The 72,089-nt window shown below is 40.4% G+C and overlaps 1 long non-coding RNA gene across 1 annotated transcript; it reads right to left on the reverse strand.

Moving 5' to 3' along the window:
* Window positions 1-20,829: 20,829 nt before the first annotated feature.
* LOC140710565 (uncharacterized) lies at window positions 20,830-31,754 on the reverse strand. Its single transcript, XR_012091637.1, has 2 exons — window positions 31,328-31,754; window positions 20,830-21,029 (listed from the first exon to the last, which is right to left on the reverse strand). It is a non-coding gene; the product is annotated as an uncharacterized lncRNA (long non-coding RNA).
* Window positions 31,755-72,089: the final 40,335 nt, after the last annotated feature.

Below are 72,089 nucleotides of genomic sequence, written 5' to 3' on the forward strand. Positions count from 1 at the left end.
GCTTCCATAGCATCATAATATATCCCCCTAAAAGAATGTGTTACAGTTCTGCTATTATTATTTACTCACCTTAATCTCCTACTAGACCAAATTTATCAATATCAGAGAGCAATTTTTCTTTTTATTGTTTACTTTTTCCCATGGTGCCTGGGACATCAGAGGCATTCAATAAATGTTTGGTTAAATGCCTGGTTAAATGAAAATTGTACTAAAATAACTAATAAAATCAGTTAATTTTTAAAATAGATCCAGAAACATCTCAGGCTATTTTTTTTAAAGAATGAAGGATAATTGAGATACTTTGCCTAGAAAGATCCTTCTAAGTCAAAATGAAGCATTGCTAAAGCCTTCTTTGTCCTATCCCATGAGGAAGCAGGTGCTTTTAGAGATTCATGCCAAGCAGCCTGGCAAAGCTACCACTACTTTGAGGGATCCTCTGTAAGTGAATCCATTCAAGGCCACCAGACACAGCTTTTAGTGGATATATTCATGTCAACAACATCCAGGTGTGCTTCATGGAACGCAGCCAAGATGGCATGGAAGCTGCCATCTGGAAACATAGCTTGATTTTCCCAAGAGAGGCTTCCTCTAGAGACTAATACTTCTTTTTGAGCTCCTGAGGCTTTTCTTTCCTGGACACTTCTGGCACATGAAGTCTGGAATCTATCCGGAGTCCCAAGTCCAGTGTCCTCTGACTCAACCAGCCTGAAGCTGAGGGACGAGTGAACTTCTTATATCCACATGTCTGTGATGTTATTATATCATATATATACATATATATATATGTATATAGGTTTTTGTTCACAGTTCCTGACTCATAACCTCCACAACCTTTGTTGTAGACCTTTGTTACAATGTTGGGTGTGTTAGGACGCAGGGGCAGGCCTCAGGAAACAGTCTCTGTGACCTTCTTTTGCCTTTCTTTCACCTGGTCCAAATTTCTCCTACCTTTCTGACTGTGGGTCTTAAGGCCCTTCCCAGAAGGTTCCTGCCCTTTACCGTTGAAGAAAGAGTGCTGATGTCATGAAGCTTCAGTAAAATCCAAGAGGACTTGGTTTGGGGAGCTACCAGATAGCTGACCACATGCAGGTTCCTAGAGGGTGGTGCACCCAGGGAGGGTATGGAAACTCAATACCGCTTCCCCATTACCTCGCCCTATTTATCTCTTCTTCTGTGTCCTTTGCAATATCCTTCACAATAAACCCATAAAGCAGGCATATGTTTTCCCTGAGTACTGTGAGCTACTCCAGCAAATTAATCGAACTCAAAGAGGGGGTCCTGGGAACCGCACCTTGAGGCCAATCAGTCAGGAGTTCCGTAGGCCTGGACTTGCTACTGGTATCTGGGGACATCGGAGGTCAGTCTTAGAGACTGAAGCCTCAACCTGTGGAATCTGATACTATCTCCAGGTAGAATGCCTCCAGGTAGAATGCCACCCAGCTGCTGTCTGCTGCTTAGTGTGTGGGGAGAAATTCCCACACGTTTGGTCACAAAAGTCTTCTTCTGTGTTGATTTTTGTGGTGGTAGTGTGAGAGCAGAGGAAAATTTAGTCTGAGAGTTTTCCCAAAGCAACATCTAATAAAGATAGCACCACACAAGCCTACGTGAGCCCCTGCTAGAGTGACCCTGTTAACATGTGAGTCTGATCTTATCAATGTCTTCTCAAGAGTCTCCTGTGGTCTCCATCTTACCCAGAATGAAAACCAAAGTCCTCAAAATGAACCATAAAGACATACAGGACCTGACACCCTGCTACCTCTGCAATATCTTCTTCTCGCATTCTTCCTGCCACAATGGCCTCTTGCTATTGCAGAAACTGTCCTGCATGCTCCCATCTCAGGTCTCTTAAACTGGCTGTTCCCTGTGCCTGGAACATTTCTCCCCATGAAATCCACATGGCTGGCTCCCTTACCTCTACAGGGTCTTTCTTCAAATGCCATCTTGTCATTGAGGCCATCCCCTCATCCCTCCCTTTTTATTTTTCCTTATAGCAATTATTACCTTCTATCATACCATATTCCATTGTATATTTGATTTTGTCTTTCTCCTTTAGAATGTAAGCTCCATGAGGGTGTAACTTTTGTCAGCTATACTTACTGCTGAATCCCCAGAGTATAAGAGAATACCTGGCAATAAGTTCACATAACATTTGTTGAGCAAGTAAGCATCTGCACTCACTGGTCAAATAATCATCAACAGCGAAAGCAGGGAGAAGTAAAAAATAATAGCAGATATCAAAGTCCAAAGAAAAATCAGGACTGCTTGATTTTACGCTACTTGAGTTGACTCTCCAGAGCCTCTGTGAGTTGCAATTTTCCTCCTCAGTGGAATGGGAACACTTCCTTTTCTAGTTACTTTAATTATAGCACTTCTTGTCCCAGCCCTTCAGAGCTGTATATATTAGCAATCCTGCAATCAAGATTCCACAACTCCTTTGAGTTTTAGAGAGGGGTCTTCCCTGCAGGTAGAGTCTACATTTAGTTTGGCAGTCACTAGCAGAGTGACTAATTGGCTGATCTGAGTTGCTGGGAGCTATTAAGTCAAAGTCTTTCTCAGCGGCCCCTTTGTACATACTCAGTTGTAGGATTTGGCATCTGTCACAATGAATAGACCTGAGGTCCATTGGAACTCAAGTCCTGAAAACTGACTTAACTGTGTCAAGTTCCTCTCTGTAGAGACTAAACCCTGCCCCTACAAATGCAGTTACTTGATGACTTCCATTCCAAAAGGGACCAAGATGCCACTCTGTACCTGGAAAAGGATGGTATAGAGTCAGATGCGCTTCAGTTCAAATCTCAACCCCTTCATTTCCCATCAGAGTTGTCCTGAACAAGTTCACTCCCTCTGGGTCTCTGCTTTCTCAGTTGTGAATGAAAGTATTGTTCAGATCGCGGGACAATTATGAGAATTTACAGAGACAATACAAGAAAATCTCTCAACACAACAGCAACATAGATAAGTCATTCTGCAAATCTGAGGTCACTTCTAACTTTTGGAAAATTCAAGCTACTCTACTCTGCCCCCTGGCTGATCCTCGGCCATCAAGCCCAACCTGGCTCTATCCAAAGTTCAACATGCCACTGTGAACCCTGAGAATGAGTCTGCTGGTCACCCCACTTGGGAACACACCCTGCAGCCTGCTAGGCTGCTATTTGATCCCATCAGATCCCCGGACATGGTTCCTGATACCTGTAGGCTTTTGTGAGAAATAAGGTTAGGCTGTGTTAAATTGGGTCACAACCTTTAAAGTACTGCTTCAAATATGAGGCACTAACTTTTTAATGTAAATTTTAAATCCTGCAGAAAAAGGCAAAGAGAGAAGAATTTCCCATACATCAAGGACCCCTACGTTGTCACTGTGATGTGCAGTTTTCCATACTTCATTCCCAGTGATTTAGCCAGTTCAATATGAGCGTTCACAAAACAGAGAAACTGCAGCCCAGATATTTTAATACCTGGGTTCTTGAAACAAACTTATTATGAAGGAGAGTTTAAATCGAAATGGCTCTGATTGAATAGATCATGCTTTTTGAACTTCATCGTGCTTCTCACAAAAATGTTTAACAAACCAAAAATTATTCCAAGCCAATTCACCAAGTTAACCAAAATTAACCGAAAAGTCCACCATATGAACCTTCTCTGTCAATAAAAAGTGATTTCTCTTTTACTTTATTTTTATATGGACAATTAAGGAAACAGTAACTCATGAGAATGGAAATTCCTGCAATAAGGTGGCATGTCTCATTTATCTGTCTAACCACAGAGTTCCTTTCACACAATAGGTTATAAGAATTTTCGTTAAATGCACTCTTTATACCTAGAATTTTAAATTGTTTTCCATAATTGAAAATAATAAGACTGGCTAGGCATAGTAGCTTATGCCTATAATCCCAGCAATTTGGGAGACCTAGGTGGGAAGATTGCTTGAGCCCAGGAGTTCAAGACTACTCTGGGTTCGAACATTATGAGATGCTGTCTCCACAAAAAAACACAAAAATTTGCTGAATGAGTGGCACATGCCTATAGTCCCAGCTACTCTAAAGGCTAAAGTGGGAGGATTGCTTGAGTCTGGGAGGTTGAGGGCTGCAGTGAGCCATGATCACACCACTGCACTCGAGCCTGGGTGACACAGTAAGACCCAGTCTCAAAAGGAAAAAAAAAAAAAAAAAAAGGAAAGCTCTTTACAATATATGCAAAAAAGACCAAAAAACCCAACTTTTACTATCCAGATAACTACTGTTAATATTTTAGAATAGTTTCTTCTATCTGAATGATGTGTATATTTTTCATTGCAATATTAGGGATGTTAAAATTAAATATAGCTATTTTTAATACTGTCCACTTACTTTTCATTAAGAGCAAATTTCTTTCTGTAGAAAATTTAAAAAATAAACACAAATAATATATGACACAATTTAACTTTTTAAAAACAATGATCAATGTAATCAATCATACATAATTATAATCAAATAATGAAGTATATAACTAATGATAACCAGAAATAGCTACTTTTGTTTATGTCCTCCACTTTTTCTATGCATTTTAATGTGCTTGAAATAATGACATGCATACTGCTTTTAAGTGTAAAGAACTCAGACATGTTCATAGTTCCTAGATGAAAGATAAAATGGAGTGGCTTAATGACAGATAATATCTGCCAGTGGGTGGTTTATTTCTTTCCAAAAACTGGGGCTTTTTCTGATTTTAATATAAATTTTAAAGATGCAGAAAATTATTATTCAAGTTCTGTGGCATTGAAAATGGTCATATGTCACTCTCTGCAGCTCCACTTTATAGAGAAGAAATGGATTGTTTTGTTATTAATTTTCTCAGTGGTGTTTTAAACATTTCCGTATTTTAGCAATCATTACCAAGTACTTGAACAAAATAGTAGGAATTATTGCTTAAAATGGGCATCAATCATGGACACAATTTCTTTTTTTTTTTTTTTAATTTTACTTTAAGTTCCAGGATGCATGTGCAGAGTGTGCAGCTTTGTCCACAGGCAAACCTGTGCCATGGTGGTTTGCTGCACCTATCAATCTGTCACCTAGGCGTTAAGCCCCACATGCATCAGCCATTTGTAATCATGGACACAATTTTCACATCAAAAGTGGAATAAAGGATTCTGGAAACACATTCCCCTGCAAGTTGGAGGAAGAGCAAAACCAATGAGGGTACCACATCAAGGCCAAGCTTTGCCCTTGAATACACAACTGCACCATGACTGAAATCCTGAGAGTGGAGTCCAATTTGAGTAAAGGGAGATCCACCAGGCTCTTCAGGCCCTGCCTTTCCCATTCTTGGCCTCTTCATTTGTAATCAATTTTGGTAATGTAGAATATGTCCTCAGATACTTCCCCTTCTCCCACTCACCCCCAATCAATAATCAGGAAATACATTTTCTGAGCCTCAGTTTATCAGGGAATGGCTTTTTCATACAAAAGACTAGTCGGAGGAGAATAAAATTCTTGGTGCACTGCATTGCTTTTCCACCTAAAAATTCTGCAGACGCAATTCTATTCAAAGACACTTTGGCATTCAATGCTGCAGAAGGAAATCCCAAAGCCTTCCTGTTTTCTGTTCCTTTGTAAGCAACCAGTTTGAGGGTTTAGTTTTGTTTGTTTCATTTTGTGCTTGTATGTATCCTTGTAGGATTCCTTTGTCTTTATATTTTAGTTAAACTTTTCGCCAGAGTAATTTTACATCAAAAAGCGTATTGTCTAAACAGCCTAGCAAAAACTATTTACAAATAGTGTGCAAAGATAAGTTTTATAGTTGAGAAATAAAAAGGAAATATTTACTGAGTTGGACAAATTACAGTGCATCCATACAAAAACTCTCTTCAACAATTTCAAATATTAAATAGAGTCTCATGTCCTAGTAACAAGAAACATCTACAATATATTGCTAAATGAAAAAAGAAAAAGGGTAGGTACAAAAAGTTTACTGTGATAATCTGTTGTTCAAAAAACTAATGAATATTTGTAGGAGCTGTATATGCAGAGTAAAGATCTGAAAGACTTTTCAGCAAACTGCTAACACCCTTACCTCTGGAGAACAGAAAAGGAGAAGCAAAGAGAAGCTTTTATTATTTACATTATACCCATCTGAGGTGTTTGAATATTTTATAATTTTTATAATTAAAAATAAAGAAAAAATACATGCAATTGCATATCTCAGTAATCGTTTTGGGGTTTTTTTGCTGCTTGTTTTACTAACATTGCTTGTAACTTTAAGAACCAATTTTAACATTTATACATTGGTTTTTATAGGTAGGAATTTCTCGAAAGTATTTTTTATTTGTCTTTTCTCTCTCAAGTAGAAACACTTATAATTCTTAAGTTAAAGCTACTATCTCAGACTTTTTAAGCAAACACATGCTCTCTCATTATTTTCATCTCTGTCCTATACTTTCTAGGAGAGTTCTAAAATTTGTCCTTTATAATACAATATGATTTTCCATAATCTCAATTAAGTTTTCCACTGCTTGTTAATGCTAATGTAATTCTGCTGTTGCACTTTTGGCTCCCTATAAATTCTTCCTTATCTCATCCAGTTCTTTTTACATGACATTTTGTTCTTTCTTTGAAACATTTGTCCTATTTCCAACAGAAGAGAGATGAGATGCAAGGCTTGTCCTTGAATCTCAAGACTCCAAATAATTTCCTTAAAACAAAAATCTATTTCCTTCAGCAGATGGGTGTCAAGGATTTGCTCTTGCTGTGAGCTTTCACAATAATTTTGGATAACCATTGCTCAATGTTTCTCCACTGTGATTGCTGTCCTTGTCGAGGCTCATATTCTTCATGTTTTGTAATTTTTTCATCCCCGAATAAAATAAAATGTATCAAAGTCTAGTGTTTGCCAGAAGACCTCAAGGATGTACGTTCCTTGACCCTACTTCCTTCTGGTCAAATCTTCTGTTTCAAGGTGTAACTGATACGGGATGGGGACAGGAAAGTGCTGGGTAGAGAAGGGTGGGGTCCCTGGCGAGTGCTCCACCCTCAGGCCTGTGCCCACAAACCTAGGTAAGGACAGGCACTCCCTGTTTTCAGGTCCAAATGTTGCATTTTCCAAGACCTCTCCGGCCCGCCATGCCCCCCATTCTGTGCCTATATAACTCCCAAGACCCTAGCAGGCACACACACAAGTGTGTGGATGTCAAGAGGAACAGACCAGCAGAAGAACACACCAACAGACACTGGCAGGCCATTGATGGTGGGATGACATGGAATTTGGCCAAGGACAGTTGGAGGATAGCCCAGCCAGACCCAAGAGCAGCCTGACCCAAGGGAAGACCACCTTCCCACTCCATCCCCCTCCTGGCTCCCCATCCATCTGCTGAGAGCTACTTCTACCACTCAATAAAACCTTGTGCTCATTCTCCACACCAACGTGTGATCTGATTTTTCTGGTACACTATTGCAAAAACCCCAGGGTTACAGAAAGCCCTATGTCCTTGTGATAAGGCAGAGAGTCTGATTGAACTGATTAACACAAGCCGCCTGCAGATATCTAAACTGAAAGAGCACACTGTAACACACTGGAGCTTCCGGAGCTGTAAACACTGAACTCTAGACGCTGCTGTGGGGTTGGAGTCCAAGATCCCCATGATCTGCCCGTCTGCATACTGCCCCCTAGAGGTTTGAGCTGCAGGGCACCAAAGAAACGAGTCACTTCCAATGCCCTGCTAGGGGGAACAGGGAACTTTTCCCATTTCATAACTGCCCACCAGCTGAATGCCCACAGCTCCTAGATCAGCTCCACATTCCAGCAGGCTTTACTAACCGTGGTCTGGTAGACTCAAATAGAATTCTGTCCAACTTCTTCCTGGATTTCTGATAAGATAGACAGTTAATGAGTGGAAATAACCATCACCCAGTTATACTATGCATCACTGCCACAAAGACCCTCCTGCTCCTGCCTTCCAACTCCCGCCCTGTGGTCTTTGGAGCAGAATCTTCTCTGAGGTAGGAAAATAAATAACAGAAGAGGAGAGGAACACAATTTTGCCTCTTATAAAATGGGGAAAATGCACAGGACAAGGATGGCTAAAAGGGACTCTGATATGGTTTGACTGTGTCCCCACCCAAATCTCATCATGAATTGTAGCTCCCATAATTCTCACATGTCATGGGAGGGACCCGGTGGGAGGTAATTGAATCATGGGGGTAGGTCTTTCCTATGCTATTCTTGTGACAGTGAATAAGTCTCCTGAGATCTGATGGTTTTATAAAGGGAGTTCCCCTGTACACACTCTTTTGCCTGCTGCCATGTAAGATGTCCCTTTGCTCTTCCTTCATTTTCCAGCATGATTGTGAGGCTTCCCCAACCATGTGAAACTGTGAGACCATTAAACCTCTTTCCTTTATAAATTACCCAGTCACAAGTATGCCATTATTAGCAGCATGAGAACAAACTAATACAGACCCAGACAAGAGGCACCATACTCACTACCCATGACTCTCTCAAACATGTTTGACATGGTTAGTTCCATGTTTGAAATCAAATTAGGGCAATGCTAAAAAGCAAATAAGAGCACACAAATAAAATCCAAATTTCTAGCTTCTTCTGAACTATAAAAATATTTGGCAAGTCCATGTATGCATTCTTAGAAGACAACAATTGGAAGTCTTCATAGACCACATGACCTTTCAACTTTGCCTCTGTGCCTCCCTGGTGAACCCATTCATTTTCATTACTTTAGGCATTTCCATTTTCAACACCTGGCATAAACTTGAGTTTTCCATTGTATTAGTTTCCTAGGGTTGCCCATAATAAAACAAACATATATCCTCTCACATTTTGGACTGGAGGTCAGTCCAAAATAAAGTGTCAGCAGAGGCGTGCTCTCTCTGAGGTCTCAACGACAGAGTCCATCCTTGCCTCTTTGAGCTTCTGTTGGCTCCTGGCGTTCTTTGGCTTGTGGTCCCACCGTTCCAATTTCTGCCCCTGTCTTCATGTGGCCTGAAACATATTCTCTCTGTGAGTCACTGCATGTGTCTTTCTGTCCCTTATAAAGATGCTTTCATTAGATTCAGGATCCAGCCTACCCAGTATGGTCTCATTTTGAAGCTTAATCCACTGTATCTACAGATAAGCTATGTGGAAAAAAAAAAAAAAAGGCACATGCTAAAGTTCTTGGTGGTCATCAATTTTCATCAGAGAATCCATTCAGGTACACACATTGAGGGGACACACCATCCAGGGGATCCCCATCCAGGGGATGCACAACAAAAATAATACTCCTTCCTACCTCTTGCTAACAGAGCATTTCCTCAGTAACACACCCACACCCATAGAATGTTCTCTTCTTTTCAGTTTCATTGGCATTACTGTTGGCAAAAAGTCCTTCCAGATCCAGTCTTCAGGGGATTGTCAGTCCAAGTTTATGGCTGTGTTTTGAGTTTACATCTTCTTCTAAGCCTTTATAGGTATTTTACGTCACATTACAGAGAAGCTGTACCAGGGACTGTTAGCAGACACTATTTCAAACCAGCAGTCAGTGAATCAACTTTATAAGCTGCAATTAGAAAACAAGGAAAGGACAGAGCTTTTATTCCCTCCAAGTAAAGTCCTCATTTCCTCCACATTCTCCCAACTCTCAACTCCTCTACCCAAAACTACCAATCACATTGGTGACTTTAGAGTGATATGGGAAGAAGGGTGAGGTTGCCATGTGAGTATAGAGCAAGAGACTAGATAAGATTGAGTGAAGCATTGTAATGCAGCTGCTAAGATCTTTTAATTCAGAGCTCTGAAGCTTTTATTTGTTAATGTTGATTAAATAATGAAAATAACTCCAGGTTAAGAAAATGTTAGTAATCAACACCACACAATAGCTATTGTCAATGATTTGTATATTTAATGAAAAAACTAATGGCTACATACTCATTATTGTATTATAGTTAATACACTACACCAAATGTGGAAGAATGAAAGTCTTTGAACACAAGAAAAATGTTTTACTTCTAGGAGGACTGGAGAAGAAAATAAAAGAAAGAACAAATATCTTAAAATTTCCAGTGCTCAGCTGTGGAAACTGAGGTCTAGATAGGCAAAATTACTTTCCCTAAGTCATCCAACTAATTGGCAATAGAATTGGAACTATAAACAGGAACTATAACCCTTCAAAATCACTGTTCTTGCTAGAAATAACACAGTTAAATTATTTTAAGCAAGTTGAGAACATTTTCTATATTAATTCCATCTACTCATATAATACTTTGCAGTTTCCAAGTGCTTTGTTAACATTTTTACAAAAGACATTGTGTCATTTGATCCCTACAATGATTCTCCTGTATGGGAACAGAAGGTATTATGGTTCCATCCTATAGGTAAGGAAATGAAAGATCAAATTTTCCAATCTGAAACATTTATTCTTGAACACCATTCTCATACTCTGCAATAAATTCCCAAAGGCAAAGATGGCTCAGAGCCCTAAGGGTTGTACAGTCTGAAGGAGGAGAAACAATTGGCTTGGCCATACTGTTGCAATAGAGGAGGGCCCAAGGTCCTAAGAAAGTGAAGAAGACGTGGGTAATGAAAGAGCAGAAGTTAGAGAAGGATTTTTTTAATGTATGAACTGATACTAAGGAGAAGACATTTACCAGATGAAAAGTTAAAAAAAAAAAAAAAGATATTCAGCTAAAAATAGGACATTAGAGCAGGTGGAAGACAGAGAGGTACAATATGGCATTGCCTTTCAGCATGGCTTCTGGGCAGAGTGTGAGCTAGGAAGAGCCACAGAGATATGAGATCAGGTTATGAAGTCCTTTCTATGCTAGGGTCAGGAGTTTGAACTTTATCCACCAGGCAAGCAGGCTGGTAAAGGTTTTTAAACAAGAGTGTGACATGATCAAATTTGTGTTTCAGAGAAATGAGCCTGTATAAAGCATTGAAGTAACACCTTAAATTCAAATACCTCCCAGGCTCAGGCAGGTAACAAAAAAGAAGGGTTTAAAACAATAGTAAGGAGGAGAGATTATGACGAACTGAACAAAAATTAGATGCCCGAGCTAAAAAAAAAAAAACTCAAAACATCAAGATTGACCCAGTTGTTGCTCGCTGTGGACCAGTGAGGTCAGATCATTCAATTTTTTAAGATAAACAGGAAATATGGATTTTTATGTAAAATCATCTGATTTTTCAATTTTTAAATCTTATTCCAATGAGTGTTTTGGACAATAAAAAAAATAAATAAAATGCATCTGTGAACTGCAAAACAAACCATCATTTTGTCATTGAACTTGTATATAGTACAAGAGTCTGGAGGCATGGCCACCAGTTAGAAATCTATTTCAAAAGGATGAACCTAGAGCAGTGCCAGTGAAGCCAGAAAAAAAGGGAGATGACTGACAGTCAGAATACAGAGTTGAGAGGAGACCTACCAGATGGTAGATGAGCAGCATGACCAGGTGTTTGGACTCTGGTCTGTGATTTACTCCTTGGTGTCATTGTTGTGACTATGGATTAGGCTTTACATTTTTATTTTCAACATAGAAAGGGGTAGCAAAGAGTAGGTTCTGAAAAACCAGCTTCCAATGCCTTCCAAAATTGACTTCCTCTGAGTCCTCCACGTCTAAACTGGTTCCCAGCGTCGCCAGTTGGCATCCAGAGGCAGATTGAGAAGGAAGATGAGTGTTCTCTGTTTCTCTTCTTCATTCTCTGACATGATCAGACTCTCTGACATATTCAGTTAATGTTCTCCGCCATAAAAAAAGAAATGGTTGGTCTCCTTTCCCTAACTATGCTGTCGCTTTGATTTAAGTACTTTTCACCTGTAAATGTCCTTGGTTACTCCTGAACCATATTCTCTCCTATAAAAGGCACTAAATTAAAGACTGCTTTGGCTCTGCATTTTAGTGATTTTGAGAAGTGCTACAAGATTGCTCCTCCTTTCACAGAGCCAGTGAAGTTCACCTCAAATGTCACCTCCTTTCTGCGATTTGCTCTAAGACTTTATCCATTTAAGACCCAGCTCACATGCCCTCTCTTCCATGAAGCCTTTTCTCACCACACGAGCAACCCCCTGCCCAGACTGGGCCAGGCTGCCTTGACTGTGCACATCATCTGTTACCATTTCACTCCTCTCCACTCCTGAAAACCGTATAGGCACACAGCAGTCACAGTGGTCTTCTTAAATAGAAGTCAGATCTATCACTGCCCACTTAAATTCCCTACTCTGTGGAGTCAGAATAAAACCTAAACTCCTCTAAATGATTTACAAAACCCTGGGCTGTCTGATCCTGCCTACACCTTCTGCAATTCTTTTCCTTTTTTGATTACATTCAAATTATGCTGGAGTTCTGAGGTACCCTCAGATACCACCACAAGGTCTTTGCATTTGCTGTTCCCTCTACTTACAAAGCTTCTGCAAGGTTTTTCACATAGCTGGATCTTTCTCATCCTCTGGTCTTGGGTTAAACATTGTCTCCTCAGAGAGATCATCCATCCCTGATCATGTAAATCTCACTCTCCCAGGTATCCTCTCTTGGCAACTAGATTACTTGCTCCGTACTTACGGCAGCTACAGGAAATGCTTTGCAGCCCTCCAAATGCCAAAGTGTAATTGTCCAAAGGCTTTTGCTATTGCTGTCTGTAATCCACCCATTCACATGCTCCAAAGCCATACTTCCCATGAGATGCTCCCACCCAATGGCTAAGTAAGGCAGGACAAAAAGGCGGCCTCTTCCTGGAAGATATGGGACTCCTATAACTGGCAACTTTGACTTGGGGATCCACAATCATCTTCGCCGAAACTTCCATTGACTGCATAGCTGACTGAGACTTCTCCCACATAACCTTCTTACTTTCCCTCCCTGCACAATGGAGTCAGACCAGCATTGAAGTCTGGTGGCTCCTCCAGGCTCCTTCAGCATCTTCCACATGTTCCCTCACCAACCTGTATCTTACTTCTGTTCTCCGAGAACCCAAACTAGCACATTGGAACTTATCCAGAGTGCTGTTTATTTTAATTTGTTTATTAGGTCCCCCAGTAAAATGCTACATATTTGAAAGAAAGGCTCTTATTAGACTTGCTTGCTGCCAAGTCCACTGCACCTAGCACCGTCCTGGCATAGAGTAGGTGCTCCCCAATATTTGTCCAATTAAGAAATCTTCTTCTGGAACCTTGCTCATAGGTCTATTGCCACATGGACACATCATCCTGAAATTCCCCAATATTTGTCCAATTAAGAAATCTTCTTCTGGAACCTTGCTCATAGGTCTATTGCCACATGGACACATCATCCTGAAATTATCTATTCACCCTCTTTCATCTCTCACTAGACTTCAGAATTCCTTGAAAATATTCTACACCTGGGATTTGGTCCCAGCATATAGCCCAGAGCCTGAGGCACAGTAATAGCTCAATTAATGTTTGTTAAATTGACATGCCAATTGCTCCTTCTTCACTCACTTCCTTACACCCTAAACTCCCCCCACACCCAGGCAACATAAGCTATGTCCTTACCTGTCTTCCGTAATGCTTTACCCCAGGTAGTTCTTTCTTCTGTGTCCTATATCTCTGTAACTGTCTTCACTATTCTCCCAGTTTTCCATTTTTATTCTCCATCACTACCCTTCTATCTCCCCACAGAATTCTAGGCCATTCACTCACCAAGTCCTTTCTTCTCGCCTCCTAAATAAGTGCTCATTTCATGCACTTTTACTTTTCTCCAATTCTACCGCCCCTACTCTGGTCTAAGCTCCCCTTGATTAATACAACACATCCTCTTGATAGCATCCTCTTCCTCTTGGTTTGCATCCTTCCTATATATTCCCCACCCAGCAGCCAGATGCCCTTTCTAAAAGGCAAATCTGATCAGATCTCACAGTGCTGAAAGCCCTTCAAGTCTCAATGGTGGGTTGAGGAGGCCTTTCTGGACTTGAACAAATCCACCCACTCCTGCTTCGTGCCCATCCTTACTGCACATATAACTCCCCTTATCTTCCAGCCAAACAGAGCAGTCTGCAATGCACCAAATCTACTCTGTCTTTCTTGAAGAATTGTCTTCCCCTTGCTCACCCCCACCTTCATCATGCTAATTCTTGTTGATGTCATTTATTCCAAGAAGGCTTCTGCAGACAGTCCCAGTCTGGATAAAGTGGTTTTCTTTTAATTCCTGTGGGAATCCAAACTACTTCCCTTATGGTACTTATTACACTGGTTTGTTTAGTGGTGTGGCCCCTAATGTGTGACCTTCATTTCTAAAACAAAGATTTGATAAGTTGCCTCATTGCATCCAATGCTTTAAAAATTTTCCCTTTTCCTGAAATTTTGGGTGTTCCCAGCCACCTTGCAAGTTTAATCCCTCCTCACCTGCAAGATCTTACCACTCCTGGCTGTAAGCAGAGCCTCACCCATGTGCTACCTCGACTACCTTTCCTGCTCTTCCTTCTCGTTAAATCATCTCCATCCTTAACTACCCATCTTGAGTGTTCTCTCTTCCATGAAGTCTTTTAGCTCTCTTTCTCTCTTCTATTTAGAATTGATCACCTCTTCTTCCCCTATGGCCCCATGTTATCTGTTCACATTTCTATCATTTACTTCATCGCATTTTTTGGTGTATAATTTTCTGTCTGCCACTGGTCTATAAACTTTTCAAGGTTAGAGACAAGGTCTCATTCAGCTTTTTTTAAATCAGTGCCTGCTATACACAGAGGTGTTCAGTACATATTCATTGAATCAACAAATGAATAAACAACTCCATCCATTCTTCAGGGCTCCGCAATTTTTACCTCTCTGATTATTCTCCCTCTTGTGAGCTATAATGGATCAGATTGCCTTATTTTCCAAGCTCTATAGAGACAGCACTATACAATCTTTCTTATTAGGTTCTAAGCATCTGAAGAGCAAGAACAAAACCTCACAGCCTCTCTGTCTCTACCGCCATGCCTTGCACAATATTCTTTTGCTGATTGATTGTTACTGCTCAATCTACTATTTGCTTTTGATTTCTTTAAAAAAGAAAACCTTCTCAGAAATCAAACACCTAAAATCACAAAATGTCCTTTTCTAAAAATAACACATTCCCCAAACACTTGAGGCAGAGCTGTGCTTTTTCTCCTCTCCTGTTAATGAGAGAAAGATGCTGCTTCCTCCGTTTTCATTCTGTCTGCGTCATGTCTGCGTTGCCTGGAGATTTGTGGCTGTTGCTTCAAGAAAGATCAAATGACAACGGGAGATAGATGGTCTTCTTGATTAAAAGGTGGCACTCAGATACATCAGCTTCCTCCTAATTCAAGAAAGAGAAGCTTGTTTCACAGCTAGTGCCTGCTTCAGGAGCATGCCTCCCTGGGGTCAGCTGAGTCTAGCCATCCTCTTTCCAGGTCTGCCCATGCAAGACCTATGCTGTAATAACATGTAAAGTAAAATTTAAGCCTCAAGAGAGGGGTTAGAAATTGCCACTGACTGACTCAGGACCATCCTTTGAGAGACAACGAAAGAATTACCATAGCATGGTGAGACTAACCTGCATTCAAGTCCTAGTCCTGAAAGTGACTAACTGTGTGACCTGGGAAAGTTTGTTAGCCTCTGTAAGCTTCAGTCTCATCATCTGGAGAATAGAGATGATGAAAACACACCTGATGGAGTTGCTAATGTGATGGGATGAGATGATACAAAGTGTTCGGCATCACCTGTCACCTACTGTTTATTCATCATTATCATGAAGTAGCCAGAACCACACTTGTCATAGTAGCTCCCAGTTGTTGAATACTTACTCTGTGCTGTGTACTAGGCTCATTTTCTCTATATCAATTTTCTTACTTATACATCTTATAACAGTTCTTCAAGCAGGTATTATCCTAGCTGGTGACTCTGAGAATAACTGACTGCATTCCCTGTCCCTGTGCTCAGCCTGTGTGTGGGAAATATTTGGGACTTGGTAAATACATTTTGGAACAATGTTGAATGAGTCCACAATTGACATAGTTGTCTAGGACCTGCCAAACCACGGGCTGCTTCCCCTATCTAACATAGAGTGTACTTGTTTGCTTGGAATTATGTCCTCTAAAGAGTTATGTTCGACCATTAACACCCGGTACCTGTGAATATGACCTTATTTGGAAATAGGGTCTTTGTAGACATAATAAAGTTAAGAGGAGGTCATACTGGATTAGGGGCTACCCCTAATCTTATAAGAACAATAGCAGGTGTTCTTACAAGAAGGAGAACATTTAGACACAAAGGAACAGAGGCACACGGAGAGAACTCCACATGGTGATGAAGGCAGAGACTGAAGTAGCACATGCAGGAGCCAGGAGATGCCAAGGATAGCTGACAAGCACCAGAAACCAGAAGGGAGGCATGGAGGGAGCCGCCTTTAGAGTTTCTGCAGGGAGCATGGTCCTGCTGATACTTTGATATGGGGCTTCTGGCCTTAATAACTGTAACAGAGTACATTTCTATTTTTTTAATCACTCAGTTTATGATAATTCATTAAGGAAACTCTCAAAAACAAATGCAGCATTTTATTCCTTTCTCGGCACAGCAAAATGAAATTTCAGGGCACACACAGAGAGGGTTTAACACGCCTTATTCTCTTTCAAAAGAGCTGAAAAAGCACCCAGTTATTATTTATACTACTCCCAGTTCTCCGTCTGAAGATGAGACTTTTCAGTCATGCCAACAGTTCTGGGTTTCAGAATTTAAGGGCACACTATGGAGAAATTGCTGGTGAGTTTAGCTGAAGCTCAGCAGTCCCACAGGGTTTCTGTTCCAAGCAACAGATGAGAGAAAAGAGAGGCAGAAATTATGAGGACACCTCAATTCCCTCATGTAGAACACTAAGCAGCAGCTTTCTCCCTAAATGTTTCTGTAAAAATATTTATTCTAAAACATCATCCATTAATCTCACATGCTTCCCAGGAGAAGGGAAAATCATTATGTGTAAGTGTTAGAGAGTTTCAACACCTCTCCTCCCAACCAAAAAGGGTACTGTTCTCTGGGGCTTGCCGTCTGAGGGCCCTGTCCCCCTAGACTAGGAGCCTCATGATAGAGGAACAGCCCCTTTTTGTCCTTAAAAATTCTGGGATGGGAGGGTTGGAGACAGAAAGGGTCCTCCCAGGATCTGAAAACTCAAAGGTTGTCTGCTCCTTTCTCTTTCTACCAAAGTCTTTGAAGACACAGAGAGAAGCTTTCCCTGACTTTCCCATCAGATAATATTCATTGAGGGTTAAATCCTCCAAACAACACCATTCATACAATGACTAGGTTTTCATCAAGCTAGAGGTGCTGCTCAAAACCACAAGCTTAAAAATGCTTTCAGTTTAACGGGACAAAATAAAATGAACACAGAGTATTTTTCAAAACTGCCTAGTTCTGGGACAATTGCTGCCAATCAGCCTCACTCCTTGCAATCTCTTCGGTCCCAGCATTGACCTTGGGTCTCTGACAAACTATTTGCTGACTCTCTACGGAGCCTGCTATGTATGTTTTCTTCCCAACAGGGCTACTCGAAAGCCCCCATTTGGCCCAAGTCCCCAAATTCCCTCTGATTAGCTCTTGGCCTTCATCCTACTAAGCATGAGATCTGCTGAGTAGAATGGCTGCTGTACCCATCCTGACTCTGGCAACAGGAGCTTCGGTTTTTGCTCAAGAGGGAAAGGGTCTCAAGGGAGCAGTTTGGGTTCAACTTGGATGAAGTCTTCAAGCAGTAGTCTTCAAGGAACTGCTCAGAAACAAAGTTCTCTTTCATTGCATCATTTAGATTTTAAGGACAATACGAGCCTCTAAGAGAATTGACTGGGCCAGACTCTAGAGAAATGTTTATGTTATCTTGGCTAAACTGTTGGTGATGGTTAGAAGAAGGAGGAATCAATAAATGAAAAGAGAGAAAAAAGGGGAAAATGACTGGATCTGTAGGAGCAGCAGCTCTTGCAAATCAGATTTGGAAAGGAGCAAGGACCTACATTTCTATCTTGGAAGAGAGACACTCAGATATCAGTAAGTGATCAGGTCGTGGCCAGCTCAAATATTCTGAAGTGTTCTGATAAGAATTTAATAAGGACCACCTCACACATGCACATGCACACACACACACACAAACATACCTTTCCCTAACTGAGGCATGCAGTTAGGGAACCTCTGGAGTCCAGAAGATGAGTCAGCCTAAATGACTCAGCAAGGAGGAACCAGCGCTGAGGCTGTTGGTGGAAACACAGCTGGAGCAAATGCAGATGGGACCGTGAAGACATTATATGAGGGCAAGTGAGGATGTGGCTGTTGTTCCCCAGTAGTGACCATCATCCTGTTACCACAACAATAACCTCAAGTTCCCAGGAGGAGCCTGAGGCAGGTCATTTCTGAATCCAAGTCAGTTCACCTCCCAAATGGGTTGATAATGGCAACTTTCCTACCTACTGACAGGACTCTTGGAATGATTGTATGAGACAATGGTTGCTAAGGAACTTAGAAAAGTACCAATTTCAAACATGTGGAAAGGATTATAAGCATTCTCATGACAAGTTTCCCACCACCTACTGAAGGCACGATGCCTGCTTATGGGAAGAAATGGGGCATCAAAAATTTGAGGTGTGGGTTGGGTGAATCAAGGTACTTGCAGAGTGAATCACTGCAAGCTCAGGTGACCTCGTTATGCAATGTCAGGTGAAAATGTATTTGGTGAAATTGGGTGGAATTTCCCTCGAATCTTGGGATTGTAAGCCAGAAGAGCACCCCGTGAAAGCTGAGTCACAGCGGGGTGAGTTAAAGAGCCCTCAAAGAAGAAATCGGGAGAATTGGATCTCATCCCCGGCATGGCAAAGCCTGTGCCTGTGCCATCAGCTCTCTCTGCGTCTGTTTGCTCACTTATAAAACAAAAGTGTTATCTCATAATCTTTTCTGCCAGTAACACTTTGTGAGAGTGTGTGTGTGCACATGTATGCATGCAAGGCCCTGCTTTATGCTGATGCAATGCTTTGAAAAACATTAGCTTCTCTTCTACAACATATACTCTGACATCCATTCAGTTCCCCAATTTCCGCAGCTCCAAAGTGTACTCAAATTGTCGAGAAGCATGGAGACATCATCCTGATTTTCCAAGCCTGGGCAGGGTACCCCTTCCCCCAGACTCCACCTTTATGCACTGTATAAACTTGGGCAAGTTACCCTCTCTGGGCCTCATGTACTTTATTTGTAAAACAAAGATAGTAACTGTACCTATCTACAGACTTGGAATGAGAATCCAATAAGATACTTCATACAAATCATTTAGCACAATGTCTGAGTCTTTAAAAAGACTAAAGCAACATTCTCCCAGCAATAAACATTATCACAATTGCTATTATCATTCCTGCTATTACTGTCATAGTATTGTATATTTCCATACCAGGATATATCCCTCTAAATTGCAGCTGTGTGTTTACTTAAATGGAGAAATCCATGAAGGCAAGGATTGGGCCTGTCCCGCTCTTCACTTTATCTTCCATCCTCTGCTGAATGCCTGGCTGATGGCAGTGCTCAATACTTGTCCTGTTAGATGAATGAAGGGTGTGAAGTAGTGGTTCTCAACCCTGGCTGCACATCAGAGTTACCTGGATATATTTTAAAATTCTGATGTCTACTCCCATCTCCAGAAATTCTGATTTAATTGATAAAGATTAGGACCCTGGCATTAATCATTTTTAAAGGGTCCCCAGGGTCTCAGTGGGCAGGAGGAGGTGAGGCTCACTTGTATAAAGTCTCAAAGATTAGTCACACCATTGATTTCCAAACTTTTCCTTTTATAATAAAACCATTTTTCTCCACAACAAAGTCTCAGATTGAAATCTACTTCATAAAAGAGAATGATGCAGCTTCCTCTGGTAGAAGTGTTGGAGGTGGGCACTGGGGCTCCCCATCCGACTGTGTGGGTCCAAGGTGGTCCACAAAGCCCACAAGCCCCTAGAGACACAACTTCCTAGGATTCAAACTGTCCTCTCCTGAGCTCTAAGCAGTATCTTCTCACTGCACTGCACTGCCAGCCTTGTTGACTCCTCATGTAACATGATGCCATCTTCACCCTGAAACTTGGTCTAAGACATGCTGCAACTGTTTTTCTTTTACAGCCAAATTCAGACACTCTCAGCTCCCAGTGAAAATCATTCCCAGGCCTTGCAGATTGAGGAGAGAAAAAACCGCCTAAAATATATAAATAATTCAAGGCTGAGTTTATTCATGATGCTGTGTTTTCTCCAGGCAGCAGTTTGTATAATCTCTCTTACACTGCCAGTTGGGCAGCCTCCGTAGCATTTATTACTGCAGACAACCCGCTAGAAGCTGTTTTGATTTATACATCTACATTCTATTACAGAGGTAAGTTTAACAGCATGCTGCAGTTTCTGCTGCTGACATTGTAGGAGGGGAAAGAAAAAGAAAAAAAAAAAAGACAGTGGAGAAAAGAATAGGAAATTATTTCTGCCGTTCCAGAGGAGAGCAAGGAAAATGGACCTGATATTTTAATGACATATTTAGTTAGTTATCTGGAACACAGACGTACACATACTACACTTACATACAACATATGTTTATTGCATCATTATGTCTTCACAAGACAGCAAATGTTTATTGAACATCTACTAAGTGCCAACTTACTCTGTTAGGTCAGAAGGATATATTGGTGGATAAATGAGACAGTTGTTTGTCTCCTTTGTTATTACTGTTTGCTATCACCAAACAATGTCTCTCCAACGATGCTTAGCCCGGCATTGATACATGGTAGATACTTGATGCCTGTTGAGTGAATGAGTGAATTCAAAATGATAAACAAGATGAAGTTATATTGCAACTGTTCAGTTATCTGTCTTCGTGACAATGCTACATAAGATGAACCACACAAAACCTCATTCAACAATAAGCCTTTATTGTTCATGCATTTAGGCCATTAGACTGGTTGACTCTGCTCATCTGTGCTCATCACCCAAATAGCTCAGAAATGGCTTGCAGTCCACTGATCAGTTCAGGCTTCTGCTGGGTCCAGTGGGATGACTCAGCTCTGCTCCATGTGTTTCTCATCCTTCAGCAAGCTACAGCCCAGCATGTCCTTATGGCCACGACAGAGAGACAGAGAGTAAGTATGATGGAAACACATGGGCCTCTTGAAGTCTAGACTTGGAACTGGGAAACCATTACTTCTGATACACTTGATGAAACAAGTCACAGAGCCAGCCCAGATTCAAGACATGGGTAAAAGAGTCCATCTTTAGCATGAAGATCTGCAAAGTCACATAGCAGAGACAAGGCTAAAGAGATTAAGAATTGAAACCACCTTTGCAACCTGTCACAGGAACCCAGCAAATTAGAGAAAAGGCAGTGATGGAAACCCATTTCTCAAATGAAATCTATTGCCTTTTCCAGTATCCAAGTGTATCCCCACCCAGCCCCTGAAAAAGGCTCTTTGGTGAGTTTAGGGAGGATGCAGATATCTCTCTGGGAATAGTTCGTTGTGTCCTGAACGTCCTTCCCTCTTTGATCCTAGGTCTTCGCCCAGGCCCTACGTGGGGTTGACACCTGACTGTGATCCATTGTCCTTCCTTGCCCTTGTTCTTCCTATTCCAGTTTAACCCATCACATTAGGAGACAAAATGTGTTTATAGTACAATGATGAGACAGTATTTTAGCTACCATATATTGGCAGTTTACCATGTGTCAGGGCCTGTGCTGAAGAACTTTGCTTACACTACCTCATTTAATTCTTATGATGACTCTATGAGTTAGTTATAATTATCCCTCATTTTACCACTAGAAAAGAATATTCACAATACTGAAAGAGATTAAGTAACTTGTCCAAGGTTTCACAGCTAGTTATTAATCAAGCCAGGTTTCAACCCTAATTTGTCTGAATGCAAAGTCCATGTTCTTAATCACTATGCTATGCTCTGCCTTCCTTAAACTGGGAGTTCTACTTCACTAAACCATTATGCTCACATTGGTAAAGAATTACCACTTCCTTAAAGCAAAGAGATCATGATATTCTGCCTGGCTCCCTCCTATGAGACACTGGAAAAAAAGGATTGAAGTTCCCACAACTTTTCGAATTATTTTGCCCTAGAGACAAGAGGTTGAAGAGGTTCACTCAACAAGGGCAGGTCATTAAGTTTTCAGCCTTGTGTAATTTCTACCAGCTTTCACCAGAATATCCTAGGCTTGTTAGAGTTAGTACTAATGAGATCATAGATTATAGATTCCATCAGGAGGAAGAGGGATTATACAAAGACTTAGTGGTGCTTATTGGTATAACACGCACTATGTTAAATCCAACTAGCCCAAAAATAAATGCAATCTATGATCTCATTTGCATATTATCTCTCTTTGCATAATCCCAGGTCAGGAAGGAAGCTGGTTCTGGACAAAAGAGAAGCATGAGAATTACATCCACACTATTGCAAAAGCTTATTCCTACAGCAGCACCTTAATGTGGCCCAATGGGAGAATGTAAGCCAGTGGAATAAATGGAAGCTCATTCCAAAGCCAAGCTGTGGAAGGGCACTGAATTTCCCACAGATTGTCTGTTCAATCCCCAGTATCAACAGGGTAATGTCCAGCCTCCCTCCTCACCTCCACTTGACATTTACACCCAACGAACAATGGTCAAATGGAAATCTACTGCTTAGTTTATAGGTTTTCGGGCTTGTGACAGTTCCACTGTAGATCCCTAATCAAATCTGGATTCAAGAGCATGGCTTAGGTTTAAAGCCCTGAGAGGAGCAAGCTCAGGCATGCTGGAGAAGAAAGATATATAACCAGTCAACAGCACAACTAGGTGCACTGAGCCAGAAAACTGTACGGGTGAGCATGACAGACCTGCTTCACCCCACTCAAGAGGGAGTTCAGTGGGCACTGACTTACACTGGGGATGGATGGAATCCTCAGTACCAAATGGAATCCTCAGTACGAAATGTTTACTAAGTCAGCAAAAAAGATGAAAGAGCACCGATTATGTTCAAGTACAAGAAAAAGTAGAGATTAGAATCCTGCCTTTAAAGTGCAGTGAAGGCTGGGCATGGTGGCTCATGCCTGTAATCCCAGGACTTTGGGGTGCCAAGGTGGGTGGATCACCTGAGGTCGGGAGTTCGAGACCAGCCTGACCAACACGGAGAAACCCTGTCTCTACTAAAATTACAAAAATTAGCCAGGCTTGGTGGCACATGCCTGTAATCCCAGCTACGCGGGAGGCTGAGGCAGGAGAATTGCTTGAACCCCAAGAGGCAAGGCAAGGTTGCGGTAAGCCAAGATCATGCCATTGCACTCCAGCCTGGGCAACAAGAGTGAAACATCGTCTCAAAAAAATAATAATAATTAAAATAAAATTAAAAAATAAAGTGCAGTGAACTCACTCACTAATAAACATGTCCCAGAAAGTGTTAAGCCTGGATCAATGAGACTGTCAATCCCTCCCTCCTTGAGACACAGTGAGTGAGGGGGCAGGAAGAGGAACATACTCTTTGTCTTCAGCATCCCTCCCATGAAGAGGATGGGCAGAAGTCACCTAAACCTTGAAAAGATTCTATACTATGAAGAAATGGACATCAGCATGGCATCTCTCAGCAAAGCCAAGGGAAGGGTTGCTAATTCTGAAGACTACAAAAAAAAAAAAAAAAAAAACAGCCAAGTGTATGAGAAAGCAGACAGGAAGAAGGAATAGGATTGAGGGGCAGCCTGTTCACTGTAGCTTTTGCCTCCTGGGAAGCCAACCTGTCTTTCAGGCACAGCTGTAAAGCATGGGGGCAAAGTCGGGTCCATGAGAGAATTCAGAGGCATAGCTAGAGGAGCCGATGCCAGAGGGGTCTGCAGATGAGGCAGTAGTTGAGGTGTGAGCCAAATGGGAGGCAAAAGACCAGAAAGAGGAGGGAGGAGATCACCAGAGAGGACAAAAGGGAGGTGGTGGGGACTCACTCGACATAGGACATCTTCCCTTGCAGGTGGATTTCTACCTCCTCTGGAGGGCTCAGGTCAGGGTAGAATGGACAGTGTCCAAATGATGCTTAATGAACTCCTCATTTTGATTTCTTTGTTCTATGAAGGCGTGTGCAACTGCATTAGTATGCTCAGCAAAAGGCCTCCTTTTGTTGTGGCAGGTGCTGCAGGAATTCAGAACAGCTGATGTTTCATAAAATCATGAGCCTGCAGAGAGCCCTGGGAGGTCAGAAAACCCAAGTCCCTGCCTCTCACATCTGTTCTATCAGTGGAATGGTGCTGCAGTTTTAAAATCATGTTTATTGTACTTCATCTTCTTATTTTAAGAGAGATACACTGGGTGCACTTTTATTGGAGAAAAGGTGAAGCAAGCAGTAAAGCACAGAGAAGAAGGGAAAAACAGTTTCTAATCTTACAACCCAACGACAGCCACTGTTAATATTTCAGCAAAGCCCCTGCTACACTTTCTCTCTCTCTCACCCATAGGGTATGGGTGTGATGTGTGTGTGTGTATCTGTCTGTGTGTGTGTGTGTTGTAAATATATAAAAAGAACATGGGAATTTTTCTGTTATTCCAGAATTAACAAATAAAACTGTGAACAAAGAGGCATTAAGTGCTACACATTCTAAATAAAGCCAAACACCTTCCTTGAGTCTTTCATGAGGTATATAACCCAGTAATCCTACTTCTACTTACATATCTAAAGAAATTGAAATCAGTATCTTGAAAAGATACCTGTACTCCCATACTCAGTGCAGCATTATTCATAATAGTCTAGATATGGAAACTCTATGTCCACTGAGGGATGAATGGATAAAGAAATTGTGGTATATACATGCACTGGAATATTTCTCAGTCTTAATAAAGAAGGAAATCCTGCCATCTGTGACAACATGTATGGAACTGTAGAAGATTATGCTAAGTGATATCAGTCAGGCACAGGAAGACAAACAATGCATGATCTCACTTAAACATGAAATTTAAAATAGCCAAACTCATAGAAGCAGAGAGTAGGATGATGCTGCCAGGGGCTGGTGCAGGGGCAGGCAGGAATGGAGAGATGTCGGTCAAAGGGACGAAGTTTTGTTATTTAGGATAAATAAGTTCTGGATATCTAAAGTAAAGCATAGAACCTATAGCTAAAAATACAATATTATATTTTTTTAATTTGCTAAGAGTGTAGGCTTACTTTAAGTGTTCTACCACCAAAAAAATAATAATTATTGGAGTAAAAAGAACTGAAAGAAACTTTGAGAGGTGATGAATATGTCAGTCTTTGACCTTGGTGGTGGTGGTGATTTCACAGCTGTATATGTATCCTCAAACTCATCAAGTAGTAAAAATTAAATCTGTACAGCTTTTTACATGTCAGTCATACCTCAATAAAGTGGTTTTTAAAAAGAGATAACTGAACCTTACTGCTACCTGCAACCATAATTCAGCAACACCACCAACCACTACCTCGCATTCTGTAAAAGTAGACTGGAGAAAGGGGCCATCTATGATTGCTGGGTGGAAATGCTGGGCTAGAGCACATCAGAGAGTTAAACAGAGGGTCTTCCCAAAAGATAATTCATAAAGATTGGGAACACTTTCAAGAAGGGAATGCTGATTTCTCATTCCCATTGAGCACCTGATTAGAATGTAGCCCCTGTTGATTTGTTCCGTTCCCACTTAAGTAGGAAAATAGAGCCGCATTGAGAGAGCGGGGCAGAGGGAGACTGTCAGTGGAGCAGCCTGTTCCTCTGCATGGCAGAGAGGCGTCCACCTTCTGGAGGTCAAGTGAACTGAAGAAGAGATTCACACAAGCATGTGGGCTGCCAAGGAGAAGGATCCAAGCAGCAGGAGGCTGACAATGAACCACAAGGAGGCATCTGAGGGAGGGTTGGGATCTGGAGTTAGATCTTTCTGCAGTTGGGAGGGGGCTCAGAAAAGTGACCAAGCACCGACCATAAGGGAGCCACAGAGATGGAAACCAACCAGAGAGGGCTGTAAGGACCCTCAGTATGAGTCAGAAAAACAAAACCACTAACAGAGTGCACTGTGCCTGCCATGAGTTAAATAAGTAATGCCCGTCCTTGGCCTCTTTCTCCTCCACTCACCCACACACCGCAGCACCTATCTCTATATGAGGGGATGAGGAGGACCATTCCCAGAGAAAGGATACAGGAGGAAGGGTAAAGAGCAGATAAGGTCCCTCCCAACTACCTCCCCCAAGTCTCAAGCCCAGATAGCAATGGAGTGACAGGAAAAGATGAGACTACTCTGTTAAGCCAGAAGAACTTGTGCAACCAAGGGGAATGGGAAATTATGAAATCTGCTACACTATGAATGAGAGATTTAATACAGCATTATTGGGAACAGGGACTAGGGAAAAAAATCCTTTGATGTTTGTAACTCAGCAAGTTTATATACTTCAATAAACCCAAAATACACAAACACACACACACACACACACCTGCGTATACAGGTACAATTTTAAAAATCCAGTCAAAGTAAAATATAGCCAAAAGCTACTTTATTTTTTCACACTCTGCCTTTCTTCCTTGATCTTGTGATCCTCCCTTCAGTGAAATTAAAGAATTTAAACTTAAACCTGGTGGAACTTTATATTATTTTGAGCCTTGAGAGGAATGTGGCTATGTGGCCTGTGTCATGTGTAGCATACAGCTGCAACTTCGGCTTCTCCAATCATAGATTAACTCCCTTACTTATTCTTGTACTATAGACAATAAGGAAAGACCAAAAAGCATGAGAGCTAGGACTCCCAGGAAACTATTACCCCTCCTTATGGAATGTTAAAGCAATCTACCTTGGAATGTAGGAACCTGTAACCAGTGAAATCATTGTAACATATGTATTGGTCTTACAAGGAAAATCTTGCGACTGTTAAATTTCTCCATCTCTGCCTATGTAAGTGAAAGCCTTAATTTCCCTACTTTGGAACACTGACCCATTCTTTTGGAATCCGTGTTTCCTCCTGGGTTTCTACCTTCAAGTTTTACACTTGAATAAACTCTACTTAATCATATTTTCTGAATCTCATTATTTAAGGTTGACGCTTCTCAGCACTTGCGTGAAATCTCATGCAATTTCCAGCATTTCTCTACTAACTTTCACATATAACAAAGTTCACACTCTCTCTCAACCAACTTAAAGCCCTTCTCCACTCCACAGTGCATACATGCCTTACGCTGGGAACCTGAGGGAGGAAGGACATCGTGATTTCAAGGCAGGTTTCTTCACTCTCACTTGCTTCCTCAGTCCACGTTGTCCCTCACTTTCTAACTGTTGTTTAGAACTCTCTAAAGAGATTAAAGGGCATGGTGGCTTTGTAACATGTCAGCTTAGCTAAGCAGGAACTCAATTCCCAGAGTTTCATCTCCATGAGGTTCCAAGTTGAAGAGGCTATAAGAAAAATGTACACGAGATAGAAAAGACCATAGAGAAGAAGCAGCCACGCTTAACACCTTCAAGTTTCATGTAGGCCGCCAGACACTGGCAGCTCATGCATGTGGCAGCTCACTGATCTGCCAGCTTGTGTTGCTGGTATGGGACAGCACCCAGGCTTACACCTTCTACATTGCGTTGCTGTGTGGGGCAGGACCTGAGCTCACAGCTTCTGGAGTGTGTTGCTACTTTGGGGGAGCTCCTGAACTTGCAGCTCCTCTAGCACTCCCTGGATCTCTTCCTTCAGCTTATTCAAGCCCTGGGTCAGGTGCATGTGCAACTCCATGTGAGGAGTACCCATTTCCCATTAAGTTTGGAGGTAGTGGGAGACAGACAAATGCTTCAGCTTGTTTTTGTGGAATTCAGTACCTCTCATGGGTTTCCCTTGTTCTCCCAACTCCCCGACCATCTCCCATCTCAGCTGCTGGCTTGGGTGACCTATAGTGACTTCAGGCTCAACATCAGACACAGACCACCAGTCCTGCATGACATCCCCACCAGCTCCCATAACAGTGTAAGATCTAATTCCTACTTACAGTGGTTCTTCTTCTCTGATTGGGCTCTAATTGATACTCAGTTATAAAGAGCATCCAATAAAGATACTCTTTATATTTATATATACTTCTTGATAAAGAAGAACCAATTCCTGCTGCTCCAGTGCTTGTAGTAGCTGGTCATGCACAACAGTATTTTAGCCCCTGCCTTCCTTTCCACTTACACATTATCTCATTTTGTCACTTCATCTCTCCAGGTAGCATCCTTTCAGAAAACTTTTACAGTGCAGCCCATAACTAGCTCCCTTCCATAAAGTTCACTTCTGGCATACCAGGAACACACATAAATCTTAGGCCAACTAAATTCTGCAACTATGATAACTTCTCAACATAGCCCTCTATAAACATTTTCAATCCAAGATCAGGTACTGGTGCTTATGTTCCCCAAATACCAAGAGAAACATATTAAGTTCTCCAGTCAGTTTTCTTTGGTAAATTGTTGTTTAGTAAATATATCTTCTCCACATGGTACAGTTTATTTCTCCAGTCTCATTGATGTAGGGCAAGTCATCTGACTTGTTTTTGCCAATCAGTTACGGAAAGAAGCAACATTGTGCCAATTCTGAGCCAAGATCTTAAGAGACACTACATCTTTCAGCTGATTCTTGTATTTATCCCACCATGTCCTGGGCAACCACTGGTTCCAGGAAAACAAGACACAGTGAAGAGACTGAAACCCAATCTACATCTAGGAGCAAGCCTGACAAAACCACAGTCTGAACTGGAGCTGCCAAGAGGAACTCAGTTTAGATCTTCCAAACTGCAGACTGCCTGCAACTTCATGAAAATAAATGTTTATTTTAATAACAATAAGATTATGAGATTGTTTGTTACACAGCATTATTATGGTGATAGCTAACCGGTACACTTTGCTCATACTGTAGTGAGAAGGAATTATTTGCCTCTAGTAATTCTCCCCAGCTCATTTTCCCAGATATCCAATCTCCTATCAATTCTCAGCATCCTTTGTATTGAGGTGGGTGATGAGCTGATGCTGAGAGAACCAGCTCTGTGACATCTCCTTTGCAAGTGCTTAATTGATGGCTTAGCACATCATTTCAGAAAACGAAAAGACTTGGGCCCTTAGTGTTTAGTTTGGGCACTTGAGTCAAATCTGAGATGATCCAACAAGTTATGCTTACTATTCTCCTTCACACATACAAAATTTGGATCATACTATATATATAGATCTACAATCTGACTTCTTTCACTTAAAAATAGATTGTAACATTTTTCCATGACACTCAATTTTCTTCTATATCTTCAATTTTCTCCTTCTTTGAAAAACTATTAGAGAATAAACGAGAATATCAAGTGGAGTAAGGAGAATGGCAGAATTATGCACTTGGGCTCTTCTCACCTGCATTTGTAGGGTTTTCCCTGGAATTCTGGGTGTTTATGTAAACCGAGAGAACCTCAGTGTTACCCACTTGTAACTGAGGTTCTCTCGGTTTACATAAGCACTCAGAATTCCCAGGGAAATATGAGGTTGTGCCACTTATTTCTCTTGTTTCCCCATTTGGTTAAGACTAGGTACAAACACATAGTCAATGACAATAAATTAATTAAGTTACACTGAATTAAATTGAAATAAAATATACTGAATTGAACTGAACTGTAAAGAAAACAAAAAAGAGGTGTAATATTAGTCTGCACTAACTCCAGCATGAAAAGACTCCTGAAACAAAAGGTGTCAGGTGTTTTTAAAGAAGATTTATTTTTGCTCTCAATAAATTAGGAACAGCAGTAAAGAAAAACATCCTCCAAATGTTCAGAGGTTTCTCTCTTCATCCCACACCAGGTCTTTAGATCTTTAAAGGGGGAAAAAAGCTTATGACAAATGATTTATTTTGCTAAAAGAATAAAGTTAATTTACATCTCCAAAGGGCATTATAGATGAAATTGCAATATTTCCATGTTCCCAAAATTTTTACTCTTTTATTCACTCTATCACTACTTCCAAAGAAAAAACTCTTGCCTTGAAAGTGTTTCAAAATATCTTATCTTTGTCCTTGGTCATTTCCAACCATGTAAAGCTTTTCATGTCAGGACCATCAACATGAAAATGCATGGTTATTCTCAAAAGATGTTTTTCTAAGCCTACATATTCACTGTAAAGCATCCCAGAATCCTCTAGCGTGAATGTTAATAAGCACAATAGGGTTGGAACTGATGGTCTTGAACTCTTATCTTTCTACACTGATCGTCAGGAACTGTAATGTAAAAAGCACAAAGCTTCCCTCAACAGCTACTATACAACCATGGCAATGTTAACAATAACAACTATCAATCAATTATACAAGCTAGACACGATTCCATCATTTAACTCTTATGACCAACCACACTCTGTGAAACAGAATCTTAATATCTGAACCATATAGATGAAGAAAGAGAGGGTTTAACAACTTGCCTAAGAGAATGAAGACAGTAACTGATGGAGAGCCAACAATGATATTCTTGCTTCTGACTCCAAAATCCTCACTCTTAAGTATTTTGCCTGAAACCCTATCTCTCTTCGAGAGAGAATAAGAATAATATCAACTATCATTTATTAAGCCTTTCTGATTAGGCCCTACCTTCCTTGTTGTTTATAGATATACTCAATTTGAACTTATTCCACATTAGCATCCAAAAAATGCCACATCATTTACTAGTCGAAATGGAGTACAGTCTATCTGTGAGCCCACAGTGGGAAGAATGGCAGGAAGACCACTGAATGTCATTAGAGAGTGGCTCCTCTTCTCTACTCTTAAATAAGCACACCATCATAGTTCCTGGCCCAGAACATTTGGGAATGGGTCCTGTAGACATCACCTTGTCTATGTTACTTCTAAACTATACCGACCTCTGTGGGTTTGCAACTGGCCACACCCTATCCAGGGTAGTACATGTCAACAGTGCCCAGGCCTCTGCCATTTTCAGAAACTCCAAACCCCTTCTATCTTCCAAGGCAGATAAATACCCAGCATCAGTGTATATCCTAGTGTTTAGAAACCAGTCTTCTGGGGTTAGTGCTGAAGAACTAACACCTTCTACCATAAAGGCCTGAAAGAGCTACTTTAGGAATTTGAACACACCAAGGGAATCTTCCATCCACCATGAAGAGAAAAAAGAAAAAATATATATGTGTAAAGGAACTACATTATGCCAGACACTTTGCCATGTCCTGCTCTACTTTGCTTACAAAACTGTAAGGTAGAGATTATTATAATTGGTTTTTAAGATGAGTAAACAAAATATTAGAGAAGTTTTTTCTTAAGTCCCTAAATCATACAGCTATTTCACTCTTTGCAGACAGCCTGAGGAAAACCTGTAGTTAATCTTAATAATAATTACCATTTCTTGAGCTCTTAGTCTGCACCAAGGCAGTATACTAAGCACTTTATATCCATTAGTTTCCGCAACAATTCTGTAACTTACTTCATTATCTCCATCTGAGAATGAGAATCACTGGAGCTCAGAGAAGCTAAGTCCTTTGCCCAAGGCCACACATCTGGGAATGAGGGAGTCCAGATGCGAGCCTCTATGTTAGAATTCAAAGTCGGATTCTTAACCCCAGCACAGCACAGCCTCCACTCAAGGCTTTCAAGGGGAAGTGTGGCCTCAAAAGGACTGGGACTGTAGGGGAGATAGGTGGATAGAGAAGGCAGGGAGAAAAGTGAAAAATACCAGCTAGTATTCCTGGTGCTCTCTGAGCCTTACCACTGGAGCCCAGGGTACTCATTTTACAGGAATGACTCACAGGACAAAAGAGCAGAGGCCTGGCTTACTTTGTTTTGCAAACCATACCCTGTAGAATGAGAATAATTATTAGTCATCTGCAGGCCTTGTGATGCTGGTAGCTTAGTCATTGAATAACTATTATAGATCACACATTGCTATTCCTTTGGATAGAGTCTCAAGCCACCTACACAATCCTTAAACAACTTTTCAAAGTCCCTTGAGCTGGGGGTGGCGGCAGACACACTCTTCAGAAGCTATGCATTCTTCTTACTGAGAGATGGACACCTTGTGGCCAATAGCATAATGAGAAGTCTTTCAGCAGAATGAACAGGCATCCCTATCCTGCTTTCAATGACCCACACACTCTTCAAATTGTCCTTCCCACAAGACAAGATACTTCAAGCAGTTTTAAGTCTTCCTTGGGGGCATAGGAGTTTCATGTCAACTAGGTTTGGTTTACATTTATGAGAGATATTATCTCATGTGAATGAGATAGGAAAAGAAAATATAGCAGGCATATGAGTGGGTAAAGGTACCAAATTCTAACAAAAATGATATGAATACATATGTGCATGCCCACACACACAGACACACACACAAACACGCCACTTAATACCTTAATGAAAAATAAGAGTCACAGCAATTTGGTGAATAACTTATTTATTTTGCTTTACATTTTGAATTCTAAGAGTGGAGCTACTGAGATGACTAAAACAGTTGCTGTCCTCAAAGAACTCAAAAGTTAGTGAGAAGACAGAAACAACATTAATACAATAAAACCAAAGATGTTATTATGAAAGCTCAGAGGAGAAACATCCAAATCAAATGGAGGTGAAGGTTAGGCAAAGGATGAGAAAGATTTCCTTGAGGCGATAAGAGCAAAGCTGAGCATTTTTTTTAACACACACCTGTCCAAAGTAGAAACTGTTAATGCAGTACCCTGGCAAACTAGATGAGCTGGCCCCATGATTGAGGATTTCATTCATATATATTATAGCAGCAAAGATGCTTTGAGCTTTAAATAATAGAAAGCTTAATGTCAACTCATGTAAACAATGAGGAATAATTCTGTCACTTAACAAGAAATGCAGGGAGGCTTCAGATATAATTTATCAACTCAAAGACATCATTTGAAACTCAGTTTTTTCCCCCATGATTCTACTATGAAATCCCCAAAAGATTTTCCTAACTGTCTTCTAGATCACAAGGTTGCTCCTGCAGTTCCAGGCACCATGTGCAGACACAAAAATGTTCAGCAAAAGAAGATATCTTTTCCATGTGACAACTTTTTATGAACAAAATTTTCCCAAAAGCTTCCCAGCAGGTTTCCCCTCATATCTTATTGGTCATAATTGGGATACTATGATTGGATTACTAAGAACTGAATAGAGGGAGGCTGTGATCTCCCCAAGAAAGGTTTGGAAAGTATGAAGAGGGAGAAATATTTGTTGAGTAGGTAGATAAATTTTCGGGTACATTAGGAGTGGGATATGTGGGAAAACAAACCTATCAAACATGGCGCAAACCAAATTCTTCCTATTGGAAATTCTGATGGAACACTGTCTCTTAATTGATTGACTTATTTGAGGGAGTATGCCATGCTCCTGTAAATGGGGCTGTATCAAATGCTAAGAATTCCAGCTTTAAGCAGATAAAGCCAGAGGGCTGGTCTTGGTACCATAGAACTTTTATGCTAGAAATGACCCAGAGGTGATGATTTTAGAGATCTGAAAACTGCTCTGCCATTTACTCAATACATGCTTTGTACTGGCCTTTGCTGCCTGCTCTAAAATACTTTGCCCACTGCAGCCTTGGGCCAAGACCGGATTCTTTTCTGAGGGTCCTTCCAGCTCTGAAAGTCATGACTCATCATGATACGTGATGCAGAAAGTCTGATTCATCATGACATGTGACGCAGGTTCGTAATATTCCTCATCACCAACATTGTATGATATTTCATATTGTTTTTAGCGATCTCACTAGAATGGAGATTCTTGAGTCAGTCTAGCACATAACCAGACAAATTGTTGGTACTCTAAAACAAAAAACAAAAACAAAACACTTAAGTTGGTTTTATGACAGAAGAGCTGAAAAGTACATGTGACCTTTCATTTGGTAGCAGCACTCCCGGAAAATCGTCTTATAGAAATTATTTGAATTTTTAGAAAATCTTGAAGCACATTTTCATCAAAGTGTTATTGATCAGGTGTGAAAAGTACAAAACAACTAAATATCCAACTCTACTTTAGAGTTTATATTAAGTGTTTATATTAAGTGTGGTATATTCAATGAGTGGATTACAACCATGAAATGTAAGTTTTAGAGACTTTATAGCACGTAAAATAAAATTATATGTTACAATAGTAAGTGAAAAGTGGTAATAAGTTTTATTTACAATATAATGATAATTATGTAAACCAAACAACCCAAGCATTTAGAAGGGAAGAAAAAAAATACTAAAAAGAAAGGGACCAAATGGTGGATAGTAGCTGCACTGAGAAATTTTTTTCTTTCTATTTTTTTTGACACTCCAAAAATGTTTATAATGGGTATGTATTGGTTTTATAATGGAGAAATGCAATAAAAATCACTGATGGATTATTTGACAGATTATCTTTATTAACTTAGTCTCACCTATAAGTAATCTATATTACAGTTGTTGACAGGAATAAATCCAGGTGTTTAAGAATGAATTTCAACTGGCAGAGCTTGGTATTCCAAACCTTGCTTCATGTTATCAAGTTTTCCTCCCAATCCAACCTTCTCTCTCATTACGGTTCAAATGACAATGCACAAAACTCTTTGCAGAACCTGATCTGGCCCTCCCATCTCCCCATCACCACCCCCTGCTTTTGCTATACCAATAATTATTCCCAAGGTGCCCTTTCTTCTTTATTCCACTCCTCTCTAGTGGCCAATATCAGAAAGCTCAGCTCAAACACTGAATACCCTCCTGAATGATCTTAGGCAAATTATTTCACTTCTCAGAGTTTCCACTTCTACATTTCTATAAAATGGAAATAATTTTTAAATTGCTTTATCTCATTACTATTACACAAAAGTTACTGTACCTGGCACATAGTAGGAACACACACACCAATAGAAAAGGCAGCTGTTTGTTTTTCCTCTGAATCCCTCTATCCCTAATTTATAGCTGTCTCAGTGCCTGGCACCATCGAAATAACTTGATTCATGTTTATTGGATTAAAAAAAATGCCACTAGTACTAGCTACCAGGCCCTGACAGATAAGGACCTGTGGCTGTGTGATTTTAGATGACTTATCTACATAAGAAAGCACAAAGTAAGAAAGCAGTCTAAAAGAGAGCTTCCTTCCTACATAGAGAAAGAGCTTTATTGACTTTGATCAAAAACGGGCTCTGGAAAACCGCCTGCAGGCACCTCTGTAAGTATTCACCCACAAAGCAAAGAATATCAGAAAATAAGATGGAAATTTTTCTCATCCTTCTCCTCCCCACCCCCACACAAGGCCCCTATCTCAAAAGGAGGATTTGGTTGTGTATTTAAATGGACTTTTGCACTTTTTCAAAAATCAGCTAGATACCAATGCATCCCCACAGCTGAATAAGCACCATTAGGATGAAAGATGTATCCTGGGGGCAGCATAAACTGTGATCCAGCTGCCCCTCCAGCTTGTGCAACTTCTCTTGTTTGATGAGAACAGGGAGGGAGTGGAGTGTCCTGTAGGCCACGTCATGCAGGGTTAGCAGCCTCAAAGTTCATTTTGAGAGAAGAGCCACGATGCTTGGAGACATTACTGAATTTCAGCTTGTCTACTCAGAAATGCCATTGGTATAGAGTGGTGAAGGTACTTCCGTTCTGCTCTTCTACAGAAACCAATCACAGGCAAGCAAAGTAATCCTCTTTCTTCAATCTGCAAACATTCGAAGCAGCCCTTTAGCATAATCACTCTTAAAACAAACAAAAATAGAATACTGTACAAGCCATATCATCTTGTTGGTAGATGGTTCTAAGGGAGGACTATTTAATGGCACAGTGAGTTTAAGAGAGAACAGTTTCTTTTGGTTCTGTGAAAAGAAGTGTGCTTGAGAAATGTTATTCCAAATCCATTAAATTATTCATTCATCCATTCATTCAACAAACACTCGAGGATGAACTACTTTTCATTTGCCTTTTTATTTATTTAATCAATAAACATTTACTGAGCACAGAATGGATATACCATGCACTTTCCTGTGTGTTATGAAGAATATAAACAGTTAATGCTTACATTGTTGAGTGATGATGTTATGCCAGGAATTGTCTAAGATCACACAGCTGGTTAGTAGTACAGCCCAGAGTGTATCCAGGAGCCTGACCCCAGACCCCATGTCTTTGACCTCCTGCTATATTGCCTCTCAAAGATGCAAAACACTCAGATGTTAAGATGTAAGTCCAGGCCTCAAGGAGCTTACACTTTAGGAGGGCTGAGGTATGTAAGTGCCTTAAGAGAGGTTCAGGAAAAAGTATCAGGGACATTCAGAGAAAGAAGAAATTATTTCTTCTTTGCTGAGAAAGAGAGAAACTCCTTGGAAATGGTAGGATTTGAGATGATTCATGATAGACAGAATTGAACAAACATTGTTGGGCAAGAAGGCATTCTAAGCTAAGAAAACTGTATCAGTAACCCACAAATGAAAGAAAGCAGAAGTTGTAAAAGAGAGTAACTAGTTTAGTTTGATTGGAATATTAACGTATATAAAGAATGATAGTGGGGAAAATGCCGGACCAGGAAGTTGAGACAAGTGTATATGTGATACTAATTTTTTCTGACAGGTAACATTTACTCTGCTAAAAATATATCATCCAAGCAGGTGCTGACACTTGTTGAGGGTATTTGCTTCATCACAATGAGTGACAAAGCATTACTCTAAAAAGCACATTTAAAATTCACCATCTTAAATATGGGCTAATAGATTCAAGCAGCATGGTCTTTCTGTAGTCTACATCCTTCTATTTACCTTGAGAAACTGTTAAGATAACAACAGCTCTGTAAGTCTGGACAAGAAACTTGAGAAAGGGCTCTTCTTTCAGGGAAGATTTGCCTATAGGGTCTGACAAAGAAGTGCCCATTGGGTCCATTTCCAGAGCAGAGAAGAATAATGGTGCTGTATTCACAATGGGTGAATACAGTACACTGTATTCTTCCTTTGTGCCCATGGGACAACACTCTGAGACCTATTTGACCCTCCTGGAGCCTCTGTGTGGGGGAGGGAAGACACTGCTCAGTGGATTTGTGTTTTATGTATCACCACACATGAGAGAACTAGCCTTTGAGTTAATTCAGCATAGGTCCGTCCCCAGTAGGTGCTATGTTATTCAATCTGTGCTCCCACTTTAAGGGAGAGAAGGGACTTTCAATGGGAAGAGGGTGCACACCCAGTTATATGGTCCAATAATTGATGCTCAGGCTGCGTAAGAGAAGACTTAGAAGTGGGAATGGAGATGGCGAAAGTTGTGTTCAGGTGTTTCAGATATGTTCATATGCAAAGAAAGACACTGTGACTCCAAAGAAAAGAATTCAAATAGGTAGACTGAAATCCATATGAATTATGTACTAGGCATTGCGATAAATAATTACATTTGTGATGTTCTCTAATTCTCACGAAATCTCCACAGTATTATATGCATTACCATTCTCATTTTTCATCTAAAAATCTCTATTACTCAGGGTTCTCAGAAACACTGAGAAACTCACTTGAGGTTTCACAGCTAACAAAAAGTGATGGGTTGGGACTCAAACCCACATCAGCCTATCTTTTAGCTCCCCAGGCCACACCTTCACTATAGTATGCCTTATGCTCTTTTCTGTTATTTACCTTAGAGAACAGATAGGGAGGAACTAATGGGAACGAATATAGCTCAATATAAGTTAACTCTGTCACACTTCACTGAATGACTTTGGGCAGAAATATGTCCACTCTCAGCCCTCAAATTCCCCTCTGAAAAAATTGAGTAGTACAAATGATCTCATTATACTGCTTCTGGTATAGTTCTCCATGATCTCTAAGACTCTATTGGATAAATAGAGACTCCTCAGCAGCTCTTTACAATCTATGAGAGTCCACTGGAATAAACAGAAACCTTTCTACAAGGCATTCATGCACCTTCATGATCCAGCTCCTGCCCATCTCTCCTCCATCACCTTCCACCCACTCAAACTCACACTCACTCTTCAGTTCCACCAAACTACCTGCTAGTCTCCAAAGGGAGGGACACACCACTAAACCTTCATGCATCTTATTCCCTCCACTTGGCAAAAAAAAATAGGTGGCTGGCCTTCCTGTAAGCTGCTATTCTTAAATATATTTCAATATCTATTTGGCATCAGTGAAGAGAAAATGCTTTTCTACTCACTTAAATGTTAAGTACATATATTCTTTCTTAGGTTAGTAAATAATGTACCAATTACTATGTCACTTTCTTCTTTAAGCTCCTTAGAAACAAACCACTCCTATAAGTGTATCGGTGACCAAGGGGAATCTACTCAACATCACAGAGACGATGGAGGAGGGCATTTATGTCACATGAAACATCGTATGTCATAGAAAATAGCTCCATTCCACAAGTCTCTCCTTGAAGGCATCTTTTCTGAGCCACAGCAATGCTGGGCCTTTTCCCAACTCTTCCCCAGCTCCCGTTCCCACTACAGCAGCCCTCTTAGATCTGTCTCTGCCTCTTCAATGCAGATTAATGAACTCTGTCTGTTCTTCTACCCCAAATGTGCTTACCTCCCACTTCTTAATACTGTTTCAAGGGTCAAAAGCCATGCAGCCTATTAAGGATGAAGACTGTGTTTTGACTAGAAAACAGAACTTCTAATTGTTTATAATATACTAAATTCAGAATGAGGGTTTTGTTATATTCATCAAATAAGAGGGAAAGCAAGCTGCATTCCTCCAAACGCAATAGGAACCACAGGTAGAATCCTAGGCCAACCAGAACCTCATTCCAGTTTGCTGTAGGGATATTCTGTGCCCCTCGCAGCGTAGAACCTCAGTTAACTCCCAGCTGACATGTATTTTCATCCAGACCTGTACCTGGCAAATTCCCGCTCTCACTGCAAGATTTAGCAGAATGAGGCATCACCTCTCTGTGAAGCCTGTCCTGACACCATCCAGTTCCTAACTAAGCCTCTCTTCAGTGTTCTCCAGTTTTCATGTGGACTTCAATATGTCAAAAGAAAAATGTCAGCTGAATTCAATGTAAAGGATTTTAATTGAGCAATGAACGATTCACGAATCAGGCAGACTTCCGAGCAGGAATAGGCTCAGAGACTCCAGGGCAGCCATGTGGTGGAAGATTTATGGACAGAAAAAGGAAAGTGACTGCAGAACATGGAAGTAAGGTACAGAAACAGCTGGATTGGTTGCAGCTCACCATTTGCCTTATTTGAACATGGTTGCAACCATTGGCTACATTTGATTGGCCAAAACTCGGTGATTGGCACAAGTGTAGGCTATCATCTGTTTACACCTCCTCTTGCTATAGTTCACCATGTACAGAGAAAACCTTGGGCCAAAATTAAAATATGTGAGAAGGAAGATTCAGGCTAAACTTGATTTAACAAGTACTATGATTATTTTACGGCATTTACCAATAATGAGGCATTTATCAATTTATCTGTCTCCTCCCACTAGACTGTGAGTTCCTTAGGACAAAGATTTTGTCTAATCCATCTCTGACTCTGTATAGTCCCAGATTGGAGGGGTGTGTTGTGTGTGTGTGTGTGTGTGTGTGTGTGTGTGTTTATCAAGAACTTGACTGTAGGCCAAGCTGACAGTAAAACTGACGCTGAAGGCAAAGCCTGCCCAGTATTCCTCACTTGTAACTCAGGAAAAGGAAGCTGGTCTTGACCCAGTCCTGAGTACAGAATTCTCTGTAGGTGGGAGAAATATGAAGGCAAGGAAACAGGAGGTGATTTGTAAGGGAAAATGAAGCACATGGCAAGTTAGATTCCCCAAGGTTCTTAAACTGGTAGTTAATTGAATCCAGTGTTCCAAGACCTTAATTTCAAACAAGGTCTTTGGGAGAAACAGTCAGTTGCTCTCCCTCAGGCAAAATGAAAGCCCTTTTGCTTAACTCAGAGATGTAACAAAGCTCCTGACTTCTTTTTCCTTAATCCTTATGCACCCAGGCTGAGGCCTCACCCTGGGGGACTTTGGAAGGCAGTTTCTAAGCCTCATTTCTTCCCGCCTATCCCACAACCTAGAATATTTGCAAACCCCAATAGGTATTTTTAAATTCAAAGCTCTCTACATAAAAATTCCAGACTTGCCAGGAGTGAGTCCTCATCAACCTGACCCAGGCCATATGTAGCCCCCAGGGCTTGATTTGGAACCAGGGTCCAGGATAAACCTTTCCATCTCTCATTGGAATTTGTTTTGTCCTTATTAGCATCTCTATATTCCCTTTTGCATTACAGTGACCTCATTCATTCATTCCTTCAAAAGTAAGTATTTACTGAATGTTCACTACATTTTAAATCTGAAGGAACAGAATAGTAATAGTAGCTGGCAGGTACTGAATTTTTCATGCACTGTAGCAAAAATTAGATAAAGAGAAAAATACCTGGATTATTCTCTATTTTATTTATTTGTCACAAAAATCCTATGGACTAGGTACTATAGCATTGTTATGTTACAGATGAGGAAATGAGGGACAGAGAGAGAATAACTTTCTGAATCAGTTAGAATTATTTTGTCTGCAAGTAACAGAAAAATCAACTCAGCATGGCTTGAACAATGAGAGAGATGCATTATCGGACACAACAGGAAGAACAGAGGGAGGCAGTTTCAGGATTTGTGAATTCAGTGACTTCACACCTGGGTTATTTTCAACCTTTCATCCTGCCAGCCCCAGAGAGTCACCATAATCTTCAAGTTTGGTCTGCAGAGCTACAATCGGGCTACGGAAGTTTCAAGAGCTTCATCTAGACATAAAAAATCCAAAGGGAGAGACCAAGGGCACATATTTTCTTTGTGCCTGTATTAGTTTCCTAGGGCTGCCATAACAAAGTACCATAAACTGGACAAACTGGATGACCTAAAACAACAAAAATTTCTTTTCTCATGGTTCTGGAAGCTGGGAGACTAAAATCAAGGTGTCAGCAGGGCCAGGCTCCCTCTGATGCCTCTAGAGAAGATTCCTTGCCTCTTTTTAGCCTCTGGAGATCACTAGCAATCCTTGATGTTTCTTGCATTGTAAACGCAACACTCCAATCACTTTCCAGTTGCTTTATCTCTGCGTATATGTCCTTCTGTCTCTTCTCTGATTATAAGGATACCAATCATAATGGATTTAGGCCACACCTTACTCTGGAATAACCTTACCTTAACTCAACTACATCTGTAAAGGCCCTATTTTTAAATCAGATCATATTCGCAGGTACCAGGGGTTAGGATTGAACATATTCTGGGGAAGGACAAAATTCCACCCATAGCAATGTCTTATTATAAGAGCTAGAAACCCTTTCCTGAAAGTCCCCAAACCAACTTCTTAGATCTGACTGGCCAGAACTGCATCACATGCCCAAACCTAAGCTAATCACTGCCCAGGAGAATGGGAACCACCAAGATCAGTTTAGACCAATTCAGACCCACCCTAGGGCCTGGAAAAAGTGTACAATGCCTCCTAAAGCAGCACATGGCGAGGAGAGAGCAGGTATCAGAACACGGTTGAGGAAGAAGGAAGTGGGGAGAACTGATGTCTCTAGGAAGGTAACCAACAGTGTCTGCTACACTTGCCCATAATTCCCTATGTGTCTGACTCCAGAGCCTGAGGCCTATGAGCTCACAAATCCTCATTTCAGGATCCACTATGGCACCATGCCTCATATTCTACAAGGTACTGTGCTGTAGGCTTTGTAGGTGCTTTCTCATTTAATCTACAGGTTCATATCATTATCACCACTATCATAGAGATGGTAAAATCACAGGCATCAAGCCCAGGGTTGCACAGCTCTTGGAGGTAGATGCTTGTGAAATGCAGGAGTCTACAACACCACGCTGTGAGAAATATAAAGTTTACTACACATGGAACCTGGCCCTTCCCTTCCAGAAAATTTTATTTTTTTATTTTCAGGAGAACATTTGAATTCTAATTGACATAAAGCATTTGTATCTCTTATCCCACAATCAGAACTAAGAAATCCTGCTTTGTCCACGTAAGTAAAATTTTCTTCTTTTGATCAGTAGAAATTAATGTACAAGGTGAGGGCCTTTGCTCCTCTTGGCTTGCTTGAGCCTAAAAGAATGCCTCTCTCTCAAAGATGAGCAGCTGGTTGGTTTCTGTGGGGAAGGGATACTTATCATGTAATCAATTTCCCAATTTCTTACAATAACAGCTTTGGTGGGAAAGCCATATGTTCCATGATCAAGGATGAGACATGAAGGTATGGTAAGAGGCGCAGCCTGGAATGGAACATTCAGGCATTTCTTTTGTCATGTGAGCAAGGGAAAAAAGCACTAGTCTTAGAGTCAGATTGGATCCTTTCTTAGTACAGCAATTAAATAGCCTGGCTCTTGAATTTGGGCAATTTGTTTCACTCGTCAGGGCTCAGTTTTCTCATCTACGATACAAAGTGGTTAAATTAGTTAATGTTTAAGTTTTCTTCAGCTAAGACACTCAAAGTTGAGGAATATTGTCTTCTGGGTTCACTGTGAGCATGTCAACTCTACTTCATTTTCTGCCCTTCCCTCTCTACTCTTCTTACCGTGTACATCTGATAATTTACGGTTCTGAGTGGTGACTGTGAAGTAGAGGAAAACGAGTTAAAATTATGCTTCCACTGGACAGTTTGGCTTAAAACTGCTTTCATGGTCACTATGTTGCTTCCTTCTTATAACAGCCCTGTGATAGTATTAATTTTCTCATTTCTAAACATCAAGAAATTAGAAAATGTTGGAGCTTGCCCAAAGTTACTCAGCTAATGACTACAAATTCAGACCCAAAGTCAGGTGTTTGGCTTGCAGTTAGTAGCCTAGCATATGATAACTCAGCACACAGGACCCCACAGAACACCAGCCTCCCCTGCTTCACAAGTGCCAGGAAAGCCTTGACTTATCCAAAGGAGATAAAAGGATGCAGATTAAGTGGTTTACTTGGAACACATCTGTCTTTGTTGTGTTATAATGAAGCTATCTCTTATCCTCAAGAAATCAGGTATAAGAAAAAACCATCTAACAATGTTGTCCTAGAGACAATGCATTATCCTGAGAAAGAGTGAAGGGTTCATCATAGACAATATTTAAGCATAGGATAAATAAACTCCTGATGGGACTGAAGAAATCAGACTTTGGATAAGAATTAACCTTCAGTCTCCGGTGAGGTGTTATTTACACTAAGGCAGTTTAAGCTTGTGTGGAGGGTTCTTTTTTTCTGACAGGAATAAATAAATCTGTATACCAGCAATGATCAATTGGAATTTGAAATTATAGATACAACAGCATTTACTTTAACACCCAAAAAACTAAAATTCTTAAGTATAAATCTAACAAAATATGCGCAAGATACATATGAAGAAAACTGTAAAATTCTGACAGAAGAAATCAAAGATCTAAATAACTAGAGAGATAATCCATGTTCATGGATAGGAGATAAGATGTCAATTCTTCTCAATGATGACATGGATAAGACGTCAATTCTTCTCAACAAATTCAACACAGTCCTAATAAAAATTCTAGCAAATTATTTTGTGGATATTGAGAAAATGATTCTAAACTATATGGAAAGGCTAAAGATTCAAAATAGCCTACGAAACACTGAAGAAGAACAAAGTCAAGGACTGGCACTACCCAACTTTAAGACTTATTGTAAAGCTACAGCAATCAAGACATTATTGTTTTGGTAAAAGAACTGACAAACAGGTGAATGAAACAGAATATATAGCCCAGAAACAGGCACAAACAAATATAGTCAACCCATGTTTGACAAAAGAGCAAAGGCAATTCAATAAAAAAAGGTAGTCTTTCCAGCAAATGGTGCTAAAACACCTGGACATCTACATGCAAAAATAAATATATAAATCATAGATCTTACACTTTTTAAATAAATTAACTCTAAATGAAACATAGATCTAAAGAAAGTGCAAAACTAAGAAGATAACAAAGAAAAGTTTGACAAACCTGACAAAAACAAGAAATGGGGAAAGGATTCCCTATTTAATAAATGGTGCCGGGAAAATTGGCTATCCATAAGTAGAAAGTTGAAACTGGATCCTTTCCTTACTCCTTATACGAAAATTAATTCAAGATGGATTAGAGACTTAAATATTAGACCTAAAACCATAAAAACCTTAGAAGAAAACCTAGGTAATACCATTCAGGACATAGGTATGGGCAAGGACTTTGTGTCTAAAACACCAAAAGCAATGGCAACAAAAGCCAAAATTGACAAATGGGATCTAATTAAACTAAAGAGCTTCTGCACAGCAAAAGAAACTACCATCAGAGTGAACAGGCAACCTACAGAATGGGAGAAAATTTTTGCAAGCTATGCATCTGACAAAGGGCTAATATCCAGAACCTATAAAGAACTCAATCAAATTTACAAGAAAAAAAACAAATAACCCTATCAAAAAGTGGGCAAAGGATATGAACAGACACTTCTCAAAAGAAGACATTCATACAGCCAACAGACACATGAAAAAATGCTCATCACCACTCGCCATCAGAGAAATGCAAATCAAAACCACAATGAGATACCATCTCACACCAGTTAGAATGGCAATCATCAAAAAATCAGGAAACAACAAGTGCTGGAGAGGATGTGGAGAAATAGGAACACTTTTACACTGTTGGTGGGATTGTAAACTAGTTCAACCACTGTGGAAAACAGTGTGGCAATTCCTCAAGGATCTAGAACTAGAAATATCAATTCTTCAAGGATCTAGAACTAGAAATACCATTTGACCCAGCCATCCCATTACTGGGGATATACCCAAAGGATTATAAGTCATGCTGCTATAAAGACACATGCACACGTATGTTTATTGCATCACTATTCACAATGCAAAGACTTGGAATCAACCTAAATGTCCATCAGTGACAGACTGGATTAAGAAAAGGTGGCACATATACACCATGGAATACTATGCAGCCATAAAAAAGGATGAGTTCGTGTCCTTTGTAGGGACATGGATACAGCTGGAAACCATCATTCTCAGCAAACTATCACAAGAACAGAAACCCAAATACCGCATATTCTCACTCGTAGGTGGGAATTGAACAATGAGATCACTTGGACACAGGAAGGGGAACATCACACACCAGGTCCTGTTTTGGGGAGGGGGGAGGGGGAAGGGATAGCTTTAGCAGATATACCTAATGTAAATGACGAGTTAATGGGTGCAGCACACCAACATGGCACATGTATACATATGTAACAAAACTGCACGTTGTGCACATGTACCCTAGAACTTAAAGTATAATAATAACAAATTAAAAAAAGAAAAGTATTGACATGACCTTGAGTTTGGTGATGAATTTTTAGATACAACATGAGCAGCACAATCTATAAAAGAGAAAAATGAACAAACTGGACTTCATTAAAATTTAAAACTTCTGCTTTGCAAAATATACTGTTAAGAGAATGGAAATATGAGCCACAGACTGAGAAAATATTTACAAAACACATATCTGATAAACGCCTTGTAGTCAAAAATATACAAAGAAATCTTAAATCTTAAGAATGAGAAAACAAACTACCCAATTAAAAAAAGGGGGGGAGGGTAAGAGATCTGAACAGACACCTTACAAAAGAATATGTACAAATGACAAATAAGCATAGGTTTAGTAAGCATATTAGGGAATTACAAATTGAAACACTAGGAGCAACCACATAAGTTCCTATTATATGTTTATAAGAATAGCTAAAATGTAAAATACCAAATGCAAATAAGGTGCAATATGAACGCTCATTTATTGCTATTTATTGCTGGGGGAAATGCAAAATGATATAGCCACTTTGGAAGACAATTTGGCGGTTTCTTACAAAACAAGAGATATTCTGACTATATAATCCAGGACTCATGTTTCCTGGGTATTTACCCAAATGAGCTGAAAGCTTACGTCCACACAAAAACTTGTACATGAATGCTTATAGCAGCTTTATTTATCATTACCAAAAACTAGAAGCATGCAAGTTGTCTCCAACAGGCAAATGAATAAAAAAACCATGGTACATCCATAAAATGGAATATTATTCAGTGATAAAGGGAAATGAGCTATCAAGCCATGAAAAGACACGGAGGAACCTCAAAAGTATTTGTTAGATAAAAGAAGTGAGTCAGAAAAGGCTGTATGATTGCAACTCTATTACGTTCTGGAAAAGACAAAACTATATAGATAGCAAATAAATAAATGGTTGCTAGGGGTTTCAGAATTTAAGAGCAAGGAAGAAGTGGAGCACAGGGGATTTTTAGGGCAATGAAATTGTTCTATATACTGTAATGGTGAATAGTTGAAAATATGTATTGGTCAAAGCCCATAGAACTGCACCACACAAAAACTAACCTTTATGAAAACTACAGATTTCAGTTAATAATTATACCATACTGGCTCAGAAGTTTTAAGAATAATGTACCAAACTAACATAAAATGTTAATAGCTACATAAGGATGAGAGAAGGAGAAGATAGTTAATGTTCTCTGGCATCATCTAGCTGCAACTACATATACACATGTTTTGAAATCTTGACAGTTAGAAGCGTGCCCCTGACATTTGAAAGCTGCCAACGATTCTTCTGTTTCTTCCAAGCAGGAGGCTCAGATTCCTCTATGAGGGAAGAGAGAGGCTTTGTTTAGGAAAAAAACACTTACAGAGCATTTTAATTAGACAAATGTAAAGTAAGAACCCCTTTTGAAACAGAGATACCTAAACCAATAAAAATTCAGTTGTGTCTGTAAGATCTGTTAATGGGTGGCCAGACCAGGCCCGGGGTTTAGAGGGAACCTTGGTTATTCTCTCTTAAGGTCTCTAGAAAGCCAAGGGCCTGAATCTAGGGTAGGAGAAATGCACGTATTTAGCCTCCTCCCTCTACGGGTGCTGTATTAGTCTATTCTCACACTGCTATGAAGAAATACCTGAGACTGGGTAATTTATAAAGGAAAGAGTTTTAATCAACTCACAGTTGCACATGGCTGGGGAGGCCTCGGGAAACTTACAATCATGGCGGAAGGCAAAGAAGAAGCAGGCACCTTCTTCACAGGACGGCAGGATGAAGTGAGTGCAAGCAGGAGAAAATGCCAGACGCTTATAAAACCATCAGATCTCACGAGACTCTCTCATAAAAACAGCATGGGAGAAACTGCTCCCATGACCCAGTTACCTCCACCTGGTCGTGCCCTTCACATGTGGGAATTATGGGGATTATAATTCAAGATGAGATTTTGGGTGGGGACACAGCCAAACCATACAGGCACTATGCTGGGCATCACAACTGGGAGACAGGCAAGAGCTGAGGATGCTAGGAGCAACTGTATCTGGTAATACTTGTCTGCATTGTCATTCCTTTCTCATTCCACAAGTCTTCAATAGTGTTTTATAAACTGCATTACAGAGAATTAAAGGACAGACCTGACTTGTGTTTAAGGGAAAGCAATAAGAAAATCACAGCTATGAGGAAAGTCAGGCTTGAGAAAGCCAGAAGCAACCTGAAAATAGACTGAGTGTTTATTATAAATTATATGTTGAAATATTTACCCTCCAGGTGATGATAGAATCCTCTCACCCTCTTTCTGCTATGCGAAGACACAGAGAGAAGTGAGCCATCTGCAACCTGGAAGAAGACCCTCACCATTACCTGACGATGCTGTCACCCTGATTTGAGACTTCTAGTCTCCAGAATTGTGAGAAATAAGTTTCTGTTGTTTATAAGCTACCCAATTTACAGTACTTTGCTATAGCAACCTGTGTTTGACTAAGTGACAAGGGCTGTGGGGGTTCTGAAGAGACAGAGAATGCTCTGTGAGCTGGAGGGAACAGGGCAGATCCTGGCCACACACTAAGAACGTGTAGGATTCATATGCTAGTGGAAGAAAGCACTTTCCTGGTAGGAACAAGGGGTAAGCAAATGTGTCAATTTCATAAAAAGTAAGTTCCATCTTTAAAGGCTATGTGATACATTTTTACCAGTTTGATAAAAAAGAAATTGTCTCCTTGTGCAAATTTTGGAAGCAATTTGCCAGCCAGAAGATGACCACATACTCTCTCTCTCTCTCTCTCTCTCTCTTTCTCTCTCTCTCTCATACACACACACACACCACACACACACTCACAAACTTTCACAGTCTTATGCTGTGTAGGTCCTGCTGTGTAGATGCTGAAGGAATTCCAAAATATGTCTGGCTCACTCTGAAGTTATTTTTCCTTCTCAGGCTTGAACACAAAATTGTGTTTTCATATTTCTTTCAATCCAAGTCCTGGGGATCTGCTTAATAAGATTCAGACTCATCCTTTCTGTCTCAGGAACTGAAGAAAGAGAAGTCTCGGGGGTTTGGCCCTGCTTGAATTCTCAGCAGACTTCACAATAAAAAAGTTCAAACATTATGGCCTCCAGTCATTTTCTAAAACAAACAAAACCAAAGCAAGCCTGGTAGGCTCTTTCATGACTTACATGACTAAAATCCTCTGTCTCTCATTTTTTCCCTCCCTCCTCCACATACTCTTCAAATGCATGTGAGTCATGCATATGCTTGGAACTCGATTGATGAGTCCCCGCATATCAGTGTGAAATGTCAGTAAGCAAATTAAGCAAAAGCTCTGGCTGGGGAGATAAGTCGAGGTGAAAAGCTGCAGGAGCTGCCTGCTCAGGTCTGGTTTCCTCAGAGGAGGGAGGGCTGGTAGGAGTCCAGGACCTGAGACAAGGCAGTTGTCAAGGACAAGGCTCATGGTCAAAGTCAGGACATAGAGAAGATGCAGGAAGTTGGAGCAAATCCAAAGCCATCAACCCTCACATGAAGCGAGCTGAGACTCAGTGGAGGAGGAGAATGCATGAGACGGGGTGGGCATCCATCCCGGGATCTCATCTCACTAAGGTGCTCATCCATATAACCTTTGCCATGTGGTTCACCAATACCATATACCCCCAACCTCCTCCTGAGTCTCCCCACCATATCCTGGCCTTTCTGAGAACCAGCTCTTTCCTGGTAACATGATTCCTTTGCAGTCCTGTCACGTGGAGTCAGTCTGTTCTCAATCTGTCCTTCCACGTTCCTCAGAGTTGCTCTCAGCATGCTGGCCCGCAGTGCCAGTCCCAGCTGCCTATGTCAAAGTTCCTCTCCCTCTTGAGTCTCAGGTCCTTCAACTACACTGACCTCCACCCCGTCGCTGCTTTCCCTAACCACCATCTGACTAGTACTCACTCTCGTGATAGCCTGATGATGACAGTGGCATCTGGTCCACAGTCTTCCCTTCATCCCATATCACCACCCCAGGTGACATCACAGTCATCTTTAGTGGCCAACCTACACCATTTCCAGACTTCTCAGGGGCTTAGCTTCTCATCTGCCCTCTACATGCAGCACTCACCATTCATCATTCAACAAACAGTTACCAGTACCTACTATTCACTGTGCTCTGGGCATGGTGCTGGGATACCAAGGTGAACACAGTCCCTGCCCTCTAGAAGTACATACTTTAATGGGAGAGACAGTCACATAGGACAGGGAAACATAGGAAGTCAATCTGGTGGGAAGGATGTGGCAATAGGGCCCCACTCTGCAGAAAGGCAGGATCTACAATGTTGAGATGGTGGATAATCTACCCGGGCTGTATCAGGATCCCATCAGCAGCTGGGGGTATAACAAGAGGGGTCTAACTCAGGTGGAAGGTAGGGGGAGGCTGGCATGAACTATGTCATGTCTCATAAATCCTTCTACATTAAGTTTTAAATGAGGGAAACCTGAATACCAACCAGAAATCAAGGCAGAGGCTCGGTGATAAACATGGGACCTTACTCATCTTTATAGACTGGCATCTAGTGCTATGCTGGATCATGGCAGGAGCTCAGTAAATGTTTTTCCAACAGAACTCAACCATCATGAACATGATAAGCATAAGAAGGGCAGGAGGGGAAAGCTACAGAGCAATCTACCGGGCACAAAGTGGGCAGGCTGGATACCCAAGCACGACCAATTCTAGATCCCGCTTACCTTTGTGGATGGGGCTCCTAAAATACTCCATGATTGGGTTTTCAGGATCCAGGTCTGGCTTGAGTCCAAGTGGGAGGCGTGAGCATGAGGAGCCAAATAGGCCTGGCACAACCAGGGCTATCATGGGGTCAGCCTTGCTAAAAAGTAACATGGGGCACTAAGAGGAACCCACAGCAGAATCAACCCTATCTTCTGCCTAGAAGACCCTTCTACAACCTTTTCTTGTGGGACAACCACCCAGCTTCCTGGAATATGGACCATCAAACTCTAGAGCAGGGATGCCCAGCCTGGGTCCCCAGCAGAGTCCCCAGACCCACAGGAGGTTTCAAAGACAACCCAGGAATCTATGGGACATTACTATTACCCTTAAAATACTGACAGATATTGAGGAGACACATGTGAACTAAAGTATTCTTATTCTTTTCTGAAATTAGAACCAACTCAAGGAACTAACCCTGGACATGGAGATTGGAAACTATGATTAGAGATTATATGCGCATTTGATTAAATTTAGAGAGGAAAGTGATTCAATATTTATTGTTAAGTGTAGTTGTTTTAGACAAAAATCTTTCAAAACATGTTTTACTTTGCAAAGAGTTAAGAAAAAAGGACTCCTTGGTATAGAAAGGTTGGAAATCATTTGACAAGAAGCAAGAGACAGCTTGTATATTTCATCAGCTCATTACACAAGGCCAGAAGCATCTCATTCCCTGCCTGAGGAGAAGCTGATAACATAGGTTAATCCTGGGCTCTTAGGGAACCATGCAGCTTTGGACATGGGGAAGTTGGCTTACCAATCAGCCATTTATGCTGCCTTCTCTGTACAAAGCATATCTGAGGGTCATTAAAGAGTTAATCAGAGGGTTCTCTATACAGAAGTATCCAGTTGTATTCCTTGCCCATGGTTCTTTATATTATTTAGTAAAATCACAGGCTTTAGATATTAAGCAGCCTAAATTTGAAACCAACCTCTCTCACTTATTGTGAACATGACTTTGGACAAACATATTAGTGAAGACATGTGGCTACAAGTATCAAAAATGCCAATAAATCATGGCTCAAAAAAACTAGGGGATTTTCTTACATAACTAGAATTTGGGTAATCTTGAGATGGAACAATTCTTGAAGGGGATCATAAAGGAACTGGGTTCCATTCAATTTCTATTCCACCACCTGAGGGAGCATCTAAGCATTCATCTCCTTTGTGGTATCATCTCTGTTACCCCTCTAGCCATTGCACTCACATGCCAGGGAGGAAGAAGAAAGATAAAGGGCAGAAAGCATCAATCAACTGAATCTGTCTCTCTCTCTCTCTCTCTCTTTTTTTTTTATCAGAAAAGCTTTTGCTTACTTGGAAGCCTCATTCAGAAGATTTGTTTCGGTGTATCTTCATTAGCATATTGCAGGCACAGTCTGGATAAAAACCAATTGACAAAGAATTGACATTTAAAGAAAGTGTTACTCAAGGAGTGGTATATAAAGATTTTCTTCAAATAGAAAAAAGTGTTCTAAAATTTAAAAGTAACAAATCCTACTGAAGCCCATCAAATACATTTAAATTATTAGTTAAGTGTAGTTAAATGTAATTATTAGTTAAATGTAGTTAAATGCATTAAGATATTTTTGTTATAAATATAGTTAATAATATGTTCGAATGAGCTAATGAGAAAGAAAGAGGAGAGAGGAGGTCAGAGATGGAAGGAAAGAAAGAAGAAAAAAGAAGAAAGAAAAAATAAAGGGATAAAGCAAAAAGGGTAGGGAAAAAATCTCACTGTAACTTTTAAAGGTTTAAAAATTAGTAAATAAAAGTAAAAGATAAGCATTAATTCTGTCTTTTCTATATCAAGTATACCTGAGGGTAGTCAATGGATTATTGAGGGGGGTTGTCTTCACAGAAGTATTCCAACTTTAAAAAAATTGACAGGCACCATGGCTCAGGCTGTAATCCCAGCACTTTGGGAGGCCAAGGTGGGCGGATCAACTGAAGTCGGGAGTTCAAGACCAGCCTGACCAGCATGGAGAAACCCCATCTCTACTAAAAATACAAAATTAGCCAGGCATGATGGTGCATGCCTGTAATTCCAGCTACTCAGAAGGCTGAAGCAGGAGAATAGCTTGAACCCAGGAGGCAGAGGTTGTGGTGAGCCAAGATCATGCCATTGCACTCCAGCCTGGGCAATAAGAGAGAAACTACGTCTAAAAAAAAAAAAAAGTTAAAATTAGGAATTCACATTTTGTGAACCTTAGTAAAATAATGGATCAAAGAATGGCCATGAATGGCTACTATCATCACAAAAAGAGAGTCCATTAGACACAATGGAAAAATAAACCACCATCTAAAGATTGAGATATTCTTGCTATAAACTTCAATCTGGATCTATCAAGCTTCAAGATTTAACTACCAACTTGCAGGAAACAGAGTTGCAGAGGAACATGTTAAACAATGCCACAAGGATGCAATCAGCAAAATCCAGAGTATGGGAAAGATTGCAGCCCAAATGAGTAGGTTTTTTTGTTTGTTTGTTTGTTTCCAACAAATAAGTTCTAAGGGGAAATATTTAAAAAAAAAAAAAAACAAAAAAACAAAAAAAAACAGAGGGAAAAGGAGAAGAGATTTTAAAAGACTGGAGGCATATCCAACAATTGCAACACATAAAACTTATTTGGCTACTGATAAAAACTACTAAAAATACAAAATAATTAGGAAAATTTGAACATTGACTCAATATTTCATTATTATAAGTAATTATTTTTAATTATTTAGATATAAAAATAGTATTGTCATTGTATTTCCATAAAGAGTACTTGCCTATAAAATACATGGTGAAATTCTTAGAGATTAAATGATATAACGTCTAGAAGTTGCTCCTAAATAATCCAAGGGGAAGGAGGAAGTGAATGAAGATGCAGATAATATAATACTGGCCCTGAACTGGCAATTGTTGGAATTGGATTATGGGTATGAGGGAATTTACTATACTATTATCTCTACTTTTTTATATGCTTGAAATTTTCCGTAACAATTTTTCAAACACTAACCAACCTCAGAATGAATCACATTAGACAAAAGTACCACTGAACTTGGCTCAAAGTGAAGAAGAAACCACTCCGAGTCAATGGTTTTCTTCATGGAACTGGCTACAGCTTCTTCCCAGTGTCCTAATGAAGAGGGCTCAGAGTTGACGTCAGAACTAGAGGGCCCTTATGCTGAAAGTTAAAGTAAAACTAAATGTAGAATTTCCATTCCAGTCCCTGTATCATCTTCACAAAATTCTGAGTTTAAATTCATTATAAATTCCTAAACTATATGATCCTACTCAACCATAAAAATCAAAGTATGATTGCTGCAAATGATCAAAAACAGGTAAATAGCCCCTGGTTAGAGTATTTTGGTTTAGCAAAGCTTCTTTTTTTTCTGAGTATGCTCCCAGTTATACATTCACATATATTTCCACATAATTATGAAGTTTTTTAAAAAAAGAAAATATGATCATGGAGAAGTAAGGTTATTTGAAATTCATCCCAAATTAAATGTTTGTTCACTCCATCAACAAATATTTGAGTGTCTATACTCTGCTGGGTATTGTCTTAGGTTTACAGAGGCACTGCTGAGGACAAACAAAAGATACATCTACTGCCTGGTGGAGCTCATAGCATGGGGAGACCTAGGGAAACAGAATATATATTGTAAACACCAATGAATACCTGTAAATTACAACCTAGGTCCATAGCAGCATTATTCCCAATAGCCAAAATGCAAAAGCAACCTGAGTGTTCATCCAAGATGAAAGGATAAACAGAATGTGGTATAACATACATGGAATGTGCATATCATACAATGGAATATTATTTTGCCTTAAAAGAGAAGGACACTCTGACATATGCTACAACATGGATGAACTTTGGGTACATTATGCCAAGTGAAATAAGTCAGTCACAAAAGGACAAACACTGTATGATTCCACTTATATCAAGTGTTTAGAGTAGTTAAGCTCATCAAGACAGAAAGCAGAATGGTCACGAACAGGGGCTGGAGAGGAATGGGAACATTATTTAGTAAATACAGAGTTTCGGTTTTACAAGATGACCAGCCTTCCATAGGTATGAATGGTGGTGGTGATGGTGGCACAATCATGTGAATTTACTTAATGTCACTGCATTGTACACTTAAAAATAGCTAAGACGGTAAATTTTATGCTATATGTGTTTTACCATATAACATTTAATTTTACCACAATTAAAATGTTCTAAAATCACAACTTCAGGCAACTGCCACCAAGAAGATGCAGAGAGCTATTTTAGTAGGCACTATTTCTTCCTTTTGAGCATTCATTTCCCACTCTCTCCTTCCTAATATTACCCAGATTTTATTTAGAAGTCCATTTCCTCTCCACATTATCATATGATTCAGGAGACACTCATACCTTTACACCTCTACTGGTGAATTCTGATTAGCCTAAGTCAATCACACCATGACACTTCCCTGGCAATTTATGGGTCTGAGGATAGATTGGGTACATGAACCATGTTGGTCCAATTATACTGAAGTAACGCATTTATATGCCATGGTTGAAGGAGATGGAAACAAGGATGCATATTGGCTCCTTTGCTGCTGGCAGCCATATTGTGAGCAGGAGGATTACCTGCTTTAGGCTGAAGGTAATGTAAGGAGCAAATCATGGAAAAACCCAAAGAATTTGGTTACAGAAACAATTCAGTGACATTGTTGAGTCACTGAAACAACCAACTAGGTAGTCCTTCTACCCCTGGGCTTACTGTTATGTCAGATAGTGCATATTCTTATGTAAGCCAGTTTAAGTCAGGTTTTTGATAGTTCAGCCCACACCATCCTATGTTAAGTATTAAAGCCAAAAAAGCAATGAATAGGAGTAACTGGTCTAGTTGTAGAGCTCAAGACAAACAGCATCTAGGCTGAGGCAATAGTATGTGGAAGAGCTCTGTGGCAAAAGCAAATGGAGTTCTGTCTAGGAGTTCCAGGAAGTGAAAGAGTTCCAGCCTGGCAGAAGCCCAGAGGGAGGGGCTGCAGAGGAACTATCATACAAGATGAGGCTGAGAGACAGAGGGGAGCCAGATCCCTCCATGTAGGTCCTCTCAAGATTTTGGTCTTAATCCTAATGAGAGCCAGAAGCCCCTGGTGTGCTTTATGATGTCATGATTAAAGGACCAGATTTGCTTTTAAGTAGATGCTATAATGTGGAGAAGTGATGGAAGAAAGGACAAGGTGGGGGCAAAGAAACAAATATTGCAGTTCAAAGATGGCAGTGTGAGGCAGAGGGAGGTATCAGAGATGACTTCTAAGTATCTGGATATAACAGGATGAATGAGGAACCTTTTAGTACAAAAGAAAGAGTTTGAACTTCAAAGATAGAACTAATCCCAGCATTTTGGGAGGCCAAGGTGAGAGGATCACTTGAGGCCAGAAGTTCAAGACCAGCCTGCGAAACATAATGAGATCTTCATCTCTACTTTTCAATGGTATGTTTTACTTTTCTATCTTCCCTCTATCTCTTGGACTCCTTTCTATCTATCTCTTGGACTCCTTTCCATATAAGTTTATCTCTTACTTTTTTATCATTATTATGAAAGTAATATATGGTCATGGTTAAAAATTAAAACTAAAGTTCTAAGGTGATTTCTCAGCTGTACTCCCCAGAAGTAATCCCTGTTAAAAGCTTGTGTGTCTTTTTATTATATATGTGTGTATTTTTTAGTATGGATATGTACTATGGTTTATTTAGTCACTTTTCTGTTGATGTCACTAGTATCTACCTTCTAAAAAAAAAATTAGCTGGGCATGGTGGTGCATGTCTGTGTTCCCAGCTACTCAGGAGGCTGTAAAGGGAGGATCATTTAGCCCAGTTTGAGACTGCAGTGAGCTAGGATCACTTCACTGCACTGTAGCATGGACCAGAGTGTGACCACACCTCCAAAAAAAAAATTGAAACTGGCTGTTTTTTATTTTTCTTAAGTTTTTTTGTTTTGTTTTGTTTTTCAAAGACTATGTTAGAACTGTTGCTATTTGACTTCTGAGGTTAGGTCATAGAAAGCCATATAGCTTCTGATAAGTTTTCCTGGGGCACTTATTCTGGGGAAAGCCAGACTATACAAGTGGTCCAACTAAGGCAGGAGAGTAGGGTCTGGAGGCAGGAAACGTAAGGCAGATTCGTGCTGACTTCCTAGAACTAAATCAGAAGGAAAACCCCAACTTTTCATGCACAAGTAACTAAAGAACCAGAGGCTATTCCTTTTGTATCTCACCGCCACCCCACCTTTTCTGCCTGGCAGATGAAAAATTGAAAGTACCTCTGATTGGTCCCCTCCTGCAACCAATCAGACTGATTTCAGGCCAAGTCTTCATTTCCACAGGAGTATAACTTTGTAACTTTACTTCAGCCTCTGATTGGTCACTTTTGGTAGCCAATCAGACGTTTGCATTGGGAATAACTTTGTAACTTCACTTCAGCCTCGGATTGATCACTTGCCATAATCAATCAGACCGATGACAGACCACTACTTCATTTACATAGGGTATAGACCAAGTACCCAATGGGAACCTTCTAGAGGATATTTAAATACCAAAAAAAGTCTGTAACCAGGGCTCTTGAGCCACTGGCTCAAGCCTGCTCCCACTCTCTGTAGTGTTCTTTCATTTCAGTAAATCTACGCTTTTTTTCATTGCTTTGTTTGTGCATTTTGTCCAATTCCTTGTTCAAAATGCCAAGAACCTGGACACCCTCCACCAGTAACAACTACTCTGAGACCACCAAGCTGGGGTGACCACATGGACTCCACTGAACTCCTTGCCAACAGTCAGCATCAGCTCACCAGCTAGGATGATCGAGTCACCTTGGAAACGCGTCCTCCAGCTCCAATCTCATGACTATATCTGTTGCCATGAGAAGCAGAAACAAGCCATGTCCACTGAGCCCTGCCCAAAAGAAAACAATTGTGTACAAAATAACTGTTTGTTGTTGATCTTTTATGGCACTAAGTTTGAGGGCTGGCCAGTTACACTCCCCTGCCATTGTATTGGTAAAACAAAATAAATAAATAAGACTGAAAGAAACTTGCTCAGGATCACAGAACCAGTAAGCACAGGAGCCAGAATTCTAGCTAAATCTGTCTGATCCAGAGTCTGTGCTATTTCTTCAGTCTCATTGCTGCCACCTTTTTGGTCACATCTCAAAATTAAATGTTTTTTCTATTCAAAACATCTTCAAACCCTAATCTCATGCACATGCATTTCGAAAGTAATCTATTCAGCTTAAAAACAGCAACCCACTAGTAGAAGTAAGACACGGACAATTGCAAGTGCTTAAAAAAGGGTTTTTGTGGGGTTTTTTTTCTGTCCCCTATTATTTTTTCCCAAGCAGTAAGGAATTGAGAGAAAATTAAAACAGACAACTTCCATTTTCTTTCAAGGGAGATTTATGACCACTGTCTACAGAATTTCTAACCGTAAAGTGAATTGCAAAACAAAATGTTTTAAAATAATATATTTAAAGCAACACAGTGTTATGTACAATTAATGTAAGAATAATCAGAAGTGATAGTTACTGAGTAAAAGTAAACCCAGAGAAATATGAGCTATAGGGGTAATAGCATTTCATGAAACACTAATCTGTCAGTGAAGAGCATAAATCAAGGGAATAATCAGGCATATTAATGACTCCAGAGAAACTTTCTCTTACTCATCAGACATCTTCAAGTAGAACTCTATCTCTTTGCCACCACCTTCTTCCAGGCCCTTAGGACTCCATCCCAATGTTCCTGCAGCCTCTCTGAGCTGGTCCTCTTACCCCCAGCCTCACCACCGCAACATCACACCAATATCCCATAGCCCATCTTACCTTCTCCCTTTTTCCAGGGCCACTCCCTCTGCCTGGAATGCCCACTGCCTGCCCCTGACCAGGATAAAGCTTGCTCATGCTAAACATTTTCATCCACATGCCAGCTCCTTGAAGCTGCCTCTCCTGGGGTGTTTTCCAACCAGAGGGTACTTCTCCTTTGAGTTCCAACAAAACAGAAAACTTAGCTCTGTACTAGCTCTTCAGTCTACCTGCCAACGCACATTTACTTAGTAACACTGTGTAAGCACACTATTCCAGGCGCGGGGGAGACAAAAGAGAACAAGACAGACAATTCCTGCTTCAAGACTCACACTTAAAATCAGTGCCTCTCAACCAGTGTAATTCTTCCCCTCAGGGAACATCTGTCGAAGTCTGGAAACATATTTTATTGTTATGCCTGGGAGGAGTGCTGCTGGCATCTAGTGGGTAGAGGCCAAAGATGCTGTGAAACGTTCTACAACTCACAGGACAGCCCCAACCACAAAGAATTGTCTGGTCCAAAACATCAACAGTGCCAAGGTGGAGAAGGCCTACTGTAAATAAGGAAATAAATACATAGGATCATTTCAGGGACTGTTACAAGCCATGAAGAAAATAAATAGGAAAATGTGTTAGAACACTGGAGTGAGAGAAGCGGAAGACTCTCTGAGAGAGGCAGTGAGTAGAGATTGGAGAGGATGACACCCTCACACAACCAGTATGATTCTACTGTCTGTAATAGGTCCACCACTTCACCTGTTGTTACTCACAATAATACCTTGTGATACCGAACACCCACCAAGTGCTAAGGACTGGCCCAAAGACTCATTCTATTTGCCACAGTATTTAATCTACCTCTTGCTGCAAATGTCTTGTTTCCCCAGATTGAAGTTAACTTGATAACATGAATTAGGTTTGTATTTCTTACAAAACGCCCAGAACAGCCATGCACATGAATGAATGAATGAATGAATGAGAATGACCTGTCCAGAGCATGCATGAGAGATTCAAGAGCTGAGCACTTCATCCTAAGGTGATTTCATAGAGTATATTAGTTTCCTGGGGCTACTGTGACAAAATACACAAACTGGATGGCTTAAAACAACAGAAATTATTCTCTCTCAGTTCTGGAGAGCAGAAGTCCAAAATCAAGATGTTGGCAAGGTCATGCTCCTTTGGAAACTCTGGATAGAATCCTGCCTTGCCTCTTCCAGCTTCTGGCTGGGGCCGGCAAGCCTTAGTGCTTCCTGGCTTGCAGCTGCATCACCCCAATCTCTGCTTCTGTTGTAACACAGCATCCTCCCTGTGTGTCTCTGTCTCTTCTTTTTAAAAGGACACCAGCCATATTAGATTAGGGCCCACCCTAATGATCTTTCTTAACCCAATTATGTCTGCAAAGACCCTATTTCCAAGTAAGGTCACATTCACAGATAATAAGGGTTAGGACTTCAGTGTATCTTTTTTGAGGATGCAATTCAGCCTATACCAAGTAGAAGGGTCTGGATGGACCACTTTTAAGCCTCAAGCATTTCAGCTGCAAATGAAAACCACACTAGCCAAGGCCCACCCAATAAAAGTGCCTGTAAAGCACTTAATAAAATTGGAGCCAGCTGCAGAGATGAAGCAGTAGGATGAGCTTTGAGTCCTGTGGTCCTAACACTCCAGCTGACTGGGCCAGGTAGAGGCCACAATTCCCTTGCCATTCTTCTCTCTGCTCTGGTTCCTTATTTGGAAAATCTGAAAATGGCAATAAATCCTTGCATTTTCCCAGGGCCTAGAGGCAACCAAGCAACTTTTCACGTATTATCAAAATGATCCATCCATTCACCAGTGAGGAGGCAAGACCAGGATTAACGCCCCATCTCACAAAGGCTCAGCTTCCTCATCTGTCAGGTGTTCATCATAACACTCATCCTTACCTGCTAGGCTAGGATGCCATGAAGTAATACATGAAAAGTATCTGACACATAGTGGGAACTCAATACACCTTTTGTAAATAGATCAGTAAACTGCCTGGCATGAATGTAACTTAAATTTCCTCCTTGTAAACTCAGTTTCCTCTAATTTTTAGATTACTCGAGTCCCCATCCTGCATGTGTCTGCAGGGAAGAAAGGCCCCTCCTGAATATGTCTGGACTGTATTGGGTGATACGGAATTTCCTGTGTGTGTGGACTCGTGGTGGTAGCTTCTCACCTCCTATTCCAAATGTCTCCTCTCTGGTTTCTATCTGGGAATCTCATTTATGCCCCTTCTGCCTAATTCCTGCCCTGTCACTGTATGTCTTTACCCCAAGCATGGACAGAGCCCTCTCCCTTTCATTCTTCAAAGTACTCAAACATAATGCTTTTATGTGAGACAGATTTTCCTGAAAGCTTAGGAACTGGAAAAAAAAAATTACAGCATAAGATAGAAAAGAAATTCAGTCTCAGACATTGCTGCTTCTGAGGTTCATGAGTCAAGCCCTCCCAAGCCATCTCCCTCCTGGACACACACCTGCTGTTATGTTGCTCGGACCTGCATTCTGTCAACAGATCCTCTCTCACACCAGTGGCCCCCAACCCCAATAACCAGGTTCCAACCATTATCCTCACCCAGCTCACTGGCATCTACTCTCCAAGTTCTAAGATCCCCAGGAAGAACCTAAAACATTGTATTCTTTATTACAAAGGACAATTTTACATCCCCTAAAACTGATCAATCTCTTCATTCATTCCAAAGCAGGCCCAGAGGGCTTACTTTTTATGATCAAAGGCCCGCTGAATAATAAAAAGCATGATTTCTGCCACTGCCCTCTTTGACCCTCAGGATGCAGAAATGACTGCAGCCTGATTCTACATAGGAATTCTCCCTTCACACCACAAAGGGTAGGTCCTTCATACCTATCAGTTTCTCAGTGCCATCTGGGAAGTGAAGGCTAGCAACATTAGTTGACCGGCCAAAGAGCTGTTTAAGTGAATAAACATAAAGCATCAACCTACCAGGAGCAAAGCTCAGGTCAGTACCTTGCCTGACTCGTAACTCAGGTGTGAATACTCACCACCACTCCAGCTGTGTGTATGTGGAAATGCCCAAAAGACACTTTCCTCCTCAAGTCAACTAAGTACTCTCAGCTCTGCTGTGCCAAGCACGTGTCTCTTCCTGGTCTTGAGATGTCTGTTCAGAAGACAAACTCTTACCTTAGTCTCCCACCTTGAGCCTTATCCTGCTTTGGACCTTCTTTGAACAAACCTCACCACTCATCACTGCATATTGTATTCACTAGAGTTCTCGGATGCCAGGAACCAAAACAGACACTGACCGCTTTACACAGAAAAGGAATGTATTAAAGGATATTAACAGTGAATTGAATTTTAGGGAGGGCTGGAGAGCCAGGGTTGGAGCGGCACGGCCAAGAGCTGTGCCCCCAGCCAAAAAAGTAGACTCTTGAAAAAGTCTGAAGTTACTTGATCAAAAAGAATGGCGGGTGGAACCAATGGGAAAGGCAACAATACTGAAAGCCTGAGGACAGGAGTGACGGTCCAAGCAGGAGATGCTGAGGGTCTGAACTAAGGCAGATGCTATTGAGGTGGAAAGACATGGGCAGATTGAAGAAACTGTGAAGGGCAGATTGGCAGTATCTGCAGACTGGTAAGACGTGGATGAGAGAGCAGAGGCATTTAAGACCACTTCTAATGGCTAGTTGGGTAATGGGATGCATGATAGTGCCACTGACTCTAACAGAGAATGCAGGTGGAGAAGCAGGGATGGGAATGAATGGCAGGGGGAGAGGATGAGAGCCGCCCGGGACATGCAGAGGTGTAAATAAATAACTGTGTGTGTCCATCAGCAAATGGACCTCAGTGAAGGGGAGATGCTGGGAAGAAAACACAGGATAGGAGTCTAAGAACTTGACTGTAGAGAATAAAAATTGTTCAAGACCAAAACTGGGATGACCAACTCTTCCAAGTTTGCTTGAGATTTTCCTGGTTTTAGAACTAAAAGTCCCACGTCATAGAAAACCCAGCAGTCTGAGGCAAGTCAGAAGCCACTGTGCAGGGAGTAAGAAATAACGTGAAAGGAATATGATTTGCCCAGGGTGATTGAACTTGTTGTTTTCAAAACCATAGCTGAAATCCAGGTTTTCTACCTCCTAGGCCGTTGTACTTTCTTCACACTCTGCCAGTCAAGAGCTAAATTGAATGAACTGACTAGAAAGGTAAAGTATTAGGATTCAAATCCTAGATTCCTGACCCACCAGGTATATGACCTCAAGCAAACTAGTTACTACCTCTGAGCCTTACTTTTCTTATCTAAAAACCCAGAAGTAATATAGGTATACTCCCTAATCCCAGGATGAAATGTAAGATCAAATTAAAACATAGAGGCAGTGAAAGATGGAGATTCTGCCAGCATGCTGACGAGAGGGAAAGAGCTGCAAAAAAAAACGAGCCTCTCCGCTGATTTTGAAATCAAATCCCAAGTGTGCTGGGTCTCCTACAGCCCAGCCTTCACACTGGTTTAAAAAGTTTAACCCTCACTAAAGTGTCCTCACAACTCCTTTGAAAAATATAGTTTCACTACTAAAACTGTCTGGAGTAAAATATATTTCCTCCAGAAAACGCTGGTGAATTTATCACAACTGGGCTGTTCATCTGCTAAAAAGCAGAATGGCATTTATTGCCAATTGCTCGCTTTATGGATGAAAAGAAACAGGGAGCCTAATAAGCTTGGTTAATTTTTTTCTTTTATGGCTCCAGCAACTGCACTAAATATTCCGTCTGCTTTTCTTATGTAGTTTGGAGACTGCTCTATGCTTCAGAACTGTTACTAGGAAGGTTCCAGCAGAATCATGTGCTACTGCTTCAGAGGAGACCCCGGTAGAGAGGGGTTCTGAGAACTGCCCCCAAGAGTCATCCCTGCTGGGGGTCTGCATAATCACTGATCAGTTCAACAAAATTGAGAAAATAACTTAAAAAATCAGTAGGCTGGAAAGTAGTTATTTAAATTTACATTTATTACAGTTGTATAAAATTTAAAATTCAGTTCTTCAGTCTTACCCCAGTCACACTTCAAATACTCATTAGCCACACATGGTTAATACTCATTAGCCACACATGGTTAATACTCAATAGTCACACATAGCTAGTGACTACTACATTGGACAGTGCAGATCAGAATACTCGCATTGTCTCAGGAAGTTCTTTTGGACAGCATTGACCTGGAAGGTCACTTAAATGTTACAGCTGGGATTAAATGTTAGGCTTTCAATGTTCTTTGTACTTTATCATGCTCCAGAGATGCTCCATGATCGGTAGATGGGCGCATTATCTGTCATGATTTGGCTGAAATGATTTTGAATCTTCTGGGATTTCACTGTGCTTCAAACACATAGAAAGAAGCAGAGTAGCATTCTAAAGAGAAGAGCTGTGGAGTTTTACTCAGGTACCCTGACACTCATTAACCATGTGAACTTGGTTAACATTTGGGGCCATCCAGAAGGCCTATTTCAAGTGGTCACCCCCCACTATCTCACAACACTCACATATCCACTCTGATGTTCCCGCTCATTTCATTCATCAACTATTTAAGGAGTTCAAGAGCATCTGCTATAGATCACATACTGCTTTCTCTGGAGCATGATAATGTACAAAGAACATTGAAGGCCTAACACTTAATCCCAGCTCTAACATTTACGTGACCTTCCAGGTCAATGCTGTCCAAAAGAACTTCCTGAGACAATGCGAGTATTCTGATCTGCACTGTCCAATGTAGTAGTCACTAGCCATGTGTGGCTAATGAGTATTTACCATATGTGGCTAATGAGTATTTGAAGTGTGACTGGGGTAAGACTGAAGAGCTGAATTTTTAATTTTATATAATTGTAATAAATGTAAATTTAGATAACTACATTCCAGCCTGGGCAACACAGCAAGACCCATCTCTGAAAAAAAAAAATAATAGCTGGGTGTGATGTCACACATCTGTAGTCCCAGCTACCCGGGAGGCTGAGGCAGAAGGATTGCAAGAATCCTGCTCATGGATTCATCTTCGTTTGGCCCTAGAACCAGTGCTTCAAGTTCTGATATTAACTGGGGGTGTCAGGCAGCATAAGGATTCTGATCAACACTTGTCCTGAGGCCACAGGAAAGCAATCCGTCTTTTAGAGAACTTTTTCATTGGTGGCCATGAATGTTCTGCATGAGGAAACCTATTAACCGCTTCATGTGAGAGAATATTTACAGGAAGTTAGAAAATGCTGACTTTAGCTAAGGAAAATGCCTCTCTGTGGCGTTTTATGGCCGATTAATGCCCTGGGATTTCATTGAAAGGATTTATAGATAAAGATTACTAACTAGCTACACAGTGTATTTTTAAGTATGTTCTCACAAACTAGAGGTTCTGTTTAAGGTGTGGCATGGGGTTTCTAAGGGACAAAAGAGAGCTCTTTAAATAGAATACCATAGAAAAACAAAACTATAATGCTCCAAGGTTGTCAGCCACAGGCACTATTTCACAAAGTCTAAGACTCTTAACTTCAGAAGAACCTTAAAGGTCATCGCATTCCAGCTCCTTCTAATGCCTAAATTCTCCTGACACATTGATTTGAGCTTGAACATCTCCTATGGGGGATCTCGCAGCATCCTGAGGCAGCTCATTTATTTCACATTGGATGTGTGATATTGTTAGAAAGAGTTTTCAATGTTGAGCAAAAATCTAGGGAAAGAATATGATATCTTAGAAGCACTTTGGGCTCTGACATTTTCAGCTCTGTGAGACATAAAATAGAGAGATAATAAAACAGTAGTGTAGGGTTGTTGGGAAGACTAAGCCAGATAGATATGCAATGTGGTCTGTTCCATACCATTTCCTTCCACTGGCTCTCCATCTTCAGCTCTGGGAGTGAACTGATGATTAACTTCTCACAATGTCTCCCCATCATAGTAATAGCAATAGTTGTAGTGGTGGAAATAGTCATACAACTACTGTTACAACATTATTTTTATTAACACTATTATTCCTAACACCTCTTCCACAGACTCATAAATATATGAACATGGGCCGCGTTGCTCCAGGCTCAGTAACCTTAGTTCTTTTCACATCTCTCATCTGTTAGGTTTTAGGTGTCTCATGGTCTTAATGATTCAACAGGAATTGCTCAATATGTCAGTGAGTGGCTGGCTCTATTAAGAGCAACGTGAATGACATCTAGAACTTGCCCATTATTCCAGCCTTACTTTCCTGATGGTGATCATGATGTTGATGGTGGTGGTGGTGATACTGCAAATTAATAGCCATAATATTTATTTTTTAGGGTGACCATGAGTCAGTCACTGTGTTAACTGCTTAGCATAGATAATTGCTTTTAATATTCTTAACAATATCGTGAGGTGCATATTGTTATTATAATCTATATTTGACAGATAAGAAAGCTGAGCCAGACAAGTTAAGTAACTTACCTCAAAAACATATGGGGAACCTGAAAATAATCTGGGCAAACCCATCCCAGACTGTGCTCTTTCCCACTGCATAGTAAAGGTATTAAGAGTGCAAGCTCTGAAGCCAGCTAGGAGTGGCTCCCATCCCAAAGGTAAAGAGACAGGCAAGAGATTATCACATAGTAACAGCACCAGGGACAGCTAAGGGACCTTGACCTGAACATGGAGAAAGAGAGGAGCAGATAGATAGAAATACTTTTGGAAGATAAGATTTATAAGATTTGGGGTGGGCGTGGTGGCTCACGCCTGTAATCCCAGTACTTTGGGAGGCCGAGGCAGGTGGATCAGGAGGTCAGGAGATCGAGACCATCCTGGCTAACACGGTGAAACCCTGTCTCTACTAAAAATACAAAAAATTAGCCAGGAGTGGTGGCAGGCGCCTGTAGTCCCAGCCACTTGGGAGGCTGAGGCAGGGGGCGCCTGTAGTCCTAGCTACTCAGGAGGCTGAGGCAGGAGAATGGCATGAACCCAGGAGGCGGAGCTTGCAGTGAGCCAAGATCATGCCACTGCATTCCAGCTTGGGCGACAGAAGGAGACTCCGTCTCAAAAAAAAAAAAAAAAAAAAAAAGATTTATAAGATTTGGGGTTTGATTGGATGTGAGATGATGGAACCTTTTCCTAAGGGAGAGAATAGGGGAAGGATAGCAAGGCCAGTGTCCATCAGGGATGACAATAAGGTCCCTGCAAATTTGTAAAATGCTGGGAAATCAAGCCATTGGACAAGAAAACACAAATGCTTTTAAAAATAAAAAAGTCAGCTTTAAAAAAAATAAATAAATTTGACCATTGAGATTATCAGAATGAATAGTTTATGAGAAAATTCTTTCCGGACACTTGGTTCTTGGGCTCCAACATGTTTAGCTAGTTTTCACCTGACCCTTCTCCCTCTGCCCTTTAAACAGAGGGAAATCTGCTTATTTCTCAGATGAAGCTGAAACCTCTTCTAGTGGTCCAGAGGTTTCTTTTTCCAACTCTTAAGTCTGGTCCAGTTTCCCACTAAGTTCTACTTCAGGTCCTAGCATTCAATTTGAGTTTACTGAAACCACAGGTACACATCAGTGTCTGCATTTCATATGTAAATGTGTTTCAAATTTCTTAACCAACCAGGAACAGCAGTCATTTACTGACCAGCTGCTAGGAACCAGGCACTGCTCTAGCACCTAACATTTATTAACTAATTTACTATTTGCCTTTACTCTTTACCTGTGAAATGAGTGCTGTGATCATTCCCATTTTACATGTGGTGAAACAAAGATCAAGGAATTTGCCAAGACAGAAATAGGTAAGCCAAGATTTGAATGCTCACAACCTGATGATGCCAGAGCCTATCATTTAAAGCAATTAGTCTATTTCTAGTTCATTCAGTAATTCTTTATTGAGTCCCTAGACTGTACCTTTTTACTTGTGAGGGGCTATCTCTTCTACTTTAAGATAAAGTAGCATCATAGAAAATCAAAAATTGGGTCAACTAATCAAGCTCCCAAATTATATCAAAAAATTAATGCCCAAAGAGGGGACAGTAACAAACCTAAAGTCACTCAGTCATGATAAAGCCTGAATTCAACCTTGATCTCTCATTTCACCTCTCTTTCAATAATATGATGCAGTACATGAAAAATACTTTGACAAAGACCTGCTCTACAAATTTATAATATGGTTGTTATTGTTAGTGCCATTCCTATCCCACCAGGCAACATGTTTTTCACACAGTAGGTAGCTAACAGATATGTTTAGGCTATAAAAAGTCGACTGAGGGATGTAATTTAAAACTTGAGATCTTAGATAAGAAAGGCCTTTTTGGAAATGTATGTGAAAGGTGTTTTTTGCAGGGCCAACATTCCACTAGTACTTCAAATCATTAATTATATTTTGTGGTTAAGGTCAACCCAATACCTTTGCCCGTAAACTTACAATAGATTGAAAACAGGTGACCTGCTTTCTGGACTCTCGTTCAGTAGCAAAGCACTTGGAGAAAATTGCAGTGGATTAGCTCCTCAGGTCCAGGTTAATGAGGGCCTGCACTGCCTATGAAGCTGCACCACGCTATTGGGCAGATGTGTTATGGGAGTTCATGGCTCAGACTAAAGAAGTCAGACAAGGAAATAAAACTACCACTTTATCAAGCAGGAAACTAAGGCTCCCCGGGACTTATGAGCATAGTGACTGAACTAAGAATTGAAGGAAGTAGAAGCCAAACTCACATCTTTCAACTGCAAACTTCTAGAGTATTAATCCAATAACTTCATCCTAAAGATATCCTTTCTCCACATTCCATTATGGAGACACAATAATCAATAGTGATTTCAAAGTTACAGCTATGGAGCAACGGCCTTTTGTCCAGAATTGAACTAGATGTCTTGAGATTTCATAGGAAGTGCTTGATATGGTTTAACCTGTAAAGAATGTCTAGACCACCAATTAGCATGAGAAATGTGATGAACAAACATCCAAAGATCCTTTTAATTCTTGCATAGTTCTGATCCTAAAGTTATACAGCAGAGTAGTTAAGAGCATGGACTCAGGTGCTAGAGTTTTTGGGGTTCAAATCCTGGCTCTGACACTTACTAGCTTGACCTTGGCAAGTTACTTAATCTTTCTGAGCCTCAGTTCCCTCCATCCCTGAAAAAATGGCATAATATCAGTACTTCTCTCCAAGGGGTGCTGCAAAGATTAAATCAGCATATGTAAAGTTCTAATTCCAACTCAGGATCAGGCATGTAGTAATAATTATTTGAGTGAGTGCTCATCATGTCTCCAGAGATTGGAAAACTAAAGCTGACAAAGTGTCAGTGAGCCTAGAGGCAGTGCAGACAGTTGTGATAGTGTGAGTCAGAAACTGAAGATCTGCTGCTGTAGTGATACACCAGATGTGATGCTCTTTTCCTTGACTCTTTCAGGATTGCAAAAACAATCCTCAAGCTATCCTTCCAGTACTCGAAATGGGCAATTCTACTTAAGCTGCCTGCTGTAGGTAGTTGTTTGGATGTAATAATCTGTTTTTAATCTTGTGTGTAAACGAATACCGAGGTTAGTCAGTGGGTGCATATTAATCCAAAATAGATGAATACATTTGAATTAATCAGATCTTGAGTCTACGTAAATTGATGATTTATAATGATATTAGCACAAATTGCAATGATAAATCTTTTTAAAATTACATCCAATGCTGCTTAAGGCTATAAGGACTCTGGAGATTTGAATATACTTTGAGACAACTTTAAAATGTAGATTGGTCTGACTGTAGCTTGGGAGTAAAAGCCGGGGACAGGGATACAAGAGGGCAATGTTGAACCACATTCTATGAAAGGGTGATGGCAACAAGGCCTGCAAAGTCATAAAAACAAGAAAGAGCAAGAGAAAATCAATGAAACAGGTGCATTCCACAATCCACAGTTCATTTTCTGGCTTGAGACAGAGGACCTTGGGACTTCAATTCAATGGAATGCAACAAGCAAGAATTAAATTAAGGCAGCATGATGAAGAGGAGGGATTTCGCCTGGTTCTTCTACTTACTTATTGTTGATCTTGGACAAAATAATTTTGCTGAAGCTATTGATTTCATCTGAAAAACAGGCTTTATCATCCCAACCTGGAAATAGTGTTATGAGAACCCAGTAACATTCTTTGTAAAGTGAACGTCTCAGTTCATAAAGATCAGGGTAGTAATTAAAAGAATAGAGTCAGACTGCCTGGATTCAAATCCTAGCATTGCCATCTGCTAGCTATGAGATTTTGGGCAAATTTCTTAGCCTCTCTGAGCCTTAGTTTTCTCACTTATAAAAAGGGGAGATAAACTGAGGATTGGTGTGAGAATTAATTGCAAGCATACAGTTCCAGTAATAGGCAAATACTTAACAAATGTTAGCTATTAGTCTAAATGATTGTTATTGATATTATCTTGTTTCATGGGTGGTGATTCTTGCTTAAGAAGAAAGACAGGAAAGATGGAGGAACTATGGAGAATATACCAATGCAGAAGAGAATATGTGACCAGAGTATCGAGAAGAGGAGGAAGAGAATAACTCTGTGGGGAGGCAAATATACAACACCCAGAGCCCCAGCCGCTCCTTCCCCCATGCAAGGAAGACACTGCTAACTACACAAGGCTCTCCCTTACTAACCCAAGACTTAACCTTGATTATTTTTTTCTTACATGGAAGGTTAGAAAACTGTACTGAGGATTACTTGAAGGCAAGAAACTGAGCATTACTTGTCAAAGAAAAGAATGAAGGGCCAGGGAACTCTAAGCTCCTTCTCCTGAGAATGGGTCCTGTGTAAAAAAAAGAAAAAATTATGTTCTGTGATAAGCCTAAAGATGAAGAAAACTTGCCCTGATGTCCAAAACTGTGATTCCTACCTGTAATTGTTTACAAATTAATGTATCTATGCCCTGACATCCAATCAGAATATTTGAACCATCCGGCAGATGACATAGTTTTGGAGCCTTAAGAAGAAAATCCCAAGATGGTTGTAGAACACTGTTTTATAACTATAATGGATGGAAAAGGAGACTGGATAAAATTTGAACTTTGTCAGTAAATCATTAACTACAAGTTTGCAACCCAGAAGTAAATATATGGGTAGATGTTATAGAAGGAGGTGCTGAGGCCATTCTCTTAAGGATTTGGGATGAAGATGGGGTAACCCTACTTTGTGATAGACTTAATGTCTGTGTCCCATCCCCACACCAAATTGATATGTTGAAGTCCTAACCCCCAATATGATGGTATTTGGAGATGGGGCCTTTGGCAGTTAATCAGGTTTAGATGAGGTCATGAGGGTGGGACCCTCATGATGGGGTTAATACCCTTAAAAGAAGAAAGAGTTGTAAGTGTCCCTAAAAGAAGTGTCTGCCAGAGTTCTCTCTCTACCATGTGAGGACAAAGTAAGAAGGAATTCTTCTGTAGAAAGAGGGCCCTCACCAGGAATCAAATCACATACCTTGATCTTGGACTTCCCAGCCTCCATACTGTAAGAAATAAATGTCTGTCATTTAAGCCACCCAGTCTATATTATCTTGTTATAGTAGCCTCAGCTGACCAATACACACTTATTCTATGACTAGCACTTGCCAGGATAGGGGAAGAAATTCAGGAACATGGAACTTCATCTTTAAGTTAAAATCATTTTCTTACATATACAAGTGCACTTGCAGGTAAACACATACACACATACACACATCCCACCCACACACTCATAGACAAAACATGCAAATGTGACTGTCACTTACAAAATTACCAACATTAAGCAAATGTTTATTCATTCTTTCTAAAGGAATTATACTTTCTGAAGGCTTACAACTTATGATAAGCAAAAACAGAATGTTTTCCTTTAGCCAAAATAAAATCTCTGTGTCCTTGGTGGTCAATTGACAGACAATCCACCTACCACCAAATAGTTCCTCATCATCACCTAATGCACAAATGCAAGAACTTTTAGGCATTGATTCTAAATCACCAGAGTGTCACCAGATTTTCAATAGGGTCAAAAATAATTGAATGAACACTAAAATTTTCAAAGGCATGTGGCAGGTATTTTCAAGGATACTCTCCCTAGAGAAGTACTCCCACACGGGTCTGAAAAATCATCTTCAAGGACATTTATTGCATCCTTATTTGAAAAGATAGCTAATTAGTAAGCAACCTACATGGGTTACCTCGTAAGGGAAATGGATAAACAGGAGTATTTTGCTTGATTTTGTTTTTAATGAGGTATCTCTATAAGTATTAGATCTACAAAAAAAGCATTGACTGAAGAAAAAATAAGTTTCAGATAAATACACAAATACAATGTTTTTCATGTCAAATAAAACCCAAACACAAAATAACACTTTATATTGTCTCTGGAGATGTATACGTATGTAAATGCATTTACTACAGACTGGGAAAATCACATAACAAAGAAGCACAGTGGTTTATTCTGAGAGGAAGAGAAGATAAATTAGAGATGGACAAAGAAGACTTTGACATCTATAAAATTTCACTTTTAATAAGAATATACAAACGTTATTATCATGTAATGAAATATATATATATATATTTTTGCTTTACTTTAAATTTACAGGAAATGCTACAGCAACATGTAAGGTCATCTAGTCAATTGCAATACTGCAATGCAATTTCAGTGCTAAATACCTGAAGGTAGTGTCACACTTCACAAGTTAAAGGTACAGTCCCCAACACGACTACCCTCACATCAGACAGCAGCCACAAATTCAGAGATCTCAGATTACCTGCCCTTCTGATCAACTGGCTACAAATCTGGGGTCCTCTCAAAACACCCCTTAGATAGTTTATTAGAACAACTCACAGAACTCAGAAAATGCTATCTTTATAATTATAGCTTTATTGTAACAGACACAAATCAGTACCTGTCAAATGAAGACACACAGGACTAAGTCTGGGAAAGTCCTGAAGGCAAAGCTTCTTGCCTTCTTTCTGTGGAATCAGGACATGTTTTTCTCCTGGTACATCAATGTGTTCAACATCCAGGAGGCTCCACAAAGCTTCAACATCTAGGGCTCTCATTGGGAATTTATTATACAATCATGATTGATTAAATAACTGGCTACATAATTAAACTCAATCTTAGGAAATTCCAAAGATTGAGAGTCCCCTTCCCTGAAACTAGAGACAAAGGCCAAATTCTTTTTTATGGAATATCAATTTTCTAGAGGCCAGCAGAACTCCACCTAGCTCATTTCAGCCTAGGGATCTCTAAGGCGTCAGTCATAGCAAGAAGTCACACCCTACAAAATTTGGGCTCGTGTGTGACAAAGTAAGTTATACATTAGACACCACTATGGAGGTGCTGTCCTGTATTACTTGCATACATTTTGGAAAACCTATTTTGTTCTTATAATAAAAATTTTTTCCACTCTCTCTCACTGTTACTATTCTTTGTTGTAATTACATCTTGGTTAAATAGCAGCTGATTCTGCAATCTTTCTAGGTAGCCCAATCT

This window comes from Chlorocebus sabaeus, chromosome 27, assembly GCF_047675955.1.
Source record: "Chlorocebus sabaeus isolate Y175 chromosome 27, mChlSab1.0.hap1, whole genome shotgun sequence".
NCBI lineage: Eukaryota > Metazoa > Chordata > Mammalia > Primates > Cercopithecidae > Chlorocebus > Chlorocebus sabaeus.